The sequence below is a fragment of the Rousettus aegyptiacus genome, unplaced genomic scaffold, assembly GCF_014176215.1.
Source record: "Rousettus aegyptiacus isolate mRouAeg1 unplaced genomic scaffold, mRouAeg1.p scaffold_m13_p_1, whole genome shotgun sequence".
Taxonomy (NCBI): Eukaryota; Metazoa; Chordata; class Mammalia; order Chiroptera; family Pteropodidae; genus Rousettus; species Rousettus aegyptiacus.
In genome coordinates, this window is record NW_023416284.1 from 98,265,129 (window position 1) to 98,337,217 (window position 72,089).

At 43.8% G+C, this 72,089-nt stretch overlaps 1 protein-coding gene, 1 non-coding gene and 1 pseudogene across 4 annotated transcripts; 2 read left to right on the top strand and 1 right to left on the bottom strand.

Annotated features, from left to right (window-relative positions):
• Positions 1 to 30,344: 30,344 nt before the first annotated feature.
• Positions 30,345 to 30,450, top strand: LOC118606425. The gene has a single exon (XR_004952382.1). It is a non-coding gene; the product is annotated as a U6 spliceosomal RNA (small nuclear RNA).
• Positions 30,451 to 39,894: 9,444 nt separating this feature from the next.
• On the top strand, positions 39,895 to 48,378 carry NCR2 (natural cytotoxicity triggering receptor 2). Of its 3 annotated transcripts, XM_036217843.1 has the most exons (6): positions 39,895 to 40,282; positions 40,420 to 40,765; positions 45,574 to 45,674; positions 46,551 to 46,683; positions 46,791 to 46,901; positions 47,772 to 48,378. In XM_036217843.1, the coding sequence occupies exons 1-6, from the start codon at positions 40,234 to 40,236 to the stop codon at positions 47,842 to 47,844; spliced, it is 813 nt and encodes a 270-aa protein (XP_036073736.1). In that variant the 5' UTR covers positions 39,895 to 40,233; the 3' UTR covers positions 47,845 to 48,378. The 3 variants fall into 3 exon arrangements, with proteins under 3 accessions (XP_036073736.1, XP_015984260.2, XP_015984261.2); XM_016128774.2 differs by lacking the exon at positions 45,574 to 45,674 and having other exon boundaries at positions 40,420 to 40,761; XM_016128775.2 differs by lacking the exon at positions 45,574 to 45,674 and having other exon boundaries at positions 40,420 to 40,761; positions 46,554 to 46,683.
• LOC118605445 lies at positions 45,116 to 45,241 on the bottom strand (annotated as a pseudogene).
• Positions 48,379 to 72,089: the final 23,711 nt, after the last annotated feature.

The window sequence follows — 72,089 nt, forward strand, 5'->3', positions numbered from 1 at the left end:
AATAAGAAAATAGAACCATTATAAACATATATTACCTAAATTTATGGCCATAAAATATATCAAGCAAACCACCAAAAATGCAAGAAGTAGATCATTAACAGGTATAATTGGAGAGTCACATCTCTCTTAGATCAATGAAACAAAAAATAAATTTAGGAATCTAAGTTCTAAACTAGATGATTAAAAAATTCCAGGTATCACACATATTTATATAATATTTATAAACATGGTATGTATATTTTGATATATATTTATAATATATTAAACTATATTTTAAAATAAATAATATAAATATATAAAATATGTATTTACATTTTAAAAAGGTTTTCAACTATATAAATGTATTAGGAATAGTTAATAAAATAGATTATTTATAAATATATGCGTGTATAGCACACGCATATATAAAACACACTATATAAATAAAAACAGATAATACATATTGTTTCAAATAAACATAGACTATTTACAAAATTAGACCTTGTTTGAAGCAATAAAAGACACTTAAAAAATTCCAAAGAATTACTATGATACAGAATGTGTTCTCTAAGCAATATAATAAAGTTACGAATGCATATAAGTAAAGCTAAAATAGTATGTTTTGAAACAAAGTAATAGTTATTAAGATTTAATATATGATGTTATATAAATCATTAAGTTTACAATAAAATACATTATAATGTAGAGCCTACATATCAAGTTTATGGGGCATGGTTAATATTTAGAGGGGAAATTAATAACTTTAAAAGCAGAAATATAAAAGGTTAAAAACAAATGAGCTAAATATTCAACTCAAGAAGGTGGAAAGTGAGCAATGGAGCAAGTCTGAAGAAATGTAAGGAGAAAAATAATAATGATGAGGGCTTGAAATCAATTATAAGGATTAAAAAAAATGGAGATTAAGAAAACTCATAATTAGTTCTTCGAAGGGTTAATAAGATAGGCCTACTTCTGACAAGACTCAATGAAGATAAATAAAAAACTACAAACCAAAAGAAAGGAAGAAAATAACCCACACTCTAAAAAGATTTTTAAATACACTTATCCTGTACAAATACTTTTTGAAATCCCAGGAGTGGACAAATTCCAAAAAAAGTATGTAAAATTCTTTTTATAGATTAATAAATAGATTCATAAATATTAAAGAAATTGAAATATTAGATAAAGCCTATCTTGATGGAAATTTCATGACTCAGATAATTTTATGGTATCACCAGCCTTTAAGAAATATTTGATTCATATTTTATACAAGATTTTGCAGAAAATAGAAAAGCCAAAGCTGCCTAGCTCATTTTGAGAGGCTAATGTCATCTTAATCTTAAAACCAGTGGAGAATAATACTGGAGAATTAAATTATAAATTAATTTCTCTGATGGACATAGAGTAAAAAAGGTATATATATATATATATATATATATATATATATATATATATATATATATATATATTAGCTAGCTGAAGTTAACAGTGTGTTAAAAATGAATGTATTATGATCATGTGGGGTTTATCCCAGGACCAAATCCATGAAAATGAACCAAATTAATAAACCACAGGAAAAAAGTCAACTGATGCAGGAAGAGCATCTGGAAAAGTTCAATACATTTATTATTATAAGGAAAAAAAACCCTTCGTAAATGAGAAATAGGACAAAACGACTTGGTGAGGACTGTCTAACAAAGAGTACAGTAAATATTAGTGGAGAAAGTGAACATTCAAATCGAGGATTTCCATAGCTACTACTAATGCTTAAGATAGTATTAGGGGTCCTGGCCAATGCCATAGGAAAAGGAAAACAGATAAGATGAAAAAAGATTAGAGAGGAAAAATACCTAAAATTGTCATTTACTTAGAAAAAAGTAAGCAGAAACCACAAACTATTAGATCTCATGAGAGTTGAGCAAGGGTTTGAGATGGCAGATCAAATGACAAAAATAAAAACTTTATGATAAGGAAGCATCACAAATCAATGGGGCAACGTGACCATTATTTGGTAGATGTCTTTGAGAAAACTGACAGAGCACATGAAAAATATAAAGAACAATCAACCCAAAACACTAGATTCCTACCTAACAGTAAATACAAAGATGAATTCCAGGTGGATCCAAGATATACGTGTGAAAAATAAAATTATTATGTTAATAGGAAAAAAACTGTGTGACCTAGGGATGAGGAAGGACTTCTCATTCAAAGCTTCCAAAGCACAAATCATAAGGCGAAAAATAATTCGATGACATCAAGATCGAAGGATTCTGTTCAATGAATAACACTATGGGAAAAGTTACCAAGCAGATGATGGACCAGGGAAAATTCACTGACGATGTGTAAAACCAACACAGAGTACAATCTGTAACATACAAGGAGTTATGCTCCTCAACAAGAGAAAGACAGGCATCACAGTGGAAATGGGTAAAGCATGTGAAAAGCGGTTTATGGAGGAGGAGGGCCTAGAGTGATGATCGCGCTTGTTAGTAATGAAAGAAATGTCGATTAAAACAACCATGAAATGCCACTTGACGCCTTTTCAAGTGGCAAAATGAGGACACTGTAAGATGCTGTGTCACGTAGGAACCCCGACAAGAGTGTAGACAGTCACAGTCATTGCTCCCTCCTTGACAGCGCCACAGATGTGAAGAGGAGCCTCTTAGAATTCAGAGCCCAAAGCAGCTTAGGGACTTTCCAAGACATCACAGCTGAAGGAATGAGGCCCAGAGATCCTATGCAGACAGTCCAAAACTGTCAACCAGCCACTTAGAAACAGAGACAGGGTAAAGCCCCAGGCTCCAGACTGCTGGGACCCGAGAGCTCTCCCCGGGGCCCTCTGCTGACTCTAATACCTGGTCTGCCTAGCTCTGATTCTGGGGCCTCTCCACCCCAGAATATCTGCCTTTTTTTTTTTTTCTGGCCTCTGTAGCCTCCTACTAATAGTCCAACCTGACAGCCCTGTCTTTTTAACCTGGTGAGAATCTTCCTACTCCCCTGCCTCTATCTCTCCCATCCCACCAAATTCTGATCCTTATCTCTTCCTGGAGCCAGCCTTTTTCTTCATCCAGGACTCCTGGGTTCCCTATGACTGGGTCTCCTGATAGGCCCAGAGAGAATCCTGTGACCCCGTCCTCCACTCCTGAGACCATTCCCCCTGCACAGTCAGTTCAGGGTGGTTCTTATATGTACAAACAAGTTCCAGCAACAAGGGGCCTGGCTCAGGGACATTACAAAACAGCTGACATCCCAGCCCAGGTCCATTCTCCTTTCTCCCTCCTCCCACGAAGAAACCAAGTTTCCTTTTCTCCGCTGGTTCAGCTGCCTCCAGATTCCTTGTTGCCATGCCTTGTGGACTCTTCATGGCCAAGGGCCTGGTGCTCTCAGTCTCGTTTATCCTTCTAAGCTGTAGGTGCAGGGAACTGGGTGAGTGGGCCTGGTTTGACTGGGGCAGGGAAGCAACGGAGCTGGGGACGGCTTCTGTCTCAGGAAAGATGGCCAGGAAGAAGGAACCATAGAGAAAAAAAAGATAGAAAAAACTATAACTGAGTCTAATCTAAATATTCAGCTTTTTATTCTGATGTTACCTGCTCGCATTCAAAAGTAACGAACCTTAGAGACAGACAGTTGCCTTCCCAGAGCCCCCATCAGAGGCTCTGCCTCTAACTTAAAAGAACGGAGGGCAGAAGGAGAAAGTTGAGAATTATGAAGAAAGTTTAGGGAACAGGAAGGGTCATGGATAGAAGTAGGTGAAAGGGAGAAGGGATGGAGAGAAAAGGACCTGGTAACAGGGACAGGGTCAGAGGAAGGTCAGGGAAAGACAGTGGGGAAAGGATTCACTTAAATTTGTTAATTTCCTCCTTATCTTCCCTCCTTAGGATCATAAAGATAAACATAGCAGTGGTGTGCGTGTGGTGGGGGTTAGGGGTCAGACAGCAGTGACAAAGTTTTCTGACTGTGACTGCCCAGAACCAGGCCCCAGGCCCCTTGGATGCATTTAGCCTCATCTGTGGGTGCAGGATGAATCCCCATTCTCCCCCTGACCAGCTATTGGGAGCCACTCTAACTATTCGGTTACCACAGCCCTATGAAGAAAAGTCAGTGCCCAAGCCTGTTGGAGACAACCCCCAGCTTCTGAGTTCACCTGTGGTGACCCTTCATCCAGATACTAAGAACTCGGAGAACTGCCTCCCTAGCCCTGACCCTTCTGCAAATGGACCACCCACGGAAAGTTTACCTGTGTCTGGGTCAGCACCTCTGCTCCATGGGCCAAAGCCCAACTTAGCACCTTCCTCTCCTATGTCTCTGTTCCTTCTCCCCGGGGACTCCCGCAGTCTCTTACCCTCACCTCATTTGAGTACCTCGATTTCATGTTTCCTGTTTCCAGGTCCAGGAGGGCCCAATCCCAAGCCCTCACAGTGTGGGAACCAGACTCCTCCCTTACCTTTGCGTGGGAACCAGACCTTACTTCGGGTTGGCAATGCTACATACTCACCTCCCATTTCACTAAACTCTCTTCCCTCGCCCGCCAATTTACCTTCCCAAAATATTCCCACCAAAAAAGCCCACCTCAAGCCCCATATAAGTTTCAGGTCCCTTTGCTTTCAGGGCTGACGCCATCTTAGGCTCAGCCAGGCTGTCACTCTGCTACAGTAAATCTTGCTTATCCCCTTTGGCCTTGTGAGTTCCTCCTTCTGCGATCCTAACACCTCTGTGCTACCTAAAAATTACGTGTACTTCCTCTTGTACTTGAATTCAAATCTTTAAACTGAAATGTGTAGGGGGAACCTGAGCAAGATGGCAGACGCGGCCCACTAGCCTTCCTTTCCTACCATCCCGGATGTCTTAAAATGAGATGAAAAGGACACCTGAGCCACTAATCTAGACAACTAGAGATGAGGTACTTCCTGTTGTGAATCTGTATGAAGTACACCGCAATGCCTATGGAATTTTTTTTTTTTAAATGCAGAGGGATGGTCCATGGGGGTTAGATGTATTATAGTCTCTATTTTTGTGCATGCTCAGTAAACTTCATAAAAAAAATAATATATAAAAACACTCCTGTTGGAGCCACGGCTATTTGGTTTTCAGTTGTATATGGCTGAAGGTATTGAGTTATCGAACTTCTACAACTGTAAATGATTTGGTCAAGGCCATTTTAACAGTACAGAAACATTGACATTCATTTTAAAAACATTAACAATAGAATAAAAGTAAACTAAGAACTAGCAATTAGCTATGACTTTTAAATATTTCATCTTAACAGTCTTGGTCTCAAAATTGTGTAATTCCCTTCACCACTATTTTCAATCTTGCAATAAACTCTATGTTTAAACTAGTGTCTAAAATTTTTTCTTAAAAAACTGTGAAGATATTATCACATCACTGTCTTACCTCCAGTGTTACTATTGGAAAAGTCTAATATCACTCTGAATTTTGTTCATTTTAACTGAATTCTTATATCGCTGGAACACTTTAGAATTTTCTACTTGAAATTTTTATTATAATGTGTCTTAATGTGAGGTTTTAAATTATTCATTCTATTGGGAACTCTGAACACATTTAATCTGATGTCTTTCATATTTCTTTAAATTTTCAGTATTATTTTTCAAATCATTCCTATCCTCCATTTATCTTTTTTTCTACTTTTAGGACTTCATTGAGGAGATGTTGAATTTCTATATCTGTCCTTGATACCTCTTAATTTTTCTCTTATACTTTGTTTCTTTACCCCTTCTTAATGCCTTCTGGTTGTATTCTTTGACTCTTATCTTTTTCTCACCAATTTGTTCTTCTGCTATTCATTGTTACTTACAGAATTCATTTCAGTAATTTTACTTTTCATAAATCAGCATCTCTAATTAATTCTTTTCATTAACGCTTGCTCCTGTTCCATGCTTCTAACATTGTTTCTTATCTCTCTGACAATATTACTCCTATTTTAAATTGTTGTTTTCTCATCAGTCCAGATATAAACCCACATACATGGTTAATTAATTTTTGCTAGATGTAATTAAATGGGAAAAGTCTTTTAAAAACATTAATGCTTAAACGATAGGGTATCCTTAGGCCAAAAGTAAACTTCAACTCTTACCTCACATGATATATGAAAATTAATTCAAAATAGATCACAAACCTAAATGTAAAGGTTAGTACTATAAAGCTTCCAGAACACACTGCATATGACTTCAATATTTTAAAATTGATTGAGTTGTATAATGTGGCCCAGCATATGTCATAAAATATGCACTTGAAAATAATGTGTATTTTTCAGTTATTAGGTGTATAAATGTCAATTAGGTCCAGTTGATTGATAGTTTGTTCAAATATTTTATATCTCTACTGATTTTTTTTGTCAGTGTGTTTTGCTCATTATCAATAATGAGTGTTAAACACTTCCGGCTATGCTTACGAATTTGTTATTGTAGCAGGAAGAAACTATAAACAAAGAATTATATATCTAGAAAAACTATCACTCTAAAATGAAGGAAATATTAAAAGAGAGCTGAGAGGATTCTATGCTAGCGGACTTGCCCTTTAAGAAATACTAAAGGGACTCTGTGGGGCTGAAATGAAAAGACAGTTGATAATAATTTGAAACCATATGAAGCAATAAAGAACACTAGAAAGATAACTACATGAGTAAATATAAAAGAGAGTCTAAATGTCTTATTTTGTTAATAACTCTTCCCCTATCTGATTAAAGGACAACTGCATACAGCAATAACTATAAAACTGTGTTGATGAGGTTATAATGTTTAAAGATGTAATTTATATGGCAATACCAGCAAAAAGGAGGTATGGAGGAATGTCGCTATAGTGAAAAAAAATTCTTAAGATGCCACATGAAATCCCCAGGACAACTATTAAAAATTTTTTTATAATGGAGGAAATACAATAAGGGCATTAAAATGGTATACAATAAGTATCTATTTAATGTGAGAGAAGACAGTAATGGACGAATAGAGAAACAAAAATTGCATAAGACATGTAGAAAAGAAATAGCCAAATGGAAGACATAGATCCTGATGGAGATTAATTAAACACTCCGACCAAAAAGCCAAGATTGGAAGAAAGGAAAAAAGAACATGAACCAACTATATTCTGTTTACAAGAGACATATTTTATATTCAAAGACACACAAAGATTACATGTAAAAGGATGGGAAAATATACAACACAAACAGTAACCAAAAGACAGCTGGTATGGCTATGTCAATATCAGATAAATTTTAATAAAAATTTATAAAGATGTTATTAGGGACAAAAAAATATTCTAGAATGACAAGAAAATGAATCCATCAGAGAGATATATAAATTATAAACGTATATATACGCCTAACAACATTGCCCCAAAATACACAAAGTAAAAACTAACAGAAATAAAGGGAGAAATAGACAAATAAATGGTATTAATTGAAGATTTCATATCCCACTTTTAATAACTGATATAACAGCAAGGCAGAGGATCAACAATGAAATTGAAGACTTGAACAATACACCATCTAGATCTATCTAACCAACATCTGTGACACACTCCCCTGCCAAAATAGCAGAACACAGACTCTTTTCAAGTGCATGTAGCATAAAATAGATCATATACTAGGCCGTGAAACAAGCCTCAATAAACTTAAATGGTTTGAAGTCATACAAAGTATGTTTTCTAACCACAATAGTATTAAATTAGAAATCAATAACAATAGTAAAATTTGGAAATGTACAAATATGTGGAAATTAAACAACACATACTTAAATGATCAATGGGTCAAAGAAATCACAAAGGATATTAAAAAATATTCTGAGATGGATTCAAACAAAAATAGAATATGCTAAAACTTGTAGAATTCAACTAAATCAGTCTTTAGAAATTTATAGCTGAAAATGCCTATATTACGAAAAGAAGAAGGATATCAAACCAATTACAAAACTTTCCAGTTTAAGCAACTATAAATAGGAAATGAAAACTAAATTCAAATCAAAGAGAAGGAGGGAAATAATAGAGAAAAGATAGGGAGGAAATAAAATAGAAAAAAAAAGCAAAAAAGAGTAGATAACCTCAATGAAACCAAAAGTGGACTCTTTTAAAAGATCAACTAAGTTGGTAAGTTATTAGCTGGGCTGGTTAAGCTAAAAGAGAGAAGACTCAAATTACTAAAACCAAGAATGAAGAGAGGTGGGCACTACTAATAATCTTAGAGAAATAAAAAGGACTATAAAGAAATAATATGAAAAACCTTATGCCAAGAAATTGTCTAACTTTGGTGAAATGGACAAACTACTGAGGCTGACAAAAGCAAGAAAAATCCAAGTCTGAATAGAATTACAATAAAGAGATTGAATTAGTAATATAAATCACTTCCCACAAAGAAAATCCTAGCCCTTGATGTCTTCACTGGTGAATTCCATCAAATATTAAAGAACAATTATTATAAATTCTTTTCAATTTTTCCAAAATAATATACAAGAGGACACATTCTAACTCATTATATGAGGCCACTATTACCCTGATAACAAAACCAAAGACATCACAACTACAGACCATTATCTATCATGAATATACATGCAAAAAATATCAACAAAATACTGGTAAACTAAATCCAGCAAAATATAAAAAAGGATTATACATCCTGCTAATGGAAGTTATCCCAGACACAATCAGTGTAAGATACTATACAAATAGAATAAAAGAGAAAAACTATAAAATTATCTCAATAGATACAAACTAGGACTTGACGAGATCTAACATCATGATAAAAAAAATTAACAAGTAAGAAATAGAAAGGAACCTCCTTAAACTAATAAAAGGACATCTATGAAAATCCTACAGTTAATATACTTAATGGTAAAAGACTGAAAACTTTATGCCTGAGATCAGGAACAGAAGAAGGATGTCCATTCTTGCCGCTTCCATTCAATGAAGTAGCAGTAGGTTCTACTTAGGGCAATTAGGCAAGAAAAAGAAAAAAAAAAGTCCTCTAAATTGGAAAAGAAGTAAAACTATTTCGATTAACAGATGACATGGTCTTCTGAATAGAAAATCCTAAAGAACACACACACACAAACTATTAAAATGAATAAATTCAGCAAGATTGCAAGATACAGGTCAACATATATAAATCAAATTGTATTTCTATACATTAGCTATGAACACTCTGAAAATGAAATTAAGAAAGCGATTTAACTCATGGTAACATCAAAAGGAAAAAATACTTAGGAATAATATTGACAAAACACTGAAAACTACAAAAGATTGTTGACAGAAATTAAAGATTTAAATAAATAAAGATCGTGTTCATGGATTAGGCCACTTAATATTGATAATATGACAATAATTTCCAAATTAATCTCTAGATCCAACACAATCCCTATCAAAATCCTAGGCGGCTCTTTTCAGAAACTGACAGGCTGATCCTAAAATTCATATGGATATGCAAATGACCTAGAACAGCCAAAACAGTCTGGAAAAAGAACAAAGTTAGAGTGAAGGGGAATTTTCCACTCAAATGGCTAACCTCGTAATCAGTTCTTTGTTCTGCTCCTGTGGACATACTACACAGGTCGAAGGGCAGAGTGATCTGGAGACCAACTGAAGACTCACCCTCCCCTTTGATTGTTCTGTCTTGATGCCAGATCACAGACATATTACCTAAATTCCTGTTTGAAAATCTCATGCTCTGTAATTGCCTATAGCTCATAGCCACTTCCTCAGTCTATAACCATCTGAGGACAAATCAACCTATCAGCCCATGCCAGCTTAACAGCACACATATAAAACAAAATTGCCCCTGAGCTCAGGGCCCAGATCTTCAGAGTGCTAGCTCTTCTGGGATCACCAACGTAATAAACCTGAGTTCTCCAATTCTCTTAGTGGTACTTGGTTTCTCGCCGGTCTTGTTTTGCAACATTTCTGCAACAGGAGAACTCATGCTTCTTGGATTCAAAGCTCATTATGAAACTATAATGATCAAAACAGTGTGGTACTGGCTTAAAGCCAGACATAAATCAAAGGAATAGAATTGAGAGTGTGAAAATAATCCCTAACCTTTATGGTCAATTGATTTTTGACGGTGGTGTCAAAACAATTCAATAGGGAAAAAATTGTCATTTCAACAAATGGTTTGAACAGATCGAAACAACTGGATATCCACATGCAAAAATAAAATAAAATTATTCTCATACCTCATCATACATAAAAGTTAACTCAAAATGGTTCATAGACTTAAATGTAACAGCTAAAACTATGAAGTCTTTAGAAGAAACCATAGGAGTAAATCTTTGTGACCTTGGGTTAGACAGTGATTTTTAAAATATGACATCAAAAGCATGAGTGACAAAAAATATAGATAAATTGGACTTCATCAAATTTTAAAACTTTTGCATTGAAAAATAATGCCATCATGAAAGTGAAAAAAGCAGCCCATTGAACTGGAAAAATATATTTGCAAACCATATGTCTCATATATAAAATATATAAAGAACTCTTACAATTCAATGATAAAAATACAAATAATTTCTGGTTCCAGATTTAGATGGGCTAGACTCACTTTTTCCAGTTCATCTCCTCTAAATACAACTAAATATCCTGTCAATTACTCAGGAGATTGTGACAAAAGGATTCTAAAAGTCAGGTAGAGGGGGCAGCTGGCTAGAGACCTCAGGACTTGTGAACAACTTGGTCAATTCCTTGAGTTTGCTTTTTATCCCCCATTGCCCTGGACTGGGTGTTGGAGAGGACAGCATGCGGTCTGATCCACCGGCAGCAGTGATAGCAGCAATGGCCCCGGGCCGTACCACACCTGCCTCCACGACAAGTGTACCAACTAACATTTCCATGTGCCTTTGGTGGCAGTAACAACAAGCCCTTTGAAATCATAAAGAATCTATTCTCCAATGACAATGGAATCAAATTAGAAATTAATAACAAAAGGAAATGTGGAAGCTAAAATACACTAACCAGAATAAAAAGCTTATTGAATGGACTCTATTGTTAAGTGGAGATGACAAGATAGACTTAGTAAACTTGAAGACAGATCAATAGAATTTATTCAATCTGAGCAACAGAAAAATATAGACTGAAATAAATTAGCAGAGCTTCAGTAATATGTGGGACAATAAGAAAGGGGCTAACATTTACATCATCAGAGTCCCAGAAGGAGAGGAGAAAGAACATGGACTGACAAGATGTTTGAGGAAATAATGATTTAAAACTGCCAAAATTTGACAAAAGATATAAACTTACACATCCAGGAAGCTCAGAGAGCTCCAAATAGGATACACCCCCCAAAAAAACATTTATCAAGAGACATCAAAGGTAAACTCCTGAAAACTAAAGACAAAACAAACAAACAAGCAAAAAAACCCAAAACCAAAACCAAAAACAAACCTTTAAAAATAGCCAGACAGAAACGATGCATTACCTAGAAAGGAACACCAATCTTAATTACAGACTTTCTTTCTCATTTTGAAACCATGAAGGTCATAATTAAGTGGCACAACATTTTTCAAGTGCTAAGAAGGCAAATAACCCACCTAAAATTGGGCAAGAGAATTGAATAACCATTTATCCAAAGAAGATATACAAATTCCAAGTGAGCACATAAAAAGATGCTCGGGATCATCAGTTTCTAGGTAAATACAAATTAAAACCATGACCCTTCATACCCACTAGGAGGACTATCAGAAAAAAGACAGACAAGTAACAAGTTTTAGAGAGTGCAGAGAAATTAGAACTCTCATACATTGTTGGTGAGTGTGTAAAATGGAGTGGTCATGTTGGAAAACAATTTGGATGGTACAAAAAATGGATAAGCATAGAATTGTCAAATGATCCAGCAATTTCACTCCTGATTATTTCCTCAAGAGAAATGAAAGCGTGTCCACACAAAAACTTGTACACAAATGTTTATAGTAGCATTGTTCATAATAGCCAAACAATGGAAATAAATTAAATACCCATCGACTAATAAATGGATAAATGAAATGTATATACATACAATGAAATTCTACTCAGCTATTTAAAGAAATGAAGTATTGATATAATTTGGTGCGGTAAGTACTGTACAACATGGACAAATCTTGAAAACACAGTCACAAAGGACCATATAGTGTGTAATTATGGTTTTCTGAAACATCCAAATTAGACAAGTCTATAAAGATAGACAGTAGATGGTTTTACGAAAGATATCCATGCCCTAATCCCTGGAACGTGTGAATGTGACCTCATATGGTGAAAATGGGCCTTTGCAGATGTGATTAAGTTCAGGATTTTGAGATGGGGAGATATTCCTACATTATGTGCATGGGTGCTAAATGCAATTACGTGTATCCTTATGAGAGGAAAGCAGAGGGGGATTTGAACACCCAGAGGAGAAGGTAATGTAATGATGGAGCAGAGAGAGTTTGGAGATGCTGGCCTTGAAGACTGGGGTGATAGAGTCTCAAGCCAAGGAATGTTAGCATTCACCTTAAACTGGAAGAGATAAGTGGTGAATTCTTCCTTAGAGTCTCCAGAGGAACCACAGCCCTGCCAGTACCTTGATCTTGGTCCAGTGATACTGTGTTTGCTGGGAAATTACTGTTTGGCCGTCGCCCATGGGAACATAATGCTCTAACAATAAGTTTTCTGCTTCTGTACCCCCTGCTTGCACAACCGACCTGTGGGTTGACAGTTAGTAAAAAGAAAAAAAAATAGACTTGTGTGTTCAAACAGGATGAAGAACGGGGTTTAGGGCTTAAAAACCCTGTACCTCTACATTTCGGGGCTGCTTGATTTGGGGTCTGTGTACTCCTGGCAGACCCAGCTGGCTGAATAAGAGTGTGTTTCCTAGAACTCACTGATTTTTGGTGGTCCGTGTGTCTTTTAGGGGCTGGCGGCTACAACAGTTGGAGGCTCCAGCGAGATCTCAGGGAGTGGCCCTGAGATCTAAGACCGGACCGAAGCGGTTGCTGTCGCTGTTACGGTTTCAAAGGGGTGGCCACCCTGAAACATTCCAGGGCCCTTGAAAGCCATGACGGGGTCAATGCAATCCTCAAGGACGCAACTACTAGTACAGAGACATTACATGCCAGGGAAAAACAAAGACTAGAATCAGATAACTGATTTCATAGGATGTTCTAACAACCCTCCTATCTGCTATAGCTGGACCTTTAATCCTCCTCCTCCTCTTATTAACTTTTGCCCTACGTTTCCTCAATTTCTTGTTTAGATATATAAGGAAAAGAATTAATTCCACATAAAGAATCAAGGATTTGATTTTCTGCTAGGCCAGTGAAGAATGTGCTGGCTGGAAAATTACTGTTTGGCTATCGCCCATGGGAACATAACGCTCTAACAATAAGTTTTCTGCATCTGTACCCCCTGCTTGCACAACTGACCTGTGGGTTGACAGTTAGTAAAATGAAGAAAAATAGACTTGTGTGTTCAAACAGGATGAAGAATGGGGTTTAGGGCTTAAAAACCCTGTACCTCTACATTTCGGGGCTTTGATGTCTGCGTACTCCCGGCAGACTCAGCTGGCACCCATCAAACAACCCAGAGGGCCTCTACTCCCATGCCCTCTGAGACCCAAGACCACAGAGCCCCAGGGGAATCTGAGCAAACACTACCAAAACTGGCAATAACACTGACACGGACTGAGACTGGGGGTAGAGAGTGTGGTTAAACATCTATGAAGGAGAAAAATTGGCATTATTAAGGCTTTATATTAAGCAGGGACCCAAGAGACTTAGACGCCACCTACTGGAAACCAAAAGAAAAGCACCTTATTTGCAATAGGCTAGAGAGACCTTTGTATAATAAATATTTTCTAGAGAAAAAAAAAAAACAGAATACACTTCTATTAATGCCCAGCAGAGAAATAGTCTATTAAACACCATGAACAACCAAGGTGACAAGGCAGCTCAGAAAGAAAGAAAAAATCTTCAGAAAATAAGCTTTAACACATAGAAATATGCAACTTAAATGACAGAGAATTCAGGATGGTACTTCAGAAAGAACTCAGTGAGCTCCAAATCAATTCATATTAACAATTACAGGAACTGAAAAAACAACTAGTTCAGCAGAATGAATTCTTTAGCAATAAGACTGAAACCCTCGAAAGGACCAAATAGAACTTCTGGAGATAAAGGACACACTGAAAGAGATGAAAAGTGAAATAGCAAGCTTGGGAAATAGAGAGGACCAAACGGAGGGAAAGGATCAGTGATACCGAAGACAGAAATCTAGAAATCAAGAACTAAATCAGACGGAAGAAGGGAGAAATCGAAGAATGAAAAATAATGAAAGAAATACAAGAACTTGCTGATACCATCAGGAGAGGAAACGTAAGACTAATGAGCATTCTCAAAACGTAGAAAAGGAGCAGAGATTAGAAAGTATTTGCAGACAAATAATTGACGAGAATTTCCCAAATCTAAGGAATGAGCTGAGGCTTAGAATTCAACGGGACACCCAATTATCTCAACCAAGATATGTTTTATAAATATTATCAAAAATCAACAACAAAGACAGAAGTCTCAGGGCAGCCAGGGAAAAGGAGATGGTAACCTATAAAGGACAACCTATTCAATTATCATCAAACTTCTTAGCACAAATGTTACAAGCCACAACGGAGTAGAATCAAATATTCAAGCTATTAAATGAAAGGAACTACCAGCCAAGAATAATGTATCCAGCTAAGCTCTCCTTTAGATATGAAGGAAAAATTAAGACATTTCCAGACATACAAAAACTGAAGGAATTCTCCACTATGAGGCATGCATTACAGGAAATATTGAAAGGGGTCAGCTCACATAAAACAAATGACAAAAAAAAATACATAATTAAGAGTAAGGTGACTATCAGGCAAATAGAAGCAGAGGAGTGCAACCCTTTCTAAGAACAGAGCATTATAAGCTTAAACGATAAGAAGAGATTTCCTATAGCAAGATAGTAATGAACATTCAGCATACATAGGAACAAAATGAGGCAACAATGATGGGAAAAGGAAGGATTCAAAGATCCAAATTAGCAAAGGAGAATGGAGATAAAGCATGCACAAAAAAAAAAATAGATGACTGTATTTATATCCTTTACATATTTGTACTGGTAACCACATGCCAAAGATTCAGAACTGAAGTATATAACATAAAACAAGAAGGATCAAAAGGAAAACCCACAAAAGCCAACGAAAATAAAGAAAATAGAAACACAAAGACAAGGAAGCAATGGAAACACTGAGCTACCAGAAAGCAAAAGATAAAATGGCTATAAGAAGACCTCATATTTCAATAATCACCCTAAATGTGAATGGACTGAACTCACCAATAAAAAGGCACAGAGTTGTAGAATGGATCGAAAAACAAAGCCCAACCGTATGCTGCCTCCAAGAGACACATCTCATTTCCAAGGCAATATAGACTCAAAGTAAAAGGATGGAATATGATATTTTAAGCAACTGGCATTTAGAGGAGAGCAGGTGTGGTGGTGCTAATGTCAGATGAAATAGACTTCAAAGTAAAAAAGGTAAAGAAAGATACTGAGGCACACTTCATAATGATAAAGGAAATCATGCACCAAGAAGACATAACATTTATTAATATCTATGCTCCATTTCAGGGAGCCCTGAAATATGTAAAGCAATTACTAACAGAACTAAAGGGAGAAACAGACCAAAACACCATCATAGCAGGGGACCTAAATACCCCACTGTCAGACATGAACAGATCATCCAAACAGAAAATCAATAAGGAAATAACATCCTTAAATGATACATTACACCAACTGGACATAATTGACATTTACAGAGCCTTCCATCCCCAAACGGCTGCTTATACATTCTCCACTAGTACACATGAAACATTCTCAAGGATTGATCACATATTGGGACACAGAGTTAGCCTCAACAAATATAAGAGGACTGAAATCATACCAATTATGTTCTCTGATCATAATGCTTTAAAACTAGAGATCAACTGTAAAAAGAAAGCAGGAAGAACCACAAATACATGGAGATTAAACAACATGCTAATGAAGAATAACTGGGTCAGAGAACAAGTAAAAAGAGATATCAAGACATACATAGAAATGAATGATAATGATAGTACATATTAAATCTTTTGGGACACAGCAAAAGCAGTTATAGGAGAAAAGTTCATATCACTACAGGCTTATCTACAAAAATAAGAATGAGCCCAAATGAACAACCTAATGCTTCCTCTTTAAAAAAAAAAAAAAAAAAACTAGAAAAGGAAGAAAAAATGAAGCCTAAAGTCAACAGAAGAAGAAAAAAAAACATCAAAATTAGAGCAGAAATAAATCAAATTGAAAACAAACAAACAAAAAAATAGAAAAAGTAAATGGAACAAAGAGCTGGTTCTTTGAGAAGGTTAATAAAATTGACAAACCCCTGGCTAGACTCACTAAAAAAAAAAAAAGAAAGGACACAAATAAACAAAATTAGGGATGAAAGAGTGGGAATTATGACTGACATCACAGAAATACAAAGAATCATACAAGAATACTTTGAAAAAGTATATAACACCAAATTTAATAACCTAGAAAAAATGAACCGGTACTTTAAAAATACAATTTTCCTAGACTGAATCAAGAAGAACTAGAAAATCTAAATAGACATATCAGCAGTATGGAAATTGAAACAATCATCAAAAACCTACCAAAAAGTAAAAGTCCAGGACCAGATGGCTTCACTAGTGAATTCTACCAAACATTCAAAGAAGGTTTAATACCTATTCTCAAACTTTTCCAAAAAATCGAAGAGGAGGCAATACTTCCTAACACATGTTATGAGGTCAATATTACCCTGATACCAAAACCTGGTAAAGATATCACAAAAAGAGAAAACTACAGACTGATATCTCTCATGAACACAGATGCAAAAATCCTAAATAAAATGCTAGCAAACCAAATACAGCAACATATTTAAAAGATTATACACCATGATCAAGTGGGCTTCATTCCAGGGGCACAGGGATGTTTCAACATATGCAAATTGATTGATGTGATAAACAAATTGAAAAATAAGAATCATATGATCATATCAATAGATCCTGAAAAAGCCTTCAACAAGATACAGCATCCATTTATGATTAAAACACTTAACAAAATTGGTATAGAAGGAAAGTAACTTAACATAATAAAAGCCGTCTATGACAAGCCCTCAGCCAACATTATACTTAATGATGAAAAACTAAAAATCTTCCCTCTAAGATCAGGAACAAGGCCAGGCGGTCCACTATCACCACTGTTATTCAATATAACATTGGAGGTCCTAGCGAGTGCAATTGAGCAAGAGAAAGATATAAAAGGCATCCAAATAGGAAACGAATTAGTCAAGCTGTCACTATTTGTGGATGACATAATTCTCTACTAGAAAGAATGAGCAAATACAGCAAAGTTTCTGGATACAAAATCAATGTTTAAAAATCCATACCATTTCTATAATTTAATAATGAAGTGTCAGAAAAAGAAGACCCTCTTAAAAGAAATCGAAGAAGATACAAAATATTGGAAAGATATTCCATGTTCTTGTATTGGAAGAATCAACATAGTTAAAATGACCTTATTACCTAAAGCAATATAGAGGTTTAATGTAATCCCCATCAAAATCCCATTGGCATTTTTTAAAGAAATAGAACAAAAAGTCATCAGATTTATATGGAAGCACAAAAGACCCCGAATTGCCAAAGTCGTACTAGAAAAAAGAATGAGGCTGGAGGTATCACTCTGCCTAACTTCAAAGCAACGGATAATCAAAAATGGCATGGTATTGGCAGAGAAACAGACGCACAGACCAGTGGACAGAATCAAGAGTCCAAAAATAAACCCATGTTTATATAAGCAAATAATTTTTGACAAAAAAAAAAAGCCAAAAACATACAGTGGAGAAAGGAAAGCCTCTGCAATAAATGGTGCTGGGAAAACTGGAAGGCCACCTGCGAAAGAATGAAACTAGACTGTCGTCTATCACCACACACCAAAATTAACTCAAAAGGGATTAAGGACCTGAATTTAAGATCTGAAACAATAAAATACATAGAAGAAAACATAGAAGCTAAACTCATGGACCTTGGACTTAAAGATGATTTTGTGAATTTGACCTCAAAAGCAAGGGAAGTAAAAGCTAAAATAAATGAATGGGACTACATCAGACTAAAAAGCTTCTGCACATCCAAAGAAACTGTCAACAAGGTAAAGAGACAATCATCTGAATAGGAAAATATATTTGCCAGCAATGCCTCCAACGAGAGCCTAATATCCAAAATATACAACTAACTCATACAACTAACAACAAAAAAAACAAACGATCCAATCAAAAAATGGGCAGAGGACTTGAACAGACACTTCTCCATAGAGGACATACAAATGGCCTACAAATATATGAAAAGACACTCAACGTCGCTAGCTATTAGGGAAATGCAAATCAAACCACAATGAGATACCATCTCACACCTGTTAGAACAGCTATAATCAACGGGGCAAGTAACAACAAATGTTGGAGAGGATGTAGAGAAAAAGGAACCCTCATATACAGCTGGTGGGACTGCAAATTGGTACAGTCACTATGGAAAACAGTATGGAGGTTCCTCAAAAAACTAAGAATTGATCTACCATATGATCCAGCAATCCCTCTAGTGAGTATTTACCCCAAAGATTTGAAAACCCTTATCCAAAAAGATATTTGCACACCGATGTTCATAGCAGCATTATTCACAGTGGCCAGGACATGGAAGCAACTGAAGTGTCCTATGATAGATAATTGGCTAAAGAAGCTGTGGTACATATATACAATGGAATATTACTCAGCCATAAGAAGAGATGAAATACCACCATTTGTGACAACATAGATGGACCTCTAGATAATCATGCTAAGTGAAATAAGCCAGACAGAAAAAGTTGAAACCACATGATGTCACTTTTATGTGGGATATAAGCCTAAAAGCCACAAACAAACAGTACAAACAGAGACTCATGGACATGGACTATAGACTAGTGGTTACCAGAGGACTACAGTCTAGTGGTTACTAGCGGGGTAGGGCAGGGGTGGGGAGGTAGACAGGGTAAACAGGGTCAAATATAGGGTTTAGGGGGAGGGTGAAGCAGGTAAAGGGGATCAAACATATGGCAGCCAAAAAAAAACTTGACTTTGGGAGGTAAATGCACAATAGAGTAGATGTCAAATGATAATGTACACCTGAAAATTATATAATTATATTAACCAATATTACCCCAACAAACTTTATTTTTAAAAAAAAAGAAATTTATGCTCTTGATATAGAAATGAATTAGTGATGAATACCTAGAAGATTTAAAAAAATGAAAAGTAAAGTAATTTGGGGGATATAAAAAAATTATACCGAAAAGAAAACATAATCTTAGTACTCCCAGTGCATGACTAGGCTATACAAATATTTACAAGGTCAGAAAATGTAAAATCTGAATATCCGTCTTATGGAAAGCTATGATTTCACTAGATTGTGGGTTTAGGGGTACAGAAAGTGGGGCGAGTGGGAAAGTGATGTTAAATGACTCAGTTCTCATCTTCATTAGTAGATTAATGAATAATATCTAAAACTTGAAAATCAACAAAAGGCAAAATAAGCTTTATTTTTTCTCTCCCAACATTATAGAAACAAACAGCCAAATAAATAGATTTTAAAAAATGAAGTGAATTCCTTCAGGGGAATGAGTCCTGAGCCCTAAATGTTAGAGCAGCGGACAGCTTTGAGTCTTCTACAATTATTTGGCTTTTAAAACAAAGGCAATCATTACACAGATCAAATTACTTAGAAAAATTTTTAGATCTGCTTCTTCGCCAGCTAGGTGCTTCTTTTGTTTGTTTTCCTTTTTCTGCCTTTTTTAAATGTTCTTTTAGCAGCCTTATTCACAATAGCCAAAAATTAGAAACAACTCAAATGTCCATTAACAGTGGAATGAATGAATAAATTACTTTTTCTGCCTTTTAATTCATCACCACGTTGTCCTCCAGGAAAAGGCTATCAATTATGTCCTTCCAACAGTTCACAAGAATTCCCTTTTCCCTACACCTCTCTGGCTCAGAATATGATTATCATTTATTTTAATCTTCTTTGAACTAATGGGCCAAGCATGGGGTCTCACTTCATTTCACATTTCTTTGATTATCAGCCATTTTGAACACATGTTCATACATATTATTTGTTCTTTATTCTGCAATAAATTACTTGTTCATATCCTTAGCCTCTTTTAAATTGGAAATGTTTGCCCGATTCTTATTTATTTAAAAGAAAAAGATGTTTGTGTAATAAAACTATTAACCCTTTTATCTGGCATATAGGGTGGAAATATTTTTTCCTTCATTGCCATGTACTTTCTAAATTTATGTCAGTTTTAGAAATACCAAATATTACATTTTTATATGCTATGAACTAAAGGTATTTCCTTTAATGAGAGGAAGAACCACAGCTGACCACATGGACAATGGCGACCTGGGCGACCAGCAGACCTATGGTGTGACAAGGACACAGGAAACCTTGGACAGGAGGGAGAAGGTTAAGTTAAGGGGAGGATGCCTATTAGGTGGGTCTGTTCCTGCTTGGGTGGGAGAAGGGTAACCCAGATGCACGGGGGGAGTCTTACAGGTGGTGGGTCCATGCTTTGGGGACATGGAGTTGGAGAAGGCAATCTGGGGGTTCTTAGCTTTGGGGTGGAGGCACCACCACAGCAATGGATTCAGGTGATGAGAGGTGTCTTCCAAAGGCACAGGGATGGCCTTTTCTTCCGAGGCTCCATATCTCAGTGGAGCAGGAAAAGGGGAGGAGACCCCAGGCTGAGGAGGGCGTGCCCATGGGCCCTGGGGTCTTGGTGTGGCCAGAGGCAGCCATTTGCTGCCACCCCTACCATGTCGGTATAGCCCTGAGAAGTGAAGAGAAGGAGGACAGGAGGTATATTCACTGACCATGCCATGCCTTCTCTTTCATCTGACCCTCTTCCTGGCCCTTCTCATTACTTAAAGTCTCTCCTTCTCTCCAAATTCTGTCATCTTCTTCCTGCGCACACTTTTTCCCTCAGGACACAAATTAACACAAAGTCCTGGGATGGGAGCTCTAGAACAGGAGGCTCTGCCCCTCCCCAAGGAAATCCCAGCCTCAAGGGTGTGCGTTTGAAGGTCCCCAGACGATATGGGTGCAGATGATGGGGTTCGGGGGCCCTAAGGAGGGACTTCTGGGTGTGCAAGTCTGCTTTTCTGATGGAGAGAATGAATACCTGTGTGTGTGTCTCAGTATGTCTGTGTGCACACTTAGTAATTGGTTATGGAAGATGCCTGAGGCCAGCCTCAAAACTAAGCAACCCAGATGCTGTGGGTGGATGTGACCCAAGGGCATACATTTTAAGGTTCGAGGAAATGGTAATTTGTAACAACCAAATGATTGTGGAGACTGATGAAGTAAAAGACAATTTTAGTTGGTGTAAGTTACAACTGATACAATGCCGTCTGTGTGATCCCCGCCCACTCCTCACCTATGACCTCTCTCTGCCAGGAGAGACGCTTCCCCGTGCTCCACCGGCCCCAAGCCAGCCCAGGCCCAGCTTGCCAGGGCTCTACCAGCCAGGAACATGAGGAGAGCTGTCAGCACCAGCACCTTGGTCATGAGAAGTCCATACATCAGAAGCACGAGAAAATTGTTAGCGGGCAGACTGGGAAGGGGAAAGAAGTTTGGTCCCAGGGGGAGAGAAGGGAGGAAGGATCCAGAATGGGGAAACAGCCCTTGAACCAAGTGAGCATGGAATCTTTTAATAAGCCAAACCTACCCTGGACTCACTGGAGTCAGCCAAGGGGCCTCCTGGAGCAAGAACACAGGGGGACCCAGGCACCCCGGGTGAAGGGACAGTTTGGCTAGGAAAAAAGAAATGACCAGAGTTGTCATTTCTCTGAATGACACTGTCTGAGGGTCCACAACATGGAGCTCCAATGGATAGTGGGGAGAAGGCCTTTGGGTCTCAAGAAAAGAGCACAGGAATAGAGCCCCCAGATCTGCAATAGACAAGCCTAGGTGGACCACCCATAGGTGTCGTGGAGAATCTCTGAGCCATGAACCAGAGGAGCACGGGACCAGGAGATAGAAGGCCTGGGTCCTACTCCTGCTTCAGCCTTGAAGGAGCCAAGTGACTTTGGACAGGCTTTATTTCCCTCACTTGTGAATCGCATGGGTAGAAGTTCTTTCATTCTTGATAGGCAGCTATGTCTGGGCTCCATCATGGGGGAAGTTTAAAGCTTACTCCCTCACTCCAATCAGCCCAGCTCTGAGCTGAGGCGTGGGAACCTGTTTCAGACTCTATGCCTCCTGGTTTCCCCCTTCCTGAATCAGACACCACACAAGTCGCCTGTCTACCCCATCCTAGATCCTTCCCTTCTGCTAAGACCTAACTGTGCTGAGAGCCACTGATGGAGGCTGAACTGGCCATGACTGCAAAAGCGGGTGTAAATGATGACAACACAGAAAAGACAATGACAACCCGGAGTCCCCAGAAAGGAGAAAGTATACGCCCCAGAGTCCTGAGATGATGTGCAGGCAGAGCCAGCCCCTCAGAGTCCCTCAAGCCAAGGCTGAGTAGGGCCCCAGAGTGGGGAGCTTCTCCCAGTGCTGCCAGAGAGAAAGAGGCAGGATTGGGTGGGGTGGGGTGGGGCTGGGCAGAGAGAGAAGCCTGATATCAAGTCCCCCATGGGGAAGGAAAGCTCAGGAGGTCTCCTGTGGAGAGAGCACAGGCTATATTGCCTTCTTCCTGTGCTGGGGTGTGTGGAGTGGGGGATGGGGTCGCAGGCTGGTGGTTCTGGGACTGATAGACCCAGGAGCCGGGCCTGACTCTGCCCAGGTGCCTCAGCACATGGAAGTATAAGATTAAGAAAAGCAAGGCCTTGATTGGTTTAGAGTGAGGCCTGCAGGGCAGGTTCTATGGGCAGCAGGAGGCTGGGGCATCCTTAGGGAAACCTCCAGCTCTTGGGAACATGTCTGCCCTGCAGAGGACTCAGCCCTGCTCAGGCCGAGGGCCCAGGCACTGTGGCTGCCACTTGGTTCTCTCTGCCACCCCAACCAGCACTTACTGGATGAAAGTCAGAGGCTGCCCTCCTTTCAATGTCTCTCCCTTTTGCTTCATCCTTCAAAAGCTCTGGCTTTCTCTGCCCACCTCTAACATCCTAGAAAAGGACTCAGGGGAATTGTCTGAAGCCTTACCAGCCCTTAAGCCCCTCTGATCCCCAGAGAGAAAAGAGACTTCCTGGCCTGAAGGGGGCATGGCTGAAATAACGCAGGGTGCACCTACCCCCAGACTCTCACAGCCCCAAGGAATATGTCCTATGAGCCTGGATTTATTACAACAAATAGGAACCATTCATTAAAGCCTTCCCAGGCCATCCAACCCCTAGGCAATTTCCCAACTACAGGCCTCTATTACCAGCTCTAAGATGTATGGCACAGTATTAAACACCAGAATGCCAAATACACATGATTTCATGTTCAATTATCTCTTTAGTGAGTAGATTTGTATGCAGAACACATGGACTCTACCGGGTATTAGACACAAATTACACATCCCTTCTACACTGTAATTAACTTTGCCTGTGAGGTAAACATAAAATAGGGAGTTAAAGCTACTAGAGATTTTATCTAAATCGGACCTGACACCCCCCCCCCCCTTCCTCTCCCAGAATAGCCGAAACACCCACAGCAGAACACCACTCTCCTGGATCCAGGGCACCCTGACTGCATCCCTTGGTACTCATGGACTTTGTCTTAGCAGGTTTTTTTTTTAATCAGATAGCGCACTTTGAGTAGGAGTGAATATTTGAGTAGTTCCAGTTCAGATAGTGAGGGAAATCTGCATTTGCCATTTTGAGAGGTTATGCAGGAGCTAGGAGATACAAAGAGAGAAGAGATAGAGCTTCAATTTTATGAAAACAAAGTAGGAGAGGAAAGAATCTTAAGAAAAAGAGTAAAAATACACTCGCAAGTCAGAGTGTACAAACCCTGATCACAAGAGTATCTAACTCTGGAATTCCCAAATTCTTCCGCGTCTGAGGATCACCCCGGGGTTGTAGGGGAAAGCGTGCCAACGCTCGGGCCGCGAACCCGACCAATGACATGGGACAAGTGCAGCGGGGCCAGGCATCAGTGTTTTTGAAGCTCCCCATGCGATCTCAGTGTGCAGACAAGTCTGAGAACCACTGGTCTAATTTAATTTCCACAAAATCCTTGTGAAACAGCCGTCGCCACCCCCCACCCCCCACCCCCCACCCCTTTCACAGTGAGGAAACCGAAGCACGTGGAGTCCTGGTGATTCCCTTCAGGTTCCCCAAGGAATTGGTGGCAACACGGGGACCCAGGCTTTCGCGCGCGCAGAGCTCCCTCTCCTGTCCCGCCTTCCTCGCAGGACTGGACGCGCAGCCAGCGCTCGTCTGCAGCACTGCCGCGGGGGTCGGCCCTGAGAGCGCTCCGGGTGACACAAGGGCTGCCCCGCCCCCTGCTGGCCAGAAGGTGCTGTGACCGCGAGCGTGCAAGCACGCTTGCACATAGAAACAGGGCCGCGGTTTCTCGCTTCCCTTTCTCTCTTCCCAGCAGGGTCCCAAGGTCACCTTCTTCCCGCTCTCTACTTCCTGTGACACTCCGTCCTTCTAATTTACTCTTAGCTGGTGTGACAACGGGGTCCTCTTCACAGCAAACAGCATTTAGAGGGTGAAGTCGCCGTTTCTCTGCGCTGTGGTCTCGCCACCAGTCCTATCAGAGCTCTGTGGGATCCCCGGGAATGGAAACTGCAGAGAGAGGGCCCCAAATCAGTCTCTGGTCCCAAATCCTGAGAAGAATTGGCTTTTCATAGGCGCAGTTCTCCCAGGAGGAGCTTGGTGCTCATTCGCTATGTTGGATGAGGGGACAGGGGTCACTGTCAGGAAATGGCAAGTCTGTGGCCCTGTTAAAGGAAACAGTCCTAGGTGGGCCTTGTTACCCCTGGAATCCTACTCTGTTCACCTTCTGAGGAGTACTTCCTTCTTCCCGTTGTCCCAAGATTCAGGGCATGAGAAGAATCTGGGAGAAGCTCAGACCACAGTAATCCCATGAGGGGTAAGGAAAGGCGTCTCCACCTGCCCACTCTTCCCTCTCAATGTGGCTGCAGGGACAGAAGGGACTCAGTTGTCCTGTCTTGTCAAGTAGGAATATTACACCTTCTCTCCCATCAAGTCTGTGAGGTCAAAAGTTCAAGGTCAACTTCCAAAGGGCTTCCCTTAGATGTTTTTACCCTGAATTTTTCTGCTTGGGGTTCTCTGTTCTGGATCCCCTCCAGGGGTTTTTACGAGCCTTGAGAATGCTCAGGGCCAGGTGTCTAAGAGCTGACTGGGTCTGAGCTCCTTCTTTTCCAATACCTCCTACCACTGCCCCCGAAAAAACACATGAATGGGCTAATCAAGAGTGGAGCCCTGGTTGAATCAGGGCTCTTTCTACTCCTCCATAGTCCTGCTAAAGCCTAGCATTAATTCTTTGTCCTCCAAGGGCCAAGTATAGGAGGAACAGCCCACGTTGCAGGTGATGATCCTGCATGGATAGCCTTGATGGGGTTCCTCGTCCTTCGCCACCTCCAGAAGGTGTCTGATCACCTGGTCTCGATGCCGAACTGACCCACAGAGAACTACTGCCCTGAAAAATCATCCAGTCATGGTGCTGGACTTCACAGGAACAAGGAAAACATTATTTGTGTGAACCCACTGAGATCGTTCATTACTCCAGCAAAATCTGGCCTGTGCTGAAACATACACCTCTTTCAGTGATTGTTAACAGAGTATCACATATGTCTTCAGTCACTTCAGAAAGTCTTTCTTCCATCAAACCTATATTTGGTACTTGTGTTCTCTTTCTTCATTTCCCTGTGTTGCCTCTCCTTCAGAAACACATTGGCCGCCCCTCCATTCCTGGTCATCTTCCATCTCTGAGGTCAGCAGACTTTTTCTGTAAAGTCCCAGAGAGTAAATATCTTGGCACTTGTGGGTCATGTGATCTCTGTTGCAATTACTCATCTCTGTCGTTGTAGCAGGAAAGCTTCCATAGATAACATGCAAATGCAGGAGCATGTCTATGGTTACCTTAGTTACAAATTCAGGCAATGGATCAGATTTGGCTCAAGGGTTCTAGTTTACCAACACTTGCCCTACAAGGAGAGAGCAAACAAAGAAAGAGATGGACATGGGATCAAGAGAAAGCACTCTCAGCACTGGATGGGGGCTGAGGAGGTTCCCAAGGAGGAGAGGAAGCAATGTGTCAGGAAGGCAGCTGTGCCCAAAGCCCAAAGGGAACTAGTCTCGATTGGGGCAAGAGGACGTTAGACCACGTGGGGATGTGCTAGAAGAACAAAACCAGTTGATGAGCTGAAATGTTCAAACATATTAGATAAAATTTGAATTCAAGGGTAAAATTTAGACACGAATTAATGATGATACATAGAATATGAAGCAAGTAAAAAAATAAGGTAATTAATACCATCATGGAAAACAAAAAGTCAAACCGAAAAGAAAATGTAATCTTAATAAACTATATGACTGGCCATGAAAAATATATACACGGTCATGAAATATAAAATTTAAGAATTAATCTTACTGGTAACTAGATTTGACTATTAGGAAAATACAGACGAGGAGAAGGGACAGGCGTGGGAGTGGGAAAGAGAGCAAGCCTCATCTTCCATACTGTGTGTTTAATGGATAACACTCCAAACCGCAAAATAGAAAACTGTCAACATAAAAATGAATGTGAATGTGCTTTGAAAGGATTCCCTGGGGAGAAAGAGAATGGGGTATAGAGTGTTGGAGCATAGAACTGCTACATTTTTATTAATGTGAGTTTATAATCTATCATTTTGGAGCTACAAGTTTTGAAGATATACATATTCATCATTTTGATGAAATCTGAAAACAAAATAATACTACAACAACAGCCTTTATACACTTTTTCAATTTCTAGATTTAGAATAGCTGAGTCAAATATTTTTTTAATGGGTTTTGATTAATCTCACCACACTCTTTCAGAAAGGTGGTATCAATTATTTTCACCCAGCAGAATATACAATTGCCTTTTTCCTAAAATTTTCCCAACCCTAATTATCATCATTTATTTTAACTTTTATCAATCTGATAAAGAGAGGTTTTGCAACTATTTTAATAATATACACTTTGAATATGTTTATTAACATTATTCATTTATATTTCTTCTGTAGAAAATTACCCACTCATAGACCTACCCCCTTTTCTATTGAAATATTCATTTTCACTTATTATTTAAAAGCTTGTTTTTATATGAAGTCTAATAACTCTTTATCTTCCAAATAGGAAATAAATGTTTATTAGCAATTGTAATTTCCTTTTAAATGTTATCATATATTTTTATAATCTCCAAATTTTAATTTGTATAAAGTATGACCTACCATTTCTCCCTATATAGTTTCTGACATTAGGATTATGAAAGAAAGTTTCGCTCCACACACACACACACACACACACAAGAAAAAGATAAAATTTATTTTTATTTTCTTTTAGATTTCCGTACAGTTATTTCATGTCTACATATATGTAATTAAAAGTCAAGCAAACATGATATTGTGGATGCTGATTATTAATGATGACAGATATTAATTGGGGAGATACCCTGAAACAGGCACTTCTATAAATGTTTAGAAGGCTTTACTCATTTATTCCCAGGATACTCACATTAGGGATCCATTACCATCTATTTAAGAAAGTTAGTAACCAAGACTTAGAGTTTTAGGAGTTTGCTCAAACACTTCAGAGCCCCAAAGAGGCAGAGTAAGAACCCTAAACAGAGTGTGTCTCAAGAGCCCACGTTCTTTACAGCATGACTTTCTGACTTAGATACCTTGAAATCTAAAATTTGGGGGGAGTAGATGTGAGTTTGATATACCTTTAGAGAATACCCCTCCTGTTTTACTGTGGGGACAGTTTCAGGTCCTGAGGAAATATGAGTCTGACATGCTCCCTCTTGCTGCCTAACTTTTATTTTTTAAAAGATAGGACCCTTTTGAGGACAAATAAACATTAGAGATGTTGTAGCTCCCTTAATAGATTTATACAGGTGCAGAAAGAAATATTTTTCAAAAATAAAAAGAAGTTAGAATTCCTTTGCTTTGATAATAGCCAGTATTTAAGCATTGAGCTTTTATATACAATGTCTCATTTAATCCTCACAATAATTTTGTGAACTAGATACTGTCTTCTCCATTTTGCAGAAGATGGAGTTGAGACATAAGTCTGTCTGATTCCATAGGTGCACTCTAAATGGTTCTGATGCATAGGCAGCCTTGGTGAGTTGACTTAAGATTAACTTATGTAGCCACTCTGGCACTGGCCTGCCCTGGCATCTTCAGGATGAGTGCCTGGAGGCAGCTCCCACCTGGGACCCCAGAAACAGCAATGACAAGGGTGTTTGTGGCAGACCATCCCCCCTCCTCCCACCCAGGGTGCCTGGACAGCACAGGATACACCTGAAGTTGCCTGGACAAGCCCAGGCTCAGGTCAGAGGCTCTGTGAGGGTCTTGGGAAGATTTCCCAAGGCCTGGGGCAGCGCCTGGCAATGCTCCTTCTGCTCCACTATGGGAAACCTTCCTGCAGACTTTTCTGCAGATGCAGGAGCCCTACCAGACCACTGATCACACCCTTCACCAGCCCTTCACCAGCCCCTCTACCAGGCATTAAGGGCTCTTGTCATGATTTTCCTGGCCATAGTTTGCCTTCTGCCCCTCTCTGTAGGCCTGTCTCCTGAATAGTATGTTCTCACTGGTTCCCCTGCACTTTCATTTAATTTCTGACGACCCCATGGACTTTCAGACAAGCCGCTCACCACCACAGGGCCCAGGAAGCCCACACTCTGCATGCTGGTCCGGGGTTGTCACCACACACCCTTCCAAAGCTGGCTTCTGGGAGCAAAGGCTGCTGGGTCCCCTGCGTTGCCTATTTTCCCCATTCCACCTTCCTTACCATTTAAAATACTTTTTAACGTAATATAATCTTTAAAATATTATATTCGTTACACAAGACTCTATTAAAAACAAACACTGCTTAGTATACAGATTAAGAATTAAAGTTCCCTTCACCCCTTCACCCCCAACACTAATCAGGCTCCTTCCCTCAAAAGTTACCTCCAATGTCCAGTGATTATTCAGCTTTTCAGACAGCCTCTGTGTTTCTACAGAGAGGCTTATGTGCACATACAAATGCTGAGTCTGAATTCGTTTTACTTTACATCAGTGGGATTACACCTTAAGTGCCATTCTGCAGCAACCATGCCATTTAACAAGATGTTATATGCGAGCTCTGTTCGCATATGAGATGCTCCCCATTCTTTTTGAGCTGTCCAGTGATGCTACATAGAAGAGGTGCCACGTTGTTTATTGTTCTCCTGTGGGGCTGCTATGACTTTGTTAAATTAACATTTGTTAAGAGAAGTACAGGGTGCCAGATGATGAGCAGAGGTTCAACAAAGACCACAAGAGAAACTGAAATAGAGAAGTTTATCACTCACAGATCCTGGAGGAAGTACACAGTACGCCTCCAGGGGCCACACGAGGAGGTCAGGGCAGGACACAGATGGAGTCAGGATCTGGGGCACAGGCCTTCATTAGTGTCTGTGGGTGGAGTGCTTTAGAGTTTCCAGGCTGAGGCCAGAGTGGTCAATTCACACCAAAAAAGTTGGGGTTTAGTGGTGGGAGGAAGGGTGGGAGGGGAGCGGGTTCTGGGAGGCAGGGAAGGCTGTTGATCACAAGGGCTGTTGGGAAAGTCGGATTGGGAATTTCCATTTGCCTATGACTCTACATGTTGTTATTATTGCAGGGGTCTCCAAACCCCGGGCCACAGACTGGTACTGGTCAGTGGCCTGTTAGGAACTGAGCCACACAGCAAGAGGTGAGCTGCAGGTGAGTGAGTGAAGCCTCATCTGTATTTGCAGCCACTCCCCAGTGCTAGCATCACCGCCTCAGCTCCACCTCAGATCATCAGGCATTAGATTCTCATAGGAGCACTGGTCCCTGGTGCCAAAAAGGTTGGGGACCGTTGATCTATTATGGCATACGTTTGTATGACGGGGCTAGTGTCCACTTAGGGTCCCTGCAGGCCTCTTAACTAAACAACATGGGTGCAGAGGCAGCAATACATTTAGCTTAGCTAAACTCTCAACAAGGACTATTATAAACAATGCGTGATGAATACCTTCGTACGTGTACTTTTGTGCCCATGTGCATGTATTTCTCAGGGATGAGTACATAGAAGTGGAATCAGCAAGTCAAAGAATGCACACCTTAAACTTTGTAGATTCTTCCTATTCACTTTCAAAAATGTTGAACACATGCTCACTTCGGCAGCACATAGGCTAAAATTGGAACGATACAGAGAAGATTAGCATGGCCCTACGTAAGGATGACACACAAAAATGCTGGACAATTTATATTCCCACCATTAACAAGTGATAACACCTGCTTTCCCACACCCTCACTGATACTGTGTATGAGCAATCTTTTTAAAGATTTATCAAATTAATGAATACAAATAATATTGCAATTTGCTTTAGTTTGTAAATGTGTGATTAACAAAAGGCACAATGTCTTCATTAATATCTCTGAGGATGATTATTTCAATTATTTAAAGTTTCTCTTCCATTCCACAAATTATTGTCATTAATTCTAAATTCAGGTGTTCTGTGTGCTTATGTTGAACCTTTACTGTCATGCGATTCATTTTCCTCAGATGTGAAAGCTATTTGATTGTCAGAGTATTAACGAAGGAAGAAATTAGAGGCATATTCTCCTGCTTGTATTTTGGGCTCTCGAGCCTTCTATTTCTGACATTCTAGTTTTTCTGACCTTAATTTTTTTATTGAAATATATTTGACATGTAACATTATATAAATTTAAGATGTACATGATAATTTGAAACATTTATATATTGTAATACGATTGCCATTATAGTGATAATTAGCACCTCTAGCACATTACATAATTATCATTTCTTTTTAGTGGTTAGAATAATTAAATTCTAGCCTCTCAGCAGGTTTGATGATGACAATACAGTATTGTTGTCTGTGTTCACTACACTGCGCATTAGATCTCTAGGGCTTATTTACTACTCGTTGCAAGTTCCTGCTCTTGAACATCTATCCTGTCCTCCCACCCTGATCTTAATTTTTAAGAAATTAGACTATCAAGAAATCAAACCCTGTCTCTGTTGATGGTCACTTTTCTTGTTTGACTGGGATTTGCCTTCTTTTTAAAATTTGACCTCATTTGCAAAGTTTGGGGGCAGGAAGAGAGAAATGCCAGTGGGCCTGATTATCCTTTCTACACCTGCACACTTGGATGCGCAGCCATTAAAATCTAAGCACAGGAAGAAGCACACACCTTGCCTTTTCAAGACAGTGGGGTTTTCTCTGGGTTTGCAGAGGCACGTTTGAGCTGGTGGTGGCAGAGATGGGACAATACTGGCCCTGAGGAAGCTGGGATGCATTTCCCATAGAGTGGTAATCCTAGCAGGCTTCTAAGAGAGGGTGTGGCAATGTCAGAATTGCTCTAGAGGAATAAACTAGGAGCCCCTAAAGAGGCAGAAACTGAAAGTGGGGACCAACGGGGGACAGACACATGGCTGTGAGTGTAAGGCAGAGCAGCTCGAATTGAGGGGATGAAAAGGATGGAAGCCAGGGGAGGCAGAGGGGAATCAGAGCTGACAGAGGTGGTGGTCTGGGTGATTTACAAACCAAGAAACAGGAGGCGATCAGGAGAAAGAGGATCTTAAGGTTGGGGGGAAAGAGGTTGAATTGGGTTTGGGCCCCACCATTTGGGGTGTTGGACCATATGCACAGAGTGGCCGAAGGGGGTGGGTCTGCACACTGGGGAGGCCTGGGTGCCACCAGTCATGAAGTCAGGGCCTAGGAGGCATCTCTCACAGGCACAGAATGGCCCTTTCCTCAAAAAGCGTCACAGTGGTCATGGAGGGGCAACAGCAGATGTGGGAGTGTGGGCATTGCTCCTGAGCCTGGGCCGGGCTGGGGCCATCAGAAACCTCCTTTGCTTCTGCTCCCAGAGAGTTCTCAGGGCCCTGGGGAGTAAGAAGAAGGAATTTCACAAAACAAAGTGTATGCACTATCTGGTCCTGTTCTTCTCCCTGGCCTGCCCCACCTCCCAGGTCTCAGTCATTCCTCCAGCGCTGACTTCTTTCTGGTTGAATAGGTCTGTTGTCTTGAAGAAGTGGATAAGGGGTGTGTGTGTGTGTGTGTCCGTGTGAGTTTGGTACATTGAGCAAGAAGCCTGCAGGTTTGAAGTTTAAAGATCTTGGTGGCTTAGAACAAACAAATGAGTAGGCAGAGATGAGCAGGGTTAAGGGAAACTCAAATCAGTATCAAGTATGATTTTCAGACTCCACCTCTGTGACTTCTGCCTCTCCCCTCTCGCTGACCATCTTTCCCAGCACAGCTGTTCCCAGCTCCGTTTCGCCCCTGCCCTCCACCCCCAAGTCACACCCACTCACCCAGCACCCCCAACACGGGAGCATAAGCAGGGCTGACGGCACCAGGCCCTTGGCCATGAAGAGTCCACACAGCATGGGGACCAGGGCATTGGTGGTGGCAGAACAGGAGGAGGGGGCTTTGGAGCCTCAGACAGACCGAGGAGAGGAAGCAAGGAGGACAAAGGCTGGGGTGGTCACTGTCTCCTGCACTCTCCAAGTCCAGATCCAGAAGTTCTTGGGCCTGGGGCTTGATTCTGGGCCTGGCCCACATGAACTCACTGTGAAGAGGCAGTGGGCCCAGGCTGCAGGCAGGTGGGGGCAACACCTAGCGTCCCTCTGACCTGTCTGGTGGGGAATAAGCACTTTGAGCCCGAGTCTGGAGTAACCTGGCATTCTGAGTGTCAGAGGTTTCCAAGGGACTTGGAAGGGACCAGAGTCAATTGGTCACAGGGACAGGAATGACCCTGTCATGGGGTTGGTAGCAGAGAATGGGCCGGTGCAGGAGCAGAGAACCAATGGAGCTAGAGGTACAAGCAGACAAGTGGGGCTACAGGGAGAACACATCAGATATGCAATAGGCAGAACCGGATGGAGGCCGCCCAGAGGTGCCCTGGAGTATCTCTGAGCCAGGAAGTGCACTGGACCAGGAGACAGAAGGCCTGGGTCCTAGTCCTGATTCAGCCTTGAAGGAGCCAAGTGACTTTGGACAGGCCTCATTTCTCTCACTTGTGAATCAACACAAATAGGAGTCCTTTCACTCCTGAGAAGTGGCTGTTTCTGGGCTCCATCGTGGGGGAAGTTTAAAGCTGCTCCTTCACCTCAGTCCAGCCCAACTCTGAGCTGAGGCCTGGAGACCCATTTCAGATTCTATGACCGCTCCCCACCCCAGACTCCTCTTACTTAGACAGAAACCATGCAGTCACCTGTCTAACCCTTCCCAGACCCCTCCTGTCTGGTGAGATCCCAGACCTGCTTGTGCTCAGAGCCACTGAAAGAGGCTGAACTGGCTATGACTGTATAAGCAAGTGTGACTGATGAAAATACGGAGAAGGCAACATCAGCCCAGAGTCCCCAGAAGGAAGAGAGGATTAGCCCCAGAGTCCTGAGATGATGGGGGATGCAGAGCCAGCCCCTCAGGGTCCCTCAGGCCAAGGCTGATTGGGCTCCAGCAGGGAGAGCTTCTCCCAGAGGTGCTGGAATGAGAGGCAAGGCTGGGGTGGGCCGAGAGAGAATCCTGATACTGGGTCTCCTGAGCTCAAGGAGAACTCAGGAGGTGTCCTGTGGAGACAGCACAGGCTGCTTGTCCCAAAGCTCTAGTCCCTTCACCGTTAGAGACTCATCTGGGCCCCTTCCGATCTTACCTCAGATGCACATCCAGAAAAACCAGTATATCCAGCCTGGAGGAGCCCACAGGGTCCCACACAGATACCCTGTGCCTACACAGGGTGGCCAGTTCTGGGGTGAGGCGTGCCTGAGCCACTGGTTTCTCCACCCAACAGGGCCCTGAATGTAACTTCTACCTGTCAGGCCAATACACCCAAGGATGGAAGTGACAGCCTAAATCCGGAGACTGGTGATCCAGCTGCACATAATTAGTGTAAAAGGGAACTGGTAGGATCTGGGGTAAAGAAGGATGAATAGGGGGCGAGTGGCTTTATGTCTCTGGAAGCCCCCAGAAAGGTCCCTTCCCTTGACAAAGAGCTCATCTGCAGTCACCACCAGGGGGTAGTGCTTGTGTGGAATGATGAGACTTTGGAGTCCTTCCTGGTTGCACACAGGTAGCTCCCTGAGGCCTCTTTGAGCTCAGCCATGGTGACATTAATGACGCCAGAGCCAGAGCCATCTCAGATCGCTTACTGAGAGTCCTGGGCCAATGTCCTTGGCTTAGAAGTAGAGGCTAAGCAAATACACTTATCTACCTCTTTCCTATATCAGATTTGGAGTTTATATAAATTTCCTCCTTTGGGTGAGTATATGCATCTCTCAAGAAAAAGTGTTTGTCCCCACCATTTTGCATTGCAAGACATTCTGCCTCTAGTCTCTGTACCCAGGAGCCTGCAAAGGAAGCACTCAAGTCAGGCTGAGGAAAAGACACCCCCTCACCCTAAACCTGACCACACATGGCCTTCCAGCCTAACCACCACATCTGCTCACCTGCTTCCTCGCAGCTCATCGTTCCTCTCCTTACCTGCCTCTTCCCCATCAGTCTGTCACCTCACCTGAGGCCACAAGCACCAGCAGGACCAGCAGCACCTGTGAGGCCTCCAGGGCCATGTTGCCTTCTCCTTGTGCTGGGGTGCGCAGGGTGCAGTATAGAATGACTGCCCAGAGGCTTCAGCTCATCGAGGTGTAAGATCGGTAAAAGAAAGGCCTTGATTGCAGAAGTGTGAGGTTAGCAGGCTGTGTTTTGTGGGCAGCGGGAGGGCGGAGGCCCCTAGGGGAACCCTAGCTGCTAGAAGCATCTCTCCCCTGCAGGGGCCTCAACCCTGCTCAGACTGGGGGGGCCAGGCACAGTGGGTGCTGCTTAGCTCCCCCTGCCCATCCCCACCGTCACTCAAACATGTATGTCCTCTCTCCTCCCCGTGCCCCTTCTTTTCCTACCCTTGGCTTTCCCCCCACCCTCACCACCCCAGAAAAACGACAGGTTCAAGGCTTATTGGGGCTCGGGGGTCCTGACCAGCCATTAAGCCCCTCTCTCCAGGGAGAACAGAGACCTCGCGTCGTAAAGTGTGCATGGTTGAAATGATATGGGGGCCCGCCTACTCCCAGACTCTCACCCCTCCTGGGAATGTATGACAGACACAGTAGTAAACACCAAAATACCATTTACCATATAAATTAATTGTGAAGAGTCTCTTTAGTGGGTAAGTTTGTGAGCAGCAGGCAAGGTCTCTACATAGTATTAGATACAAATTACATTTTCCCTCCACACTGTAATGAATGTTGACTGTAAAGTAAACATGAAATGATGGGGTTAAAGTTACTAATGACTTTGTGAGAATTGAACTGGGTTGGTTGTGGCCCCAGACACCTGGCAGAACTAAACATTGGGAACCCTAGAACCTCGCCCTCTGTTTATCTATCCATTGCGGGAACCACTGAGACATAACTGCAGGGCACTCCGCGCTTCTCACTGGGCTTCACGGGCAGCTGAAATGTTCTCACTTGCACGCAATTACACATCCAATATAGTGGGTTTTCAATTTGGACAGTGAGTTTTGAATAATTTTTTGCAAGTTGATAGGGTGAATATTTGAGTACCAAAAATAGCAAAAAATAAAATAAAATAAAAATAAAAATAATAAAATAAATCTTCTCCTCTCTACCTCACCCCCAGTAAAAGAACCTTGAATTTATCTTTGCAGCAATATGTCCCCACCACCACCACTGAAAGCTATACTTTCCGCTTCCCTTGAAATGAAGGTCACATGACTAAAATCTGACAATGATATCTAACAGAAGTGTCAACTTGCTTCCATAAGACCCCATGAAATCATTACTGGTACAATCTCTTTTCTCTGCTTTTCTCCATGCTACTGTCCAGCCTGGACATGTGATGACTGGAGCCCTGGCAGCCTTATCGAGCTATCTGGTAACCTTGGGAATGGCTGTCCTGCATAGTGGAGCGATAGAATAAAGGATTCTGGGTCCCTGGTATTCTGGAGCTAACTTGCTAGCCTTAGATTCCTTATCACTGAACTTTTTTTGAGAGAGAAATAAACTGTGTTGTTTAACCAATATTTTTTTATTCTTTCTTATTCCCAAGTGAATGTAGAACTAAGTGATAAAACTGGTCAGCTATTGCTGTAATAATGCTGCATAACAAACCACCCCAAAACTCAAGACTTGAAACAACTTTTATTTATTCTTGTTCATGCAGCTGTGGATTGGCTGAGAATTGGCTGTTCTCAGCTGGGGTTAGCTGTCCTTGGCTCAAAGTGGCAGGTAAGATTAAGAAAAGCAGCAGTAACAGGTAGAAACCCTAATTAATGTTTACCTCATCCAAGAATGCTGCTCTCTCTTCCTATACACGCCTGGCTTTATATGGATGGCTTCACTGATTAGGAGGGTTCTTTCAACTGGCGTCAAGACACAAATTTACCTCAGTGAGAGCTCTGGAATTCTTATACACCCTTACCTTCCAAAATGTGCCTTAAACAGGCCTAAGTAGACAAAATAGACAAACACTGATCATTCAATAACAACAAAACTCTTGAAAACTGGACTGCACAACATATGCTGGAAATTTTGGCCGATTGAGTTAGAACCTGTATGTTTTGTCTCACATTCCAAAAGAAACAAAAAGAATTTGCTTGTATATACATCATCCTTCATTGCTTTTATTCAATCTGCCACCAAGACCTACAGATGTGTCCACCTCAGGTCTCTGGACTCCCCACCATCTCCTTCCCAAGCCCTCATAAAAGACAGTGAGAGGTGCCTGGTGGAGCTCCCTGCATGCAGTCTCTCCCTTTCAGTTCAGGGCTCTCTTAAACAGAGGTCCAACCTTTCTGCTCATCAAGAACCGCACTGGCTCCTGAGCGCTTCCCCCATGAAGCCCAGGCTCCCCAACCTGGTCCTGTCTCCCTGCCATGCAGGCCCCACCCCTCTCACCCAGACTGCCCCCTCTCTGACAGGCAGGCGCTAGGGAGCACAGGCACTGAGGGAAGCAGTTCGTTGTGTGAGCCTGGGCACATGTCCCGTCAGTTTCCTCACTGGTAACAATGGAATTGATAATGTCCACCTTGCAGAACACTCAGAAGAGTTAAATGGTGATCAATGTAAAGCACCCAGGATATGGAAGACAATCAATGCTGAGCTAAGTTGGTAGGTGTGGGGTCAGGTCCACCTGGAATGAAAGCAGAGCTGCTCTGATCAGCTCCTGTGAAGCTGACACCTGTGTCTGTTACGGAGCAGGCTGAGGAGGAAGGAGCCCTCTCAAATCTGATGTCCGGGGCTGCCAAGATGCCCTGCAGTGCCCCCAGGGTAGGGGGCATAGGCAGGAAGCTTTAAGGAAGGACATTGGATAGCCCAAAATACTTGGGAGAGAAGGCATATTGTATCCATTTTACTCATAGAGAAACTGAGCTCTAGTCTGCCCCCAGACCTATTCTGGGAGAAGAGGAGAGGAATGGACACCCTGGGAATGTAATGTCTTCAGCTTCTTCCAGAAACTTCCCCAGGCAACTGTGAGTGTAACAGTGAGGGCAGAAAAGGTTGCTGAGGCTCCACGGTTCCTTTCCCAGAGAGTGGGCAGAGCCCCGAACCCCATGCCTTCTGACAGGACTTAAGGCTGTGCCTTGCCCTAATTATGTGATAGTGGCTCCTTGCCCGCATCTCTTGAGGACACTTCTGAAGAAGCCCTAAATCCCACCACAGTGACATGTCCCTGCCCCTCCTGCAAAAGTTCAAACTGTGACAGGAGCTGTCCTGAGCCCCCTGGGAGCCAGCCCCACCCTAAGCCCAGGCCCCCTCCCTTCAACTCCCATACCTGGGGCTCCAGGTCTCAGCTGCCAGAAGGAAGCCAGGGTCCAGATGGCTCCAACAGAGTGTTTGCCTGGGATGCTAAGACCCTGACTTTACACAGAGGGCACTCATCCTACTCACACCAGTGGAGAGAAAGAGGCAGATGCCACCCTCGGAGAACTTCCTAACCCCTGGGGAGCAAGGACCACACCGACACAGCTGAGAACAACTCAGAGCCCAGAGCCGACCACAAGGATAGTAGAATGTGGGCAAAGAGTAATCTAGGGGGCCTTCACAGAGGAAGCATCCCTTCCCGGTGGTCAGAGCAGTTGCTCCATCCACACCCTGACATACAGTGACACATCTCTGTGCCATCCTAGGCAAAGGCCACCTTCCTCCCCTCAGAGAGTGCCCTCCCAATATTTGGTGTGTAATTAGATTCAGAGAAGAGACCCCAAGCCCAGCTGAAGGCCAGAATCACTTCTGCTTGTGTGTACAATTTTGTTTTCTGTCCTATCCGTGGGCCAGACAGACTTCAGCCAAAAGGCTCCAGTTGTAAATCAGGAGGCCTGGTCTGGTTACACCACTACCTCACCGTGTGACTTTGAGCACGTCTCTGAGGGATCCAGGCTTCAGTTTCCTTACAAACCTATCACGGGCATTGGGAGAGGGCACATGAACACACTTTGTAAACTCACGTTGTGCATGTTGGTGGTTGGCACTTTTCCAGAGGTTTGCTTCTAGCTCTAAAGCTCCATCCTGCTTTCCCCACTGTGGTCCCTCGGGCACTGACAGCCGATGCCCCTGCTGCGTCCATCCTCCTTTTACCTGTCCCTTGGCCTTTATCCTCAGTCTCCTCTCTCTCCTACTCTAAGAGAAGGGCAGTGCACAGAGGCAAAGTGAGGAGTAGGAGTTGGGGTGAGAGGGGGGTGCAAAGCAGTGAACTTAGAATCAAGTCTCCTTGATGGGTTCCGATTCCCATCTCAATGTAACTGCACACACGGCTCCCTATGGCAGGCATTAGACTGGCCAAGCCCCCAGTGGCTACAACCAGAATTACAAATAGTACCTAATTCTCTCTCTAAATATATATATATATGTATGTATGTATGTATTTATTAAAATTATTAAATATATAAATGTATATGTTATTTACTAAATATTTGTTAAACACTTATTAAATAATACATTTATGGGGTAATATATTTTCATTAAATACGTAAAATTATTATTGGATATATATATTTAAAACCTTTTTCTTTGTAAATTGCATCTTCTTGAAAATTAAATCTTAAAAGTGCTAGCACGCGCTAAAGAAAGGGATGTTAGAGTCTTTCATCTGTTTCTGTGCTAATTTCACAAATATTTCTCTAGTGTCCTTACATGGTGGGAGCTGAGGGTGCAGCGGCGATGCGAGGTCCAGGTCCCTGTGCCCCTTCTCCTCCCACCCGCACATTGATCCGTCCCTCTCGCCAGCCCTTCTGAGGAGCCCTGCTCTCTTTGCTCCCTGCTCCCGTCCCCCCTCCTTCCAGGGACTTTCTCTACACTTCCTTCCTGGAATTTAAGCTTTACTTCCTCCTTCCTCTCCCCTCCAGCACTCACAAAACCTCCCCAGGTGGAAACATGTCACTGAACCACAAGGCAGGCCCAGGCATAAACTTTTTGACCACTTCTGGGTGGGAATAAGAGCTCTCATGCAGACCTCTAAGTGCCCTTGAGCTTGTCACCCACATTCAGCGTGACTTTTCCTGGGGAAGGGGACAAACCCAGAGCCGTGAAAAGAAGGGGCAGGGCAGACAGAGAGACCAGACAGACAGACAGACAGACAGAGACAGACAGAGACGGAGAGAGACAGAGACAGACACAGAGAAGAGACGAGACGAGACGAGACGAGAGGAGACGAGAAGGAGACGAGAAGAGAAGAAAGGGGGGAGGGGAGGGGGGGAGAAGCAGGCAGTCCATGACTTGACCACAGTTTCCTTCTGACTTTCTCAGCTCCTCCCGCAGGCCAGGTCGGGGGAAGTGGGAAGGGGCATCTGGGCACAGAGGAGAGGAGGCACCTCTCACAGACCTGGAGCTGTGCACCACCAAGCAGGGTCAGATTCGAACCTGTAGCTGGAGGTCCCCACTTCCCTCCACCGGCAGAACTGGACTCCCTGTCTCCCACTCCCCGAACCACACTTGAGATTTTGTCCATCTCAGAGGTGCTGGAAGACTAAGCGGAATCAGGTAGGTATCGGTTCCCTCCCACCAGCACACCGGAAAAGGGCCATATGGCCTGGAGAGCCCTACCCCCAGGACTACTGCTGCTGCTGCTCCCAGGTGAGGAGGAAGGGAAAGGCATGGGGACAAGAGGAGAGGTGTGATGGGGACTGTTGGGACAGTGGGGCATGAGCAAGCAGCTGTGGGGCCAGAGGGCAAGTCCCAACCTAGCCCTGACCTTCAGCCTTGTTCTCCAGGTTCGTGGGCACTATCAAATGCTCAGCGACTGCACAGCATGGTGGGGCAGGTGCTCTCCGTGAGGTGCCAGTACCCACCCAGGGGGTGGCCCTACGAGAAGAAAGTCTGGTGTAAGGAGGTGTCGGTGTACGAGTGTGCCAGGTTAGTCGCCAGCTCTAGGCCCCACACACTGACTCAGGCCTCTCGATTCTCAATCTGGGACAATCCTGGTGCGGGCTTCTTCACTGTCACCATGACTGGGCTGACGGAGGAAGACTCAGGACACTACTGGTGTAGAATCTACCACCCTTCCAGCAACTCTGTCTCTAAGTCCAAAAGGTTCTATCTGGCAGTGTCTCCAGGTGAGCCCCTTCCCTGAGGTCCCCTTGCTACTTTTTGTTTCCTCCTGGTTTCCTAGTTATGGAGGCCAGGCTGCCCCTTTCCCCATCCTGGTCCTCTGGGAAGGCTACTGAGAACACGTGTCCGGGGGACTCTCATGTGCATGTGTGCGTGTCTGCGCACACACATACATACCTCAATACTATATGTATTGATGACTACAAGCCTCCCCAAAGATGCTCAAACAGATCAGTTGGGCATGTTGGCCAGTCTGAGCTCGTATGATCTGGCCACAAGGGAGCCTAAGACTGTCTGGCATCTCTGTCTCTCTCCGTCTCTGTCTGTCTCTGTCTGTCTTTTGTCTGTCTGTCTGTCTGTCTGTCTGTCTCTCTCTCTCTCTCTCTCCCCCCCCCCTCTCTTCTCTCTGTCTGCCCTGCCCCTTCTTTTCACAGCTCTGGGTTTGTCCCCCTCCTCAAGAAAAGTCACGCTGAACGTGGGTGACAAGCTCAAGGGCACTTAGAGGTCTGATTGAGAGCTCTTATTCTCACCCAGAAGTGGTCAAAAAGTTTATGCCCAGGCCTGCCTTGTGGTTCAGTGACGTGTTTCCAGGCACCTGTACCTGGCACATAGTAGGTACATGATACCCACCAGGTTGGTATCATGTTAATCTGTCCATTCCTTCTGGTCAGCAAATAATAATCTGAAAGTTAAAAATGGTTTCCCAAATGATTGGGAAAAAATCAAAAGAAAAATGTATTTTGTGACATGAAAATTATAGGAAATTCAAATTTCAGTTCATAAATCAAGCGTTTTTTTTGGTTTTTTTTTGTTTTTTTTTTTAACAACTATGCCCATTTGCTTAGGTATTATCCATGGTTGTTTTTATGCTATAGCAACAAGGCTTGGTAGTTGTGACAGAGACCATATGGCCTACAAAGCCTAAAGTTGTTACTCTCTGGCCCTCCACAAAAACAATTGCCAACTTCAGGCTAAATCAGATCGTCTCAAAATATCTGTGGTTGCAATGGACTGAACGTTTGTGTCTCTCAAAGTTATATGTTGAAATCCCAACCCCCGGTGGAATGGTGTTAGGAGGTGGGGCCTCTGGAAAATGATTATTAGGTCATAAGGGTGGAGCCCCATGAATGGAATTACTGCCCTTTTATGAGAAACACCAGAGAGCTCTCTCGTTCGCTTTCTGCTGTGTGAGGATACAGTCTGGAAACGGGACTTCACTGGAACCCCACCATGCTGGCACCCTGATCTCAGACTTCCAGCCTCCAGAGCTGTTGTTTATAAGCCACCCAATCTGTGGTACTTTGTGAAAGCAGCCTGAGCAGACTAAGAGGGTGGAGGAGGATCTTTAAAATCCTCCAATCCAGCAATGATTTTTTTGGTAAATACAATAAAAATAAATTACTAGAAACAACGACAAAAAAGCAGACATACAAAATACGAGCCCAAAATGCTTATTAGCTTTAGTAGACATAAAATTTTATTTCAACAAATGCAATAGGAAGAAACATAATACAGGGGAAAAATTAAAATTATAAAAACTACACACGTTGTTCACTGAAAGTGTGCCTATAGGTGATTGATGTAGTAGCTTAACATTATACCTGTAACATTTTGTTTTTCCTCAGTCATAACTGAATAAAAAATTAGAAGTGAGAACAATTTTCCATATTAAATGCCAGTATTTAATAAATACTGAATAAATACCATGTATATCCACATTTAAAGGCTTAAATGTGACAGGTGAGCATTCTTCTTGGTTATTAACTTATCTAATCTGAGTAACATTAATTATGCCATAACTCTTAGGGGGCAAATGTAAAGAAAAACTATTTTGATGGTATATTTTAATGACACTCATAGTAGAAAACTGGTCTCACAGAGTTATGCTGACAGAAATACAAGAAGGAATTTTAAAGTAATTTCAACAAGCTCGATATTTTTACTTTTAGCTTTTACAAAAGGAAGCAAAAGTTTCATTTTCAGTCCTCCACCAGCAGCTAGTTCCAAAATGTTATCTTATAAGGTTAGGGTTATATTTAAATTATCTTTGGAGGAAAAAAAATGAATTCTGGATCTATGAATTTCCTATTGCATATATTTTCTTCTGAGAGAAAATGAAATTTGAAATATTCTACCAAATTATTAAGGTTTTTTTTATGACCACTTTCATAAATATGCAATATCAAGATTATCACCTATTTTGGTGATAACTGTTAGTAAATTAAGATCATGTCATAACAATTCCCAAAACTCTTCTTCTCAACTTCTAACTTTCGCTTTTGCCCTTAGGTTTTATTTGCCATAGAAAAACATGTTGCCTTCTTTCCTTGCCTGGAAATACTAACATCAAGGCTGTCTTATAAACAAGTCTGACTGAGCAATTCATATCTTTACCAAACTGGTTTCTAGCCAAACTCCAGGAGTTCTTCCCATAGATCAAACATTCTCAACAGAGCTTTTGCTTTCGGCAATCACTGCAATTTGGTGTGTAAAACTAACTGTTTGTGCTCTTTCCATGTTACCACATAACAAAGAGAATGATTTCAAATTCAATACATTCATCTTTATGTAATTCATAATTTTCCACATTGAAAAGCAAGCTGTTCAGTTCAGCTGATATTTTTCTCATTGCAAGACTTTCTCATTGAAGAAAGCAGTGCATTGATTTACATTCTGGCCCAAGGCTCCCTAATCTGAATGACTAGTCTAGAACGATTCTGTCAGCAGCTGCAGCCATCAGAACATACTCCTACATAAAACTTAACCCCAAATCACTTGTTAATAATGTCATCTTTCATCGTTTTGTACAATTCAGAGCTGATTGTGTTTTTGACAATGAAGCTAAAAGATAGAAAATAATTCCTTCATATCATTGTGTTCAAATTGCACATATAGTAAAACAGCTATGTTAGCAACATATTTACATTTTTCAAGTTGCCATGAAAAATACTTTGCTAGCTTTATTTGTTCTAGGACTTGGTCTTCCATGCTATTAGCCAATCCCTGAATACATAGAGCTAAAGAGTCAATGGAAAGTGATACTTAAGCTTTCTTTTTCCATCACAGATTAACCCAACATTGTGAAGCAAACATCTCTGTGGTAGTCTTTCAGTAATGTTTTGGCAATTGTAGGTAGATTTTTAGTCTTAGTAATGCAGAGTATTACTTCACAAGCAGCTCACAGAACGCTAGACTTTATATATGAAATACTGACTGCTCTCAAGCTTTTTAATTCAATACCCTTTTTTTCAAAAAACAGTTAGTTGTTTTGAACTTGTGTTTTTATTTCTGTATGTAAATGTCAGTTGTTATTATGACGAATTTGCTTCATTAGCCAATACATATGTACAAATAACTCATCGGGTATTAGTACATCACTATTATTTATAACTACAAAACTCTCACAGTATGAGCGTCATAGTTTCCCAGTGCTGCCATAACAAATGTAGTGGCTTTAAACAATACTAATTGATGATCTTACAGTTCTGTAGATCAGAAGTCTAGTATGGGTCTCACAGGACTAAAAGCAAGGCGGCAGCAGGCTGTCAGCAGGCTGTTTCTTTCTGGAGGCTCTTAGAGAGAATCCATTTCTTGCTCATTTAAGTCTCAGTCAGAATTCAGTTCCTTGTTGCTATCGGACCAAGGTCCCGTTTTCTTGCTGTCTCTGCTCTGAGAGGTCTCCCAGCTTTCAGAGTCGGCCATACTCCTTGGCTGTGGCCACCTCCCTCCACATTCGAAGCCTAAGGTCCTTTTCCTTTGCATTACTCTCTGACTATAGCTGGGAAACATTCCCTGCTTTCAAATAGTAACGATTAGGTTGGCCTCACCCAGATAATCTCTTCATCTCAAGAGATCTCACCTTGATCTTATCTGAAAAGTCCCTCTTGCCACCTCGGGATTAGAATGTGGACATTTGGTTGGGTGAGAGTAGCATTATTCTGCCTACTGCAATTAAGGATTACATTTTCAAATAAAATCAGACTCTGAAATAATTTCAGAAGTAAAAATGCCTTCGGAATCAATTCTGCTATCATCATTTGGCTTGTTATTACTGCTATATTCAAAAAATATATGTCTTTTGTTTTGCTGTCTGTGAATTAGTACTTGAATTAGCTAATGACTACCTTACTCTAAATTAGCTAATCATGTTAAACTCTAAATTTAAAAAAAAAAATTTTAATGACTATAAAAATAACAAATTATAAAGATAATTCTTCCAGGTGTTTCTACACTGTTGGGTTATAGCTGACCAACTAACTTTAAAGTATCACACACGGGAACATAGTCCTACTATGTGTTTCTTTCTTTCTTTCTTTCTTTCTTTCTTTCTTTCTTTCTTTCTTTCTTTCTTTTTTTTAATGCCTACAGTACCTGGTATTCCGAGGTGGTCTCCCATCCGAGTACTAAATACTAACCAGGCCCAACCCTGCTTAGCTTCGGAGATCAGATGAGATCGGGCACATTCAGTGTTGCATGGTCGTAGACCCTACTGTATGTTTCTAGTACAATGCTTGCTCCTTGTCCAGCTCTCCATGACATTTGACAACACCCAGACTGGTCTATACCCTGTTCAACCAGATTAAAGGAGTTTACTAATCACATGTTTGGACCTTGAGATAATGTCAAATTGATATAAAGTTTTCAAAATCCTTACTGCCAATTTCTGAATTTACCTTGTTCCAGACAGGTTACGATTTGTGAACCAACACCAATCCATAGATCACATTCAGTACTCAGGACTAGAATTTTCCCCAAGTGTCCCAAGGACCTCCTCCAGGCTGTGCAAATCGGTTATTCCTGTGGCTCATTCTGGGAAGCCTCAGAGAGGGTGCCCCTGTGGGACAGAATCCTACCGACATGTCCGTTGGCCTTGAGCTCTCTCCAGGGAAGACTTCCCAGGGCAGCCCCTGGCCCTCAGGTACCCTCTCCTCCAGTCATCTCCTAGCCCTTACCTCTCTCTTTCCTCCAGCTTTAGGAGAGGCTGCTCATAAGGCGAGCTGATGGCCCATGGGTGGAAGTTCAGACCTAGTCAAGGACACTGAGAGTCCCACTTCCTATCACAGCCTTGGGGCTGATGCCACTTCTTTCCCTTCTGGGCCTGCCGCCCTCCCTCAGCAACCATCACTTTGTCTTTATCCTCAAAAGCCCCCACCACTTTTCTAGAGATGACTTCCCCCAGCCTCCACCACAGGCTCTGAGCACAGGTAGATCTGGAACGTTACTGGGCAAGCAGAGCAGTGGGCAAGCAGCTCACAAAGTCTCTGAATCAAGAGGGGTCCCATGTAAGGTACTTACCCAAGCTGCTGAGACAGTGGGCAAATACTTGCATGATGGCTCAGCCACAGAAGTGGGAGGGACAGGGATGTCCTTAAAATTCTCTGCGAAGGGTATCCTTCCCCTAACAGCCTCAGAAGCGTGAGAAGGGGCATGGATGTCAGAGATGAGAGCAGCTTAAAGACTGTGACTGTGTCCAAACTTGAGGAGGCAGAGAGGTAGAGAGGGCTCATGCAAAGAGGTAGAAATGCTTGGAGGGAGGCCCAGGTCTCCTGATTCCTATTCAAGTGTTTTTCTGGACCCCGTGATACCTCCACAGGCACTAGATAGAGCCTGGCCACAGGTCTGTCTAGTCTTGAGCCAAAAGACTTCGCAACCCAGTCCCCAAACTCCAAATTGGTTTTCTCCTAGGGCAATGAGCTTCTGTTCCCAGTTCATCCCAGTTCCTTTTTCTAGCCTTTCTGCTCCAAGAACAGGTAGGCTGTCCGGCGACTAAGCAAGGTCCCTTCTCTTTCCTTAGCAGCCTCTGTCTCCGTGCAAGCTACCTGGGCTCCCCATGGCCTGGTCTCATCACAGACTCAGAGCTGCATGTCCCCCACTGGAAGAGCCAGACAGGCCTCCAGGGTTTCCTCTGCCATCACTGTCCCTTCACAGTGAGTTCGGGGTGGGATCCTCATCCACACAGGCCTTGCTCAGGGACCCAAGACAAGGCTGTGACCCCAGCCTGGTGTTCTCCCCTTTTTGTCCCTCTGTCCTCCAGGAAACAAAACTCCACCCTCTGCTCCAGCCCTGCAGCTCCCAGTGCTCTAGTCTTCTTGCTCTGTGGACTCCTCCTGGCCAAGAGCCTGATGCTGTCAGCCTTGCTTGTCCAGTAAGTAGGTTTGGGTTGAATTTGGGGGATATGGAGCAGGAAGCAGCTTCTGTCCCCAGAAGGAGAGCCAGAGGGAGGGTCAGCCAGAGCATAGGTCCCCAACCTTTTCGGTACCAAGGACTGGTGCTCCTATGAGAGCCTAAGGCCTGATTATCTGAGGTGGAGCTGAGGCAGTGATGCTAGTGCTGGGGAGTGGCTGGCTGCCAATACAGATGAAACGTCACTCCCTTGCCCATTGCTCACCCCCTGCTGTGCAGCCTGGTTCCTAACAGGCCCCGGACCAGTACTACTGCTGCCCAGGTGTTGGGGACCCCTGAGCCAGAGAACACAGAGGTAGGAAAAATTATAATCGACAGTGCTCTACAAGTTAAATCTGCACTGAATCCAGCCACCTCGCTGTTCATTACAAGCCTATCTTCACCTTTCAAGTACAAACTCTCAGGTGCCTTGTCCATGTTTCTCCCTTCCTTCCCCTCCACTCCTCTCCCTCTCTCTCTTTCTGATTCATTTCTCCATCAGTAACACTGACTTGTACAGAAAGTCCCTCTGACCACATGTCCTTCTAGGAATGCCTACCCAAGCCACCAGCCTAGGATGCTGCCTCATCCTATGTCCCAAGGGAGAGAGGAAGAAAGGGTTATACAAGAGAGAGCCACAAGCTCTGGGGAGAAGGGGACATACTAGGAAAAGTGTAGGAGGAGCTAAGCAAAAGGTGCAGGGACCACACAAGAGTGAAGAAGATCTGGAAACAGGATCAGGTCGGGCAGGCAGTAGGCTTGCTACAGGAGGGGCAGGCATGGGGAGAGGGTAACAGGGTCAAAGTAAATGGACTTTAGTCACTTCATTCATTTCTCCCCTCTCCCATCTCAGGGTCTTAAGGAGTCAACATGTGCAACATGGAGGGAGGTCTCTGATGATGCATCCAGCTCCGGCCAGACCCTAGACCCCTGAACCCTTACTGCTGAGCCTCAGGACCCAAGAAGAATGGCCAGTCTCCCTTAAGGCCCCAGGAGAATCTCCCTGACCTCTGGAACCTGCATTTCCTGCAACGAAAAGGCTAAAGCCTCCCAGAACATGAGCACGCCCTTAGATTTCCAGCGCTGGCTTCCTCTCAAAGTGCGGGCCCACTGCTTGCTCACACTCAGTTTGCATCTGGGCCAGCACCATCCAGTGGACGAATGTGTTGACCCAAAATTGATACGTTGACATCTCACCCCCAAGCTGATGGTATCAGGAGGTAGGCTCTTTGGGAGATGCTTAGATCATGAGAGGGGAGCCCTCATGAATGGTATTCATGCCCTAATAAAAGAGACCCCAGAGAGCAACCCAGCCCCTTTGCCATGTGACAACACAGTGGATAAACAGCCCTCTATGAGCCATGAAGGGTGCCCTCACCAGACACAGAATCTGCTGGTGCCTTGGTCTTGGGTTCCCAGCCTCCAGAACTGTGGGAAATAAATGTTTGTTGTTTAAGCTTCCCAGTCTATGGTAGTTTTGTTACAGCAGTTCAAACAGACTAAGACAAACATCGTTTCATTTGCTCTCTTTGACAGCTCAGTTTCTCCAAAAAGGACTCTTTTAACTATCCTCCTGGGGGTAAAAAGCTGGGCGCCAGGGCTGGGGGCACCAACTATAGCACAGCGAAGGGGCCCCACTGCCTGTTTTCACTCACTCATCCCCTGTCGTAACACGTTCTCCCTCTCGGTCATGCCTGGTGCCCTCAGCAGAGCATCTCTGCAATTTACTCTCCTCAATGACTGACCTTGAATCCTCTGTAGAATGGCGAATGAGAAGAAAGAGTAAGGACGAGAGCAGCTGACCTGCTCTTAGTGTCCCAGGAGTCAGAGAAGCTAGGAGTAAAACTACTCCTTAACCAGACTTAAAGTCTATCGTTGGGCTTGCAGCCCCAACTTCTACTGTGCCTTCTGAGATACCCATGCATCCAATTTCTAAGGCTTTCTGGGGTTCTAAGGTAACAAATGACTGCTTCTTGTTTTTCCCACCTCGTCTTTCTCTGGTCCATTGAGTCATCCAATTGTTATCCAGCGTCAAAGTTTTTAAGGAGCTCTCCCTTCATCCTGGAGGATGAATTCATGCAAATTCTACGTGTTTACTTGTGCTCGCTTCGGCAGCACATATGCCCATTTACTGCCACTTCCCTCACACAGTTTCCACATTTCCTTAGTGGGAGGAGAGAGAGACCCCAGATTTTCCATACGACCACCCCTCTCAGCAACCACCGCTGCGGGCGGGAGTGAGCGAGACCCCACATCTCTACTTGCTCCTGTAAAGACTCCTGGCTCTCCCTCCATCCCCCCACAGCCAGCGCTGAGACCCCCAGACCAGCCTCTTCATACTTTACCCCTGTTCACTTCAGCCACTACAAGACGCCAGGGTTATTGGGTCCTCTCTTGTCATTTAGAATCACATCTCAGTTAGACCTCATAAATTCGTTAAATTACTGTCATTTCCCACTCTTCCCAAAATCCATAAATCTTTTCTCTCTGCCCTCTGAAACATGGAGTCATCAGCACAAGCTCATATATTCTCAGCTTCTCTGAATGTCACCTTCTTACTCTCACTGAAATCTGACTATCCTCTGAGAACACTGCTTTCTCTGCAGTCCCCACAAGTCGTAGCTTTTGATCTCTCTCACTTCCTGTCACTAGTCTTGAAGGTGGGGTTGGTGTCCTCTCCACTCCTCCTTTCCACTTCCTATCTTCCTATCCTCCCCACAATTTGATTTCCTGCCATCAGACTGTGCCACAGACCACCCATCATTGCCACAGACCCCATGCAAGCTGGAGAACTCCTTTCTTTGCCGTTGGCCTCAACCCCTGGCTCACTGTCACTGTCCCTGCTTCTGCCATAATCCTTGGTGAACTTGAGCCAGTGCAGACTTGGGCCTATCTTTCCAAATTTCTGGCCTCTCAGCTCTTTGACCTCAGCTCCCCCAATTATCTTGTCCTTTTTCACGTCTCAGCCACCCATTCGGATGGTTAACAAGAATAGTCTCAACTCTGGGATACCCATGGTCTATCTCTCTAGCTCCATCCCATTAACTTGATCAGAGTACCCCTTCAGCACCACTGGGATCCATGATCCCCTAGTCCTGCTATCTTATCCCTCTCCCTCACCTCATTCATGCTTTCCTTTCCCTTAGATTCCATGATCTAGCCTTATAATCACTCTTTGTTGAACTCCCCCGGCAAAACTCCAGCCCTGGTTGAATCCAGCTTTCCATTTACTCTATCTAGCACCCAGGGAAGCTGAATATGGCTGGGGGAAAAAAAAATCTGTCATGCCGAAATATCTCACCATAAAAACAAGGTCTCTATTTCACACTATACTCTGACCCCTCAAACTCCAAAGTCCCCTCCCTCTCCTCGGGCTCAGTGGTACCCTTGCATTCAAACAAAAATGAAACCCTGAGAAAAGAACATTCATTAGGCCCAACCACTCCTGTCAATCACCCCACCTCTACACCACCACGCACGCTCTCTTCTTCCTGCCACTCTCCCGGTTCCCGTTTCAGACCGACCTCTCCACATCAGCCGCGAACCTCATCTTTTCCTGTCAATAGAAGAAAGTTTCTTCAGAATTTCTCCCCTCTCTCCCTCATCATCTTTTTCTCTTCCTTACGTGTCATGACAATCAGAATATAAAGTTATAATTTAAAACCTTCTCTTGACCCCACAACACCTACGGCTACTTCTACACATCCTATTGCCCTTTACAGCAAAAGCCCATGAAAGGATTGGGTCTGCTCTCAGTCTCCAATGTCTCTCTTTCTGTTCGCTCAAGCTTTTGTTTGCGTCACTCCTTAAAAAGATCTCACAGTTTCCGATGGCCTACACATGCTAAATCCGGTGGTCAATACCCAAATCTCATCATATTGGGTAGATGAGCAGCATTGAATATGACTCATCACTGCTTCCTTGAAATGCGTTCTTCCCTTGGTTTCCAGTAAAAAAAAAAAAAAAAAAAAAAAAAAACTAAACAAAACACAAAACAAAAAACCCACTTCTTGTGGTTTTCCTCCTAACTCATTTGATGCTGTGTAATAAGTTACTCCAAAACTCAGTAGTTTAAAATAAATGACATGCGTATTATCGTCGCAGATTGCTCCAGAAGAAGGTGATGAATTTGGGAACATCTTAACCAGGTATTCCTGGTCCAGAACCTCTCACACAGTTGTAGTCAGAATGTCAGCCAGAGCTGCAGTCATCTGAAGGCTCCACGGTGACTGTTGGACCACTTCATGATGGTTCACTCACACGACTGCTGGAGTAAAGTGTCAGTTCCTTGCCATGTGGGCCTTTCTTCATAACACAGGGGCTAACTGCCCCAGAGTGACCAGTCCCAGAGACGGGGAGGAGGAAGTCACGGTGCTTTTTATAACCTGGTCCCTGGCATCACATACCATTGCTTCTGCCATATTCTATTCATTAGAAGCTAGTCACTGGGAGCGAGATTAGACCATCTCTTGAAGAAAGATGTATCAAAAAAAATGTGTGGAAATATTTTAAAATCACCACAGTACATATTCTGGCCACAAATTGTTTACATTTCTCCCACATGGAAAATACCCTCATTCCCTCTAAAGGTTTCCAAAAGTATCATCCCATATGGTATCTGCATGAGGTCCAGGAAATTGTCATTTAAATTAGGTCCAGGTATGGATGAAGCTTCTCAGGTGTAGTTCCTTACATAAAGCTCCTCAAGAACAATTCTCAGTATGAAGACTGCAGTCAGGAGGCTGTAGCCACCAACCTGGTGTGGGGGAAAGAGTTGCCTAAGGAGACAAGTTATCAACCACACACACACTCCCAGCATGCAATGGTGGAGCAGCATGGGATAGTCACAACGGGAGTCTGTGGGAGGCCAAAGGAGCACTGATCAATAGAAAATTGAAAATTCACCTGGGCAAATGTTGGAAGTTTTTCGTTCAGGACTCTGCCTTACTGCTACCCAGAGAATAATTCCCCATGGCTCTGGGCTCCCCCTTCTGGGCTCTTGATTCTCCCCCCTGAGTTATCCCTCACTTTCCATGAAAGGCAACCCATGTTCACAGCTTCATAGTTTTCTCAGCCATCTTCCTGCCAGTTAACTTTGGAGGACACAAAGGCCTTTTAAAAAATGTGTGAGTCTCCGATTAATCTTACTGAGATTTACTCAATTAAATGAAAGCCGCATCCACAAATCTCTTCAAAATAAGTTGTCCTCTGAACCCTGGACTTCTGCTGAAGAATAATGTCTCTGAGATCCTTAGAAGTCCTTGTGTTTGATTGACAGAATCTGTGAGGCACACACCCTTAAACTCGTTATAGGCCTTTTGTCTGAGGCACTACCTTTGATCTTCCTGAGATCTTAACAAAGGATATTGCAGTCACACCCTTGGTTTCATCTTTAGACCATATTTACTTGAAAGCGCCCTGAATTTGATGTTAGCATCATTTACCTCTGGAGAGACTCAAGAATTTTAAAAGCCATCGAGACCCAGCTCCTTCATGTTTAATAGCCCCATCTGTTATTTCTCTCTCTCCTCTCACATTTACAATAAACCACAAGAAGAAACCAAGTTCCTGCCACAGGAGGGCGGGCAAAGGTGAGAGTCTGGAGATCTTAGCTCTGCCACCCAGTTCATTAGGTACATTTTCTACCTTCCACGTTACTGCAGGTGGCAGTGTTGCTAAATTTTCTGCCACTGCATCACAAGGATCCCCCCTCCCTTCTCATCCTCTGGCTAAATAAACCTGGAGAGCATACTTAAGGTCTCTACGCCCTGAAATTCACTAAAGAAAAATAATGGAATTAGATTTTTTTTTTATAGACATTTTCTTAAGTGACATTCCTCAAGCCTCAGTAGGTGAGGCAGCAATGAGAGCTAAGGTAGAGTGGTGCCCCAGGGCTAAACCTGCCTCTCCCCTCCTCCCTGCTCTCCCCTGGAGCCAGTCACACCCCTCCCACCAGCCCCTCTGAAGTCCTTGCTCTATAAGCTCTGATCCCAGCTCTCCGCTCCTCACTTTCGCCCTTTGCCCAAGAACCTCTTCTCACTTTTGATCCTCTTCTCCTCTCCCCTCCAACACCCACAAAATCTCCCAGGGTAGAAATACATCACTGACCCAGAAGTTAGGCCTGGGTGTAAGGCTTATGGGGTCCGATGGGGTTTAGAGTGAGAATGGCCCTCTTCCTTTGTCAACTATCATCAGTTCATCCTTCTAAGGGAGAGGGGGGAAAACCAGGACCCAGGAAATGAGGGACAGTGACAGAGGGGGTGGGGAGGGAAGAATGGGCAGCGTTGAGCTGACCACAGTTTCCTCCCTGGATTTCTCAGCTTCTCCCCTGCCTGCCCAACCACTTGACTGCGGGAAAGAAGGAAGCTGCCTAAGGGGGAGCCAAGAGCACTTCAGTTTCCAGAGGCTGCTGGTGGGGAGAGGCAGAGCTGAGGCCTCTCACGGCCCAGACACCCTCTTTGCACCTTTGGGGAGGTGCTCTCCTGGTTCCACTTCTCTCCTCCCTCCCCTCATTCCAAAGAATCTATCACCCCACACTTGCTCAAAGGAGGCTTTTTTCCTCAATTCCTCCTTATCAGGTGGTGGGGGATCCCATTTCCCAGGGACCACACCATTTCCTTTCACCTGAGAGCTCAAGAGGAGCGGCTGGGTTGAATGAAACTTTTCTCCTACTGAAGAGGAATTTTCCACTCAAATGGCCAACCTTATAATCAGCTCTTCGTTCTGCTTCTGTAGACATGCCTGCTGCCTAGGCCCAAGGGCAGAGTGATGAGATCAACTGACGACTCACCTTCCCCTTTGATTGTTCTGTCTAGATAACAGATGTATTGCCTAAATTCCTGTCTGAAAATCTCATGCTCTGTAAGTGCCCATAGTCCATAGCAACTCCCCTGCGCTCCTGTAACCCATAGAAACTTCCACAATCTATAACCATCTGAGGACAGATTAACCAATCAACCAATGCCAACTGCAATAGTGTGGATAAGCCCTATAAAAGCAAGATTGTCCCTGAGCTTAGGGCCCAGATCTTCAGAGCACTAGCTCTTCTGGGACCGTTGATGTAATAAACCTGAGTTCCCCAACTCTCTAGGTAGTGCCTGGTTTCTCACCAGTCAGATTTTGCAACATTTCTATAACACTGCTGGTGCTGCTAACACCCCCTAACCAGGCTTGATTGTGCCCTTGACTTTAGATGAAGGGTTGAGGGAGAGAATCAGAAAGAAAGTAGAGGATGACAGGAGGAGTGTGGCAGGGAGAAGAAGCTCTGTAGCCAGGTGGCCACGAGGAGGCATGTTCCAGGTGTGGGCACACAGGAGGCTGCCCTCTCCCCTAGCCTTACAGGGTCCCTGACCTGAGGCACTGTCTTCCAGGTTCCTGCCCCAGGAGGGTGGGCAAAGGTGAGAGTCTGAGCAAATCTCTGTGATCTACCCAACACCGGACCCAGGTGCAAAGCAAGACTATGTCCTCCTCATACTTGACCCCAGATCTGGCTTCTCTGTCACCCTAACTGGGCTCCGCAAACTGAGCTCAGGCACACTGGTGGGAAACAGTATTTTCACAGACATGCTGGGTGCCCCTAAGTGAATTCCTTCCCCGAGGAAATGGGTCTCCACAGGCTTCTGGAAAGGGAAAAGTGCCACTCACATTTTCCCCAGGGGAATGCACCCCCCAAAACAGCTCCCCCAGACAGAAGCCAGGAAGGAAAAGTCTAATAGATTACCCACTTAAAAGAACAATTCTTATGTATGATAAAAGATACTACAAACTATATTTTTAAACAGTGACAGGATAGAAAAAAGGATATGTTGTACAAAGATTAATATCCAGAATGCATAAAGAACTTGCAAAATTAATAAGAAAGGGCAACAACTTGATAGAAGAAACAGAAAAGGATAGAATTTGCAATCCAAGGCACCACTTGTGGAAAATTCATATGCAAAAGACAGGATCGATGTTTTCAGTAAATGAGAAAATGCGAATGAAAACAATGGGGGATGAACCATTTTTCACCCATTAAATTAATAAACAGTTGAAGGATTGGTCCTTTCCAGTGCGAAAAAGTTGTGAGAAAATTGGCAGTCTCCAAAGCTGTTGGCAGAAATATAAATCAGTGCATCCTTTTAGGAAATCAATTTGTCCAGATTTGTCAAAATACTAAATGTGCATCCCTTTCCTGCAAATAATTCAATCATTTCTGCTGTCTATGTGAGATAATATAATCATGTGTACACAAAGAGGCACAAAGAAGGTTATTTCCCGCAATATTTTACATAATAGTGAAACTTAGCAATAAATCAAACTGGCCAATAGAAAAGGAACTACAGGCACACCTCAGACATATTGCGAGTTAGGTTCCAGATCACTGCAACAAAACGAATTACAAAATAAAGTGAGTCACAGGAGTTTTTGGTTTCCCAGTGCATATAAAAGTTGTATTTACACGATAAGTTGTATTAAGTGTACAGTAGCAGTATGTCTTTTTTAAAAGCACATATCTTAATTAAAAAAAAATACTTTATCACTGAAAAACGCTAACCAGCATCCTAGTCTATTGGGAAAAAATGGTTCCAACAGACTTGTTTGGGGCAGGGTTGCACAAACCCTTGATTGGTAAGAAACACAATATCTGTGAAGTGCAATAAACCCGAAGTGCAATAAAATGAGGCATGCCTATAAATAAACGATGCTTCATCTCGAGTACAGGGAACTGTGCATCAGGTTAGAAAGAATGAGGCAGATCTGTGCATACTGACATGCATGATCACCAAAACATACTCAGGTCCAAAAACTCTCAAGCTGCTGAGTGACACAAGTCATAGCACCTCGTTAATATAACTCGAAATGAAGATAAAGTTATATCCATAGAACACGATGCGGGTGTGCACATGTAAAAACAAAGATGAGTGTGCACAGGGGTCACTCCACGATGCTAGCAGGATTGTGGGTAAGGGTATGTGTACGCAGGGGTGGGAAGTGAGATTTACATATTTTATTCTGTATTCTGTATCATTTGTATAATTTTACAATAATACGCACATGAGTAAAATAAGATGGAAATTTTTTCACGACTGTTGAAGAGAGTGGACAGTCAGGTAGGCAGAGGTCTCAGCAGCCACGCACCCTCCCCACCAGCACCCCTGCCAGACAGCAGTAGAGAAATGCGTGCATCTTGTCCTAAACAAGTCTCCTGGTGACGAGAAGTCTCAATGTCATCTCTAGAGGCTCATCTTTGAAAAGCTAATTACACCTCAATCAAAAGAAAAGAAAAGAAAAATACTGCACACTGCACGACCCCATACCTATGACATCGTGGAACAGGCAAAACCAGTGGGACAGAGACCACTCACCGAGGGAACCTTGGGGGTAATAAGTCTGCTCTATGTTTGGGTTGCATTGATGGTTTCATGACTATGAATTTGTCAAAACTCCTAGAATTGTATGTAATGTCTGTAAACCATGCCCCCATTTCAAAAACAAAACAGAGACATTTGTCACCTGCCAGAGAGCCTGCTCACTGTCATGGCATCTCCTCTCCATTCATGTGATCCATCGGGACCTCGAGGGCCTCCGAGCTGGTGCTGTCCTTGCTCCCCTCTTCTGGTCTTTATTCCTCCCGTCTTTCTCTTCCTCCTTTCCTCCTTGTTCAGTGGAAAGGTCCCTCTTATATGTAATCTCACGTGTGGTCTTGCCCAGACACCTGTTGGAGTGGCGTGGCTCTTGACGAAGAAAGATAAAGGTCCTCTCCCAACAGAATTTCATCCCAATGTTTTCATTCTACAGATAAAAAAAAATTGAAAGGGGCTCCCCTATCGCATCCACGCTCCGTGCTCCTAAACTTCCCCCTGCTTTCAGAGACCACCCAGAGGGGCCATCACTGTGAACGGCTTATCATAACCATTCTAGAGTCTTCTAACTCTGCAGTCTGGTGTTGGGGTAACAAAACAGACACAGATTTGGGGGCAACATGTCCTCTCTGACAATCACTCTGCCCTTCTCCCTACCTTCCCATCAGAAGAGGTTCACAGGGCCATGCATCCAGCAGGAGGTACCGGTTTTTCAGGTTGACCAGGAACTTTGCCGTGATTTAGATATCATCCTCTTTGGCAACTGCCTCAGCAGGAATGTGTGTCTCCAGGCTTAGGGGAGTCAGGATACCCACTTCTGAAATGTATCCCACAAGCATACACATGTGAAAAAGACATATTTAGATGGCTGTTTATCACAGGACCATTTGTAATACCAAAAAATTGAAAACCACCTAATTGTCCAAGCTATTGTACATCCATTCAATGGATTTCTCTGCATTTTCACAGGCTGAGGAAGCCCCCTATAGACGGATATGGACTGACATCCAGCACATTCTACATTTTGTTAGGTACAAAATCCTGCCTATACTACGCTAGCTTTTGTATTTTAAAAAATGTGACAATTAAGGACGTATACTCATATACATTTAAAAAATAATAAATTAATAAAAATGGTTGTTGGGAAGGATGGGAAGTGGCCCAAGGGGGACAGTGTGGCATAGATTTTTCATTTTTTAGATACATTTGTATCTATTTTTTGAGCCTTTGAATCTATTCAAAGTTAAATTTTTAAAAAATAATTGTATGAGAGCTTCCATTTCAAGGGAGATGAAGTAGGTGTACTTTTCCCGATCCTTCCCACTAAATAGAACTAAAACTCCTGAACACTATATATATAAAGCCAACATAAGAGGACCGAAAGGTGGAGAGAAGAAAGCGACTAGCTAGAGACCTCGGGACCTGAGAACAATGCTGGGAGGAGTTCCCTGGTTTCCCTGCTGCTGCGTGCATCCCAAACCGGATACTGAGACCCAAAAGAAAGCCCTAAGACATATCTGCTCTCTCAAGCCAAAGGACGAGGAAATGGCAGTCTGGCAAGACAGAAACTTTTAGACATTAACTGCTCTACCCCAGCCAAAGGCCACCGAAATCCTGCAGCCTTGGTTCCCCAGCCCAGAAAACACTGAGCAGGGAGCCTGGACTCACACCCTTGCCAGGCCGTAAAAAGGTGCCCCCTGTCCACCCTGGGTGGGCTAAATGGGAAGCCAGGACTTTCCTCCCCTAAAAGCATAATAAGTGAAGACCACACAGGGAGCCTGGACCCCCACTTGCTACTCACTGTGTGGATGTCGGAGGACGGGTGGAGCACCAGAACTCTCATCACCTGCTCAGTTCTAATAAGCCCACCCCCCAACGGTGGCCGAAGAGGCCACCATGGGTAGCAGTAATGAGGTACCTTCTTCCCCTCCCAGACAGAGGTGTATCAGCGAAGCCCTAACTCCGCCCCGCCCAGCAGTTATAAGGAGTGCCTTCTCAACAATCCCTCTCCCTCTTCACCTGGATGTCAACGGAGACCAAGAGAAGAACCTGGTAGTAATAAGTTGGCACCCCACCTTCACCCAGTGTCAGGAAGTCCTGCTAAAACCCAAGATTTAAATAAGATCCAGAGTCTTATAAGGCCCAGAATGTCCAGGTTTCAGTTGAAATTACTCATCATACCAAGAACCAGGAAAATCTCAAACTGAGAGAAGACAACAGACACCAGCACAGACAGGCAGCCGCTAAAACGCTTCGGTGAACAGTTGAGTAACTATGGATAGGTTTAAGTCTGCTCTTTTATTGTTTGTTTTCTGTTTGTGTCTTTTTTCCTCTGTTTTCCTTTTACCATGGGTTACTGGAACATGTTTTAGAATTTCATTTTAATTTATCTATAGGGTTTTTGAGTGTATCTTTTTATACACTTTTTTAGTGCTGCCTTAGGTATACATTACATATGTGTACAGATGATAGATAGATAGATAGATAGATAGATAGATAGATGATAGAAATAGATAGATGATAGAGGTAGATAGATAGATAGATAGATAGATAGATATCTCATGTTGACATTTTACAAGTTTGAGTGATGCGTAGAAACTTATCTCCCTTTACATTGAAAACAGGAAGACAATGGAGAAAATCAATGAGACAAGAAGCCGTAAAATTTACAAACCTTTAGCAATACTGGCACAGAAATAAGAAAAGACACAAATCCCTAATATCAGGAACAAAACAGGATATCACCACAGTCCATCCAGACAGCAAAAGGGGAATACAAGGACACCATGAACACTCTACACACAAATTTGACAAGTTAGATGAAATCGACTAACTTCTCAAAAGTGCAGACTACCACAGCTCACCCAAGATAAATAGATCATTTGAATACACACTGTAGGGTATTGGTAGAGGGATCTATGGAAAAGAATAGAGAACCCAAAAATAAATGCACATGAGTATGTCCAACCAATTTTTGACAAATGTGCAAAAAAATAATTCAGTGGAGGAAGTAGAGTCTTTTCAACAAACGATGCTGGAGCAATTGGATATTTATAAGCAAAAAAAGGGGTGGGGAGAACTTTGATCTAAACTTCATACCTTATACAGAAATTAACTCAAAATGGAACATAAAACTATAAAAGTTTAGAAGATAACACTGGAGAAAATCTTTGGGATCTAGGACTTAGTGAAGAGCTCTTAGACATGATATCAAAAGTATAATTCAATCCATTAAAAAAATCGATAAGTGGACTTTATCAAAATTTTAAACTTTTGCTCTGCAAAAGACTTTGCTAAAAGAACGATAAGACAAGCCACAGACTGGGAGAAAATATTTGCAAGCTGCATATCTGACAAAGAACTCATATTTCCAGTATGTAAAGAACTCTCAAAACCCAACAGTAAAAAATAATAAAAATTCAACTCAAAAGTGGGAAAACAACATGAGCTGACACTTCACCAATGGCAAATAAGCACGTTAAAGAATGTTCAACATCACTAGCTATTAAGGAAATGTAAATTAAGACCATGATGAGATATTACTACACACCTATTAGAATAGCTAACATTAAAAATAATGACAAAACCAAATGCTGGAGAGGATGCAGAGAAACTGGATTTCTCAAACATTGCCGATGGGAATATAAATGATAAGCCACTCTGGAAAATGATTTGGTAGTTCCTCTAACTAAAGGTAGACTTATAAGAAACAACACTTGCACTTCTAGGCATTTATATCAGAGAAATAAAGTTTTATGTCCACATAAAAATCTGTGCATGACTGTTCATAGCAGCTTCCTTTGTAACAGCCAAACACTGAAAACAACCAAGTATCCCTCAACAGATGAACGGTTAAACAAACTGTTGTACGTACATGGAGTACTACTCAGCAATAAAAAGGAATGAACCATTGATACATGCAAAACTTGGATGGATCTCAGTATCTTGTGAAAATTTGAAATAAAAACATTCTCAAAAGGTAATATACTGTATGATACTATTTATATAGCATTCTCAGAACAACGAAATTATAAAGATGGAAAACACATTAAGTGTCGTCAGTGGATAAGAATGTTGGGAGACAGAGGTGTGGGTGTAACTATAAAGGGGAAACATGAGGGACTGCGATGGAATAGCTGTGTATCTTGATTGCAGTGGTGGTTACGAGATTCAACACATGCCGGGCAAGGGTACCTGGGACCCTCTGTACTATCTTCTTTGAACTTCCTAAGAATCTGTAATTATTCAAAATTTAAAACGATTGTAAGAGTCATTTTGTGTCTGACTTCTCAAATCAACCGTGAGCCCTCATGCCCAAGCCTGAAGTGGGAGGGGGCGGGAGCGGAGGGTTCCTCAGACTGCTTACATGGCCTTGCTCATGGTAGGCTCTTATTAAATGTTTGTTAAGGGTGAAGAGCCTAGTGTTATGTGGACACAGCTCTGGGATATTCTGCAGCTACACTTTTCCAGAAATTTCACATCTCCCAGGAAACCTGTTTGGCCTCTGGGAAGGAGCCTTTGTCCAGGGAAGAAAGATTAGAAGACAAGAAGGCGCTGCCACAGCTTGGAAAGACGGCTGGTAGCAGCAGCCATATCCTAGCTCACTAGGGGGCAGCAGAGGATGAGGAACAGGTCCCCTCTCCACGTTGGCTGCATCTCCAGCGAAGCGTCGGGGCTCTACCTAAGAGTCCTCTGCCCACCCAGATGGCTGCAGGTGCAAAACCAGTCTGAGCAGTCCCAGTGTTTGATAAAGAAGAATCCCTAATGCCAACCCAAGCAATGGTCTCCCGACCTTAGAAGTAAAGACGGGGAAGAAGCATTGAAGTAAACTGTGGTTGTCCCTTGCCTCTCCTTTCATGCTATATAAGGTTGCAGGAGCTCCCCACTCAGAGCACTTCACCGTCAGGAACGAGGTTACTCGACCAGCCTGAATCTCGGAGAGGGGACATAGACCCCTGACAACCCCGCCCCACCACCACATGCAGCCTGCAGGACAGTTGTGCAGCTGTTCTTGAACTGGTCTTTACGTGCAGAACATGGACCCACTTGAAATGGGCTCAAAGGAAGTGGGAGACGGGACCTTGAAACATCCCCAGAGACGGATTTGAAAGCTTAGCGCTAAAGACATTTTCTAGATGATTCTTCAGAGCCAAAGAGAGGGAGAGCTTCCTAGGATGGAAGCCAGTATTCCCCTCTTCTCACACCCTATGCGCATCAAGAGATAGTGTGGAAGTGAATAGATCACGCTGCTTATTTAGCTATATGTTCTTAGACAAAGTATATTACCTTTCTTGGCCCCAATCCCTTGTCTGTGTAGTGACGGAAATCTGAGTTCTCTTTTCCGGAGTAACTCTGCTGGTTAAAGTGAAGCGCCTTTCACAGCACCTGGAACCTGGCAAGCCATCAATAAGCCTTTTCTGCGCCCCCTGCGGTCCCTGGTACAGTTCTACATCTTGTACCGACTCCGTCTGCAGTATCATCTTTGGCCACCCGGGGGCGATGCGGGACCACAATGCTGGCTATGCGCGCAACCAGACTTACTCTGGAGGAAAGAATTCTGTTTGAATAGCAGCAGAATTGGAGACTGGAATTAGAGCGTCAGAGAGAGACTGGATCTTACCTTCTTGAGCCTAGCTGCCCTCTCTGTCTCCAAAGCCCGGAAAAGACCCAATGTAGGCAGAGCAAAGGCAACACATGGATAGGAATCAGAAGTGGAAACAACAGAGATCTTCGGTGGGGACCTAGGAGTCCTCCACCACCACCCAAATGCCCTAGCTGGCAGATTTAGAGACCCTTCCCACTGTCCCATTCTGGACACTTCCCTAAAAGTATGAGTGAGAATGACAATATCATTTAAGACATCTGGGCCCCTGCTAGGGCAGTCTTGCCTAAGCATGCCTATTTGACACTGGACTGGGACACATTTGGAAATCTGGGTTGAGAAACTCACAAACCTGGAAACCGTAACAAATTTGTTAAATTCTCTGTCTTTGCCTAACATTAAAAAAAACACACACACATACACACAAATCATGTTGTGTTGGTCCCTTTTTAAAAATGCTCCAGTGACTTTCCAGTCACACCTAGCACATAATCCAAATCTGCCCACCATCACAGCCCACAAAGCTGGGCTGGGCTTCCATTTCACTTCCTTCCTCTCCCCTCCCTGTCAGGCTGCACCCAGGCCCTTCCCACATCCCCGCCACTGCACTGACAGTTCCCCCCGCCTGGGACCCTCTCCCTCCAGAAGTCTGCAGGGCTCATTCCCTTACTCCATTCGGGGCTTTGCCTCCTCCCGCCCCCCAAGAGGCCCTCTCTAACCTAACTTAGTCTTTCCTTCACAGCACGAAGAGCTAACCTGCCTGACATTATATTGCGTGTCTGAGTTTTTCTGTGTACGGTCTCTGTCCCCGGAGAACATAAGTGTCTGGATGGTCAGGCTCTCAGTGTCCTGTTTCTTTGTCACTTAGAAGCTCACTAAGTATGTGTTGAATGAATGCATGACTTAATGAATTAATCCACAAAATGCAGAGGTTCAGGAAGGATCCCGGTGGTGGCAGCTCTTTGTAAATTTAATGCAACATGTATTATTGTGCACCTATTTAGTATCTATGATACAGGCTTTTGGCATCTCCATTGTTGTTTTTCATTGTCATAAAGAGAATGCGGTGGGAAATACATCTGATCTGGGCCCAAAGCGCAGACCGTAGGCACTGTCCATCCTCTTCCCTTCTCTCTTCCTATTCTTGTAGCGGTAGCCATTGTGCAGTGGAGAGCAAAGCTCCGCGGGCGCCACAGAGGCGCGAGGGGGCGCCGGTCCCTTTGCACTGCTTCCTGCCCTCAGCCTGGAATCGTGAAGATGCAGGGAAGAGGAGGAATGCCCATCTCCTTCTCCATCCTCCATCCCGAGCTGCCGCACACTGGTCCCTCTTCCTCTGAGAGCCGGGTGGTCCAGGACTTGTGCCTGGATTCCTGCCCAGGGCGGCCTGAGCCTCGGGAGATTCCCGGCTGGGGTCACAGGACAAGAGCCGGGGAAATACCGGTTTGGAGCATAGCGCTCTCCCCGCGGCGGACAGAAGGCAAAAAAGCAAGAGGGGACTGAGGATTGAGATATTGGCTGTTGGTGAGCCGCGGGAGGAGGACTAATTGGAAAAGGGACATAATGCGGCCAGAGATGCGCGGCAGGAGGATAGCGGAGGGCTGTCTGCTCCAGCACGTTTTATTTCGGTCCCCGCAGGGTGCCCCCGCGAGCCTCCGCGGTTGTGCATGCGAGTAACAAGTGTGCAATTACATGCGCAACTAGCGTGTGCTTGTAGGCACTTACATGCTCCTGAAGAGTCTGGGTGCAAGAATCTTCACTGTTCACACAAAGGGTGCTTAGGTGGGGAACATTTAAGTTGCAGTGGGGAGTTGGGAGCCTGGGGAGGAGAATGGGGGATTTAAGGAGGGATTTCGTCCAGGTCCGGGGAGTTACTATTCCGCTAAAGGACCTGGCAGGGCGGGATGTGCAGGGAGGGCGAGCGCCAGGGCCCGCTTCTCGCCTACTCTCCACAGAACTTTTCCCCCCTCCTTCTTCCCTCGCTCTGCCTCTCTCGGGGCGGTCTCCAGGGACTGTCTCTCACATCCATTCTCCTTTCCTCCTTGATTTATGCTGCAGAGTGGAACGACCTTCCCTGACCTCATTTTCATGACGGCGCGAGCACGCCCGGAGCCGGCTACGCACATTCCGGAGCAGTCGCGCGCCGACACGCACACACTCACACTCACACACAACACACACACTCCCACGAGCGGGCCGCTGGACCCTGTCCGTCCCTGAGTTCACACCAGCTCCACAACTCTTCCGGGCACTGCCAAGGCTGTGGACGCTCAAAGAATAGATCCTCATTAGCATCTTGCTTTGAATATCATTTGCATTTTATTCATTTCTTGTCAAAACGCTCAGAACTCTCTCCAGTCCGAAGCTCTCCCTAGAGCTTGTAGTCGTGGGCCTCCAGCTCCAGCCCCTTCCCTGTGGACCGCACACTTGCTGGCTGTCCCCACCCCCACCCCCCGTCGCGTGGCTCCTGAACCAATAACAACCCCTGAGCCCCCACAAGAGGAGTTAATGTCTCTCGAGCTCTTATCAAGCTCCAGGCCCTGCGCTAAGGGTTTGTGTGAATTTAGTCCTTACAACAACCCAAAGAGCTAAGCACTGCGTTATACCCATTTGAGAATCGAGGAAACTGAGTCACAAGGACTGCTTGCTCAAGGTCATGAAGCTAAAAAATCTAGGAAGTAGAACTGAAATCCAAGGCTGCCGTGGGACCACAAAGCGGAAAATTTAACCATTTCGCCGCCCTGCCTCACGCAAGGTCAAAGATAAGGTAACCGCGACAGGAGAAAGTATGTTTTCCTACGAGGAAGAAAGTCATTCTCTGTCCCACCGCGATCCCTCCCCCAACCCGGCCCCTGGAGGACCCGGGCTCATTCCCAGGTGTGGCTCGCAGCGCCTCTCTCGTGGGGCCGGCCCCTGTCCTGACCCCTTCCCAGCGAGGGCTCCGCGGGTCCGGCTGCCGCGCTCTCAGGTCGTCTGTCGGCGCGGGCTAGTTAAGAAAAATAAACAACGTTCCAATTGGAGGCGATTCCTTTCAACCCAAGCCCCACCGCCTGCCAGAGAAATGCAAACAGCGGGGGACGGCCCGAGTCAGCCTGGGCCCCCGCGCCCGAGCTGCGGGTGGGAGGGCCGGGCCGGGGTAACCCGAGCCGCCGCGCCGGCTCCCCGCGCGCTGCCCTCCGCCTGCCCCTTCGCCCCTGACCCCGCCGGCGGCGCGTCGGGCCCGTACCCGCCTTCCCCGGCGCCCCCCACCGGGCCAGGACCCCCGCCCGCTGTCCTCGGCGCCCGATCTACTCTCTCCCAGAGCCAGGCTCGGGCCCCATTCCACCCGCCACCGGGAGAATCCACCCCACACCCCCTAGTCCCGCGCCCTCACAGCCACATGGCTCCTGTCAGCAACGCTCCCCAGTGGAGGCCGCACGCCAGTCCTCCATCCTGGGATCATTAAACACCAAGAAAAAAAATGGATGTCAGAAACCCGCATAGCAAACTATTGCCAAACGAGTGGATCGGGATGGGGTTCTGCTTTCAGATATGTCTCCTCCCCATCCTGCGGCGCGCGGCCGGAGAAGTTAAGGGCTCCACAGCACAGTAAGGCCCCCGGGGCCCTTAAGACGCCGAAGCAGTAGCGTAGGCTCCGGCGCGGATGCCCAGCCGGGATCCAGCCCGGTGAGCGTCGCTTCTCTCCGGGCCTGGTTTTTCCCAAGTCCTCCGCGACCGGGAAAAACCTGCGTCCCGGGCCACCAGGGGGAGTCTATGGGCGAGTGAGGATGCCCCCACTCGTATCCGAACCCCGCTTCGAGGATACGCAGTGGGCGTGCAGTCCACGCAGGGCACGACAGAGCCACCTCATTTTTATTGTTGCGCGAATGACTCTAGGGAGTTGCAGTGGCGGCATGTGCGTGTGCGAAGCGGGAAGGCTCCAGACTCAAGAGAGAATCCCTGAACCCTGGCACTGTGGCCTCACCAACTCGCGTAGGGAATCGCTGAGTCTCTGGCCTGGCGGCCGCGCGCCAAAACAAATAATCCAGACATTCCCCCGGGCCTCACCCGTTGCAGGACGCGTTGCCGGCGTCTCCGACCGAGGGCCCTGACTTTCAGGGCCCAAAGGTTTGGGAGAGGCAGTGGCGCACCCGCTTCCCCCGAATTCCTATATTGAAAAGCTGGGAGACACCGAGAGCGGCGGAAAGCGCCGGGAGTAAAGCCCCGGTTTGTTTTGTGGGAGTCGGGAACAAGTGATGTCGGGGGCGCGAGGGGTTTCTAGTGGTCCCCTTTATCCTTGGCTCCCTTTGGCAGGACAGAATGTCTGTCGGTCTGTCTTCAGTACAGTGTCCCAGCCTTAGCAGCCGAAGTTGGGAGCGGAACGGTCTCCCAGGAGCGATGCTGACAAACGTGCGCACTCACGCGCGCACACACTCGCTCACATTTCCAAGTCGGAGGGCGCCGGGGGTCCCTCCGCGCCGCTGCACGGCGCAGCACAGCTGGTCGGCTGCGTCAGTTCGAACACCTCTCGAGCTCCTGGCCTTGACTTTCCCGCGGTCTCCCGACCCGAATGGCAGTCAGTACTCGTTAGGGGTGCGCGGACCGCTCACTTGCCTCCATGCCTCCTCCGCGCGCACACATACACACAGCATTCGAGATTTCCTTTCTCACTTTGGCGCAGGAGCGAGATGTGAAACCGGGAAAATTCTTGCCTTGAGGATTCCCTATCTGGGCTTCATTCAAATGGGTATTTTTCTCCCATTGTAGTAAAAGGGGAAACATTTGCTTAGAGTGTGTGTGGTGGGCAAGGGAGAAAGTAGACCTGAACAGCACCCGCCAGCTCTCCCTCGCTTTCTAATTCGGTTCTTTTCCGCCCGCTGAAGCCCAGCAAGACTGCCAAGAAGGAATCCGGCCCTTTTGGATCCTTCAAAAAAGGCCACTTTGGAGGCCGGCAATAAATCTGCGCTGCGTGAAGCCGCTCTTCTCCCCATCATTGCTCCTGCAGGACCGTGTCTAGAGACGTGACTTTAAAGAGCCCCCGAGGGAGCAGATTTGAAAGCCCAGCTCCGGGTTCCCCAGGCAGCGTTTGACAGGTCAGCCCCTGGCTCTCCTCCTTTCCCCTTCCCCGCCTCTTGCAGTCCGGTCCCCCTCTTCCACCCACCCCGGCCCTGGGGCGAAGACGCAGCTGACAGTTAAATTGCAGTGTAGGCCGAGGGGGGAAAAGGGACCGTGTCTCTTTAACGGGCCCTGCAGACAAAGCGTCTCCCGTCGGAGCGAGCCGAGTCGGGCGCAGCCGCGCGCCGACCTGTCAGCGCGTCTCCCGCGCTTGGGAGAGAGTTTGCAAAGTCATAATTATATCTCTTAACCTGTCTTGCTCTCTGCAGAAGAAGGTCCCATTATATTGAAATGAGATTATTAGCCATCAAATACTTTCTTTCTTGGGAGTTTTTTTTTTTTTTTAATTCAAATACCTTAACGACTTGGCAATGCATTTTGATCAGATTTCGTTGGCGCCCCAGCCGGGCGCGGGAGCCGGAGCGGGAAGGCAGATGGTTGAGAGGCGAAGAGGGGGTCCAAAGGAGTTTGCAAAGAGAACCAACCCCTGTTTTATCCTTCTTTTAGGTCTCATCTACCCGATGGGGACCTCTAAGCCTGGGGAAGGGTGTGAGATAGGGGAAGTTGGGGAGAGGAGGGGGTACATCTTTCATCTCTTCCTGACTGTTGGCTTAAATCCTTTCTCTGAAAATGGAGCGTGAATTTCAGGCGGGGCGGATGTGGATGGTGGGGCCGGGACCAGGATGCGGAAGTTCGAGGGCTGCAGGAATAGGGTTGGGTCTGGGGCACCAGGTAAGGACTAAAGCTGGAGCTGGCTGGCGGTCGCGCAGGCTTTGCTGTTTCCGCTCGAGGTTGGCTCAGGCTCCCTCCAGGTTCCTGGTGGATGGAATTTCAGTACGTAATAAATGGGGTTTTGCTCTACGCCCAAGGTCTGTCTGGTTTTACCAAAGATTGTGAGCCCCTTGAGGGGGAAGCCCATCTTGTTTCCAGACCTTGGAACCCCTGTCCCTACTGCCAGCAGAGCTCCGCTCCCCCTCGCCCCCCATCCTCTCCCTGGACTGGGGGAGGGGGGAGGATGTGAGGTGGAAGATTTTCCAGACTCTAATTGTAAAGACCCTCACTCTGACTTCCCCTGGTGGGAGGAGCGGCCAGGCTTGTGTTTTCTTTGGCTTCAGCCCAGACTAAAGGAAAATATAGGGAGCAAGACAGCTCACTGGTCCCGCCTCCCCCCACACATTCACACTCTCAGGCTTCACGTCTAATTCTGGTGGGTCCAATTTGCATCTAGTTCCATCCCATCACCTTCCAGATGAGCATCTCTCTTCAGATATTCAAAAAGCAAAATAGGGATCCAGAGTCCAGAAACTCGGCTTCTAGGCCAAGCTAGCAGCACACCACCTTGAACCAGTCAACCTTTGTATCTGAGTCTCAGTTTCTCTCTGTGTATAATGAAAGCCTTACCCTTGAGATCTGACATTAGTTTCCTATAAAGGATGTTCTTAGGACAGGCGTGGTCATCTGGAAGATTCCAGGAAGACCATACCACCTCCTCTTCTCCCATGACTTCAGAAAAGCAGTTCAGAGAAGGGAAAACCAATTATGGCTTTAAAAGCTTCTAATATAAAAACTGTGAGAAACTGGCAGTGTGAATGTAAGCTGAAGCATGCATACCTATAACTCAGCAGTTCAATATGTAGGCATCGCCCCAACAGAAATATAAATCATGTTCACCAAGGACATCTACAAAAATAAAAATGTTCACAGCAGCCCGAAACTGGAAACTACCAAATGTCTGTTAATGGTTGACTTGATAAACTGTGGTATAGTCACACAACAAAATTTTATAGAGGAAAAAAGTAAGAATGGGTTACTGCTACATGTAACAAACAACATAGATAATTCTCACAGACAATTCTGGGCAAAAGCAACCAGGCACAAAGAAATGCATACTCCATGGTTCCATTGATTAAAAGTACAAAACCTGGCAAAATGAATTCAAACCATTAGAAGGCAAGATGGTAGTTACTTCAAGTGAGGATTATCAAGAGGGAATATGAGGGATGCTTCTGGGCTGAGGGTGATCTTCTGATTCTTAATCTGGTTACACAAGTGTGTTCAGTTTGTAAATTCATTGAGACATGCACCTATGTTAAATGCATTTTGTGGATATATATTATATTTAAGCCTCAACTTGGACATTTCTTTTCCTCAATCCTCAATTTCATCCACATACTTATACATTCTAATACCCTATACTCCATATTGGCAGGATATCAATGACTGAACTCTTATTTGGTTCTCCCGCCCTGTACGTGGCACCATGGAGCATCCACGAATATACTTTAGTCCTTGCCCACTTTAGTCCTTGCCCTCAAAGGGTTTGCAGCTGAGTCTAGGAGGCAGGTGAACATACAGAAAACAATCAAGAAAATATCTAGTGGGATAGAGTGAGTGGTTTATGATCCTGTGAGCCAGACAGCTTGAATCTGAATTCCAGATCCATTACTTGCCAGTTGTGTGATCTCAGACAAGTGACTTCACCTCTCTGGGCCCTAGTATCTGAAACATGGAGAGGATCATGCACATATTTACTCACGGGGCTGTTGTGAAGATTATAGCCGAATGTCTGGGCAACATGGGATAAGTGTTTTGCAAATGTTAGATATTATTCTTACCTGGAGTGGTGGTAGCTTGGGCTGCTCCTCATTTAGAGGAAGATGAGTGTGAGTTGGGAGAGGCAGAAAGGCCTACTGAGGGAAGGACAATGTAAGCTGGAAGAGGTTGATGAAAAGGGGGCTTTAGAAAGAGCGCCTGGAGTGGCTCTCAACCAGGCGTAATTTTTTCCTCCAGGGAACATTTGGCAATGTCTGGAGACATTTTTGGTTGTCACACTTGGGATGGGGCAAGAGTGCTACAAACATCTAGTGAGTAGAGGTCAGAGATGCAGCTAAACATCCTACAGTGCACAAGGCAGCCCCCCAAACAATTATCCAGTCCAAAATGTCCATGGTACCAAGGTTAAAAAAAAAATACCTTGATCTGGAGGACAGAGAGGATTTAGTGGCAAAGACAAGGCATTCCAGGAGAGCACATCCTGGAAGTCCTGATAGAACTAAGGGTGGGTGACCTTGGGCAGTGCCCAGAGATGTCCCTGTCTAATCTTCGTTCCTCAAGCTGCAAGTTCCTCATTCACCTCCCTGACTTCCTGGATTTTTGCTGCTCTCAGGAGAGAATTGGATAAAGCAGAGCAGATTCTCAGGAGATTTGCAAGGCACGAGCATCACATCTGCCTTAGAACCACAATTGGAGGAAATCCCTAAGATCTCAGGCTCAGAGGAGAAGGGACTTGTCCACTGTCACTCAGTGCAGCTGGAAGGCTGAGAGTCAACCCTGAGCTCTGTTATTGATGCACAGCAGGTTAAGGGAGAAGGGATGACAAATATTAATTAAATAATCAAGAAGGGGAAAATATGACGTTTTTTAGAAGTCAAAAGGCAAGTTGGTACTGAACTTTGGAAGTGCTCAAGAGAATTCTGTGATTCTCCAGGGGGTAAGTATGTTAGGGTCTAAAGCCATGCTTCACAGCCATAGGGGTTCTGGGAAAGAGAGATTTGACATTGATTAATCAAAAAGTTGTTTTCTGAAGCAATTTCCATATGTCAGGTACTGTTCTCAACACTGGGGATACAGCGTTGAACAGAGGCAAGGCAAAACCTCATGAGACAAGTACACAAGGGAAGGAGGATGATAAATAAAACAATATATAATGTAATGCTAGGCATTTAATTGAGCACCTACTATGGGTTGGGTGTTCTTGATAAATACTCTCAATTTCACTAGAAAGTTTAAAATAAAAATTCCTTCCCCTAACATAAGATAGAGAAACTGAGGCTCAAAAAACATAAGTGACTTCCCTTAAGTAGAATGACAAATAAGTGGAAGAGTCATTACCTGAGGATTTGAACTCAGGTAACCAATTCATTATTTTAAAAAAAAATGTAGTAAACTTATGGAGAACTTCCTTAATCTAATAAAGACTATCTACAAACAAACAAAACCCTACAGCAATCATTATATTTAACGATGAAATATTGAAAGCTTCCTCCTTTAGATCAGGACAAGATATGGATGTCTACTTTTAACATTTCTATTGAGCATCGCATTAGATATCTTAGTGAGGACAATGAGACAAGAAAAGAAAGGGCTCGAGAATTGGAAAGGGGAAAGTCTACATATCATCGGTGATATGATGTCATACATAGAAAATCCAAAAGAATCTACAAACTACTAGAATTAATATGTATAATAGTCACTCAATGTAAGTGATACACTCAAATAAATTGCATTTCTCTATGCCAGCAACAAAAAATAGAAAATAAAATTATAAAAAGCAATATAATAGGTGGTAATACCTAAAGGTTATGAGGTTTCTTTTTAAGGTGAAAAAATGTTCTAAAATTGATTGTAATGATGCTTACATATATATTGAAAACTATTGAATCGCATACTTTAAATGGATCAATTGTATAGTATGTGAATTATATCTTGATATAGCTGTTTTTTTTTTTAAAAAAAAAAAAAGGAGGATAGATTTTCAGAGGCTCCCCTTTCTATACTACTTATCACCAGCCCTTACAAAAATTTCTTATAAAAATACAATTTAAACAGCAACAAAAAAAACATTTAATGTCCAGGAATAAATCTAATAAAATGTGACACTAAAACTACAAGACATTATTGACAGAATTTAAAAGACTTAAATAAATGGAAAGATATACCATGTTCACAAATAGGAAGCCTCATAATTTAATATTAGTTCCCAACACACCAATCTACCAATTCAATACAATTCCAATCAATATCCCATCAGGTTTACGGAAATTGAACTCAGGTGGATCTGACTCTATGACCCACTGGAACTGGACACTATAAAAAAATAAAATCCAAGGATCACAGTGTACCTCATACACAGGGTTACAGGCTGCCATAACTGAACAACCCTTAATCATCATAAGATCATGACCCTGGAAAACCCAATTGGCAGTAGAATGAGAAATATATTCTCAGTTAAAACAGACACTTACCTTTCCATGCCTACAGCAGACGCAAGAGAAAGGCCATAATTGATTAAATAAATTTTTATTTAAACAAGAATGGTAGAGAGGACTGGGGTTTGTCTCCCTCCACAAGTGAT

Coding starts and splice junctions, on each gene's coding strand:
- NCR2 (XM_036217843.1), top strand. CDS start 40,234: ATGGCCTGGAGAGCCCTACCCCCAGGACTACTGCTGCTGCTGCTCCCA. Junction 46,684..46,790: donor GCCATCACTGTCCCTTCACA/GTGAGTTCGGGG, acceptor TCTGTCCTCCAG/GAAACAAAACTCCACCCTCT. Junction 46,902..47,771: donor CTGTCAGCCTTGCTTGTCCA/GTAAGTAGGTTT, acceptor CTCCCATCTCAG/GGTCTTAAGGAGTCAACATG.